This window comes from Kogia breviceps, chromosome 2, assembly GCF_026419965.1.
Source record: "Kogia breviceps isolate mKogBre1 chromosome 2, mKogBre1 haplotype 1, whole genome shotgun sequence".
Classification (NCBI taxonomy): domain Eukaryota; kingdom Metazoa; phylum Chordata; class Mammalia; order Artiodactyla; family Physeteridae; genus Kogia; species Kogia breviceps.
Genome location: NC_081311.1, coordinates 200,738,190 through 200,807,331, shown reverse-complemented (window position 1 = coordinate 200,807,331; position 69,142 = coordinate 200,738,190). Strand labels below are relative to the sequence as shown.

General features: G+C 56.3%; 3 protein-coding genes across 3 annotated transcripts; all 3 read left to right on the top strand.

The window, feature by feature from the left end:
• The first annotated feature begins 37,781 nt into the window (after window positions 1-37,781).
• OTOS (otospiralin) lies at window positions 37,782-39,129 on the top strand. The gene is made up of 4 exons (XM_059051985.2): window positions 37,782-37,843; window positions 38,107-38,209; window positions 38,321-38,347; window positions 38,863-39,129. Exons 2-4 carry the CDS (start codon window positions 38,152-38,154, stop codon window positions 39,045-39,047), a joined length of 270 nt encoding a protein of 89 aa, XP_058907968.1. The 5' UTR covers window positions 37,782-37,843; window positions 38,107-38,151; the 3' UTR covers window positions 39,048-39,129.
• Window positions 39,130-43,316: 4,187 nt separating this feature from the next.
• Window positions 43,317-51,593, top strand: COPS9 (COP9 signalosome subunit 9). The gene is made up of 4 exons (XM_059051986.2): window positions 43,317-43,436; window positions 45,381-45,453; window positions 47,897-48,836; window positions 50,114-51,593. Exons 1-3 carry the CDS (start codon window positions 43,374-43,376, stop codon window positions 47,932-47,934), a joined length of 174 nt encoding a protein of 57 aa, XP_058907969.1. The 5' UTR covers window positions 43,317-43,373; the 3' UTR covers window positions 47,935-48,836; window positions 50,114-51,593.
• A 1,411-nt stretch (window positions 51,594-53,004) lies between these two features.
• OR6B2 (olfactory receptor family 6 subfamily B member 2) lies at window positions 53,005-68,925 on the top strand. The gene is given in 5 exon segments (XM_067023484.1): window positions 53,005-53,042; window positions 67,875-68,011; window positions 68,014-68,066; window positions 68,068-68,621; window positions 68,623-68,925. Coding segments are annotated over 5 exon segments (1,017 nt in total). The 3' UTR covers window positions 68,858-68,925.
• Window positions 68,926-69,142: the final 217 nt, after the last annotated feature.

Genomic DNA, 69,142 nt, shown 5'->3' with positions numbered 1-69,142 from the left:
CGGGCTGATAGAAATTGCTGTAAGATGAGACCCACTGCTGTCCGGGCCTGCAACCAGGCAGAGTTATGAGTCCTTTCGCTAGGGACGCCTTGCGGGGACTTGGCCAGCACCCCATCACCTGAAATCCAAACCTCACCAGTCCTGGAATGGGGTCCCCCGTGGACTCAGCCGACCCGTGCCACCCCCTCTGTTCCCTGGAGGCATCACGGAGATGACTGGAAGCTGAAAGCCAAAAGCTGGGTGTTCCGGCTTCCAGGAGAGGCCCAGTGCCTCCCCGGCCCTCCCTCCACAGACCAAGACGGCTTGCGGAGGACACGCCTCTTCCCGGCACGGCGCCCCCACGTGCAGCCCTAGGGCCAATCAGCTGTGGGAGAAGGAGGCGGGATCTGCTGTGCTCCGCCCCCAAGGCCGGCTTGGGGGTGGGGGGCAGCAGGGCAGGAGTTCCTGGCCCCTCGTCCGTGGCCTGGTCCAGCGCAGCAGGTGGCGGGGAGGATGCTGGCGTCTCCTTGAAGCTTCCCTGCCCCTCCCGCAAGGAGCTGGCCTCAGCGGAGGGCCTGTTGGTGGCTCTCCTGTGAAGTTACTTTTATCGAAAGGATCATACGTTGTCCTGCGGTATTTCCTGTGATCTCAAAGTCTAGTAGGATCTTCAGACGCTGATAACACCCCCGTGGGAGTTCTGAACCCTTCCGAGGTCCTGAGACGCCAAAGTCTGTCCAAGAATAGACGGCCCCCCGCCGCAGGGTCAAGCTCTACAGAGGCTGCCGGCCAGGCTCCCGCCTCCGGAGAGCCCTCGTCAGCCCAGGCTCGTGACAAGAGAAGCAAACCCCTGCTGGGCGGGCGTGTGGCCAGAGTCAGGCCGCGTGGCTGTCCCGGCCGTCCTCGGCCCGCGGCGCTGGGCCCGCCTGCCCGTCCCTCAGGGTTCGTCACGCAGGGCAGCTGCCCGAGGCCCCTCGGCTCTCAGGTCCCGGTGGAGGTGAGCCAGCCTTCCTGGTGAGGGGCGCGGACGAACGGGGGCTCAGAGCGCCCGGCCTCCAGCCCCGGCTGCCGCCCTGAGAAGCCCGGGAGAGCAGAGGCCCTGAGACGGCCGGGGACGCGTGCTGTGCATTGAACGTGTCCCCCAGTTTACTGTGACGGTATTTGGAGGCGTGGCCTTCGCGAGGTGACTGTGGTTAGATGAGGCCAGGGGGAGTGAAGGGATTAGCGTCCTGAAAAGAAGTATGTTCCGCCTCTGTCTCTCTCTGTCTCTTCACCACTTGGGGACACGGGAAAAGGCAGCCGTCCGCAAGCCAGGAACACGGCTCCCACCAGGAACCGAACCGGCGGGCAGCCTGATCTCGGACGTGCAGCCTCCAGGCTGTGAGTCATCACCGTCTGTGCCTGAAGCCTCCAGTCCACGGTGTCCGGTCCGTGCTGCACCATCGCGGCTGCCCGAGCGGACTGAGAAAACACAGCTGGCGATGGCGGCCAGGGAGGGCTCCGAGAGGGTCCGAGAGGCCCACGAGGCTCGTGCAGAGAAAGCCGCCTGCTTCCTTTGCTCAGGGCCCCCTTACTGTCCTGGAACTGGGATCTGGGACCCCGCAAGCAGTGGTGTGTGGGGGACAGGACGTCTGCACCTGGACGGGGCAGCCGCACGTGCCCGGGCGCCACGGAGCCAGGCGATCTGCGTGGAAGCTGCCTGTGGCCACCGCCCAGCGCGGCAGGACCTCGGGAGCGTGAGTGCTCCCAGCACACCCCACCCCTTCAGACCTCCTGTTTGCAGCTGGAAGGGGGCCGAGGGGCAGAGCTGACTCCTGGCCCAACCTGGTTCCCTGCCTTGCCCAGGCCCCACGCTTGTCAGGTTAGGGCTGCCCTTGCCCAGAGCCTCCAAATCAGCCCAGACGCCCTGGCCTAGCAGCCTGCCTCCCCAGTGCCCTGGTCTGGCCTCCTTCAAATCCCAACCCCTGCCTGACCCCTGACCTCTGACCGTCTGTTGGCAGGGACTTCTCCAAACCTCTAGGCTGCCGACCTCCGCTTCCCCCCAAGAACATACATGCCTCACGCAGGGGCCCGTCCACCCGCATCGCCACCCCCCGTTGGGTCTCCCCGAGGCCTGACCCGCAGCACGGGGGGCCGGCTCACCCCTCGCCCAGCAGTGATGTTCACAGCCGCAGCCCTCTGAGGAGGGCGGTGCGGGTGTTTCTAGGCCCCTACGCTCGTTAGACGCTTCAGTGCCTTCCAGCAGAGAACGCCGTCTGCTCTGCATGTGCCGTCCTGTCCTTCTCGGATCTGTAAATAGACCCGCCGGCCGACAGGCGTGGGACGTGGGCAGGCGAAGCTGCAAGAGGAAGAGCAGGGCAGAGGATGAGCTTCAAGGCCCGGCGAGCCGTGCTGACCTTCCCAGCCAGAGATGCCAGCTCCGGCCTGGCACCGGCCAGGGGGGAGGCCGGCTTGCCCTGAGACTTGTGGGCGGCAGGAGGGCAGTGCGGCTCTGGCACGGGCATTTTTCCCATCTCAGCTCGTGGACACACAGGAGCCGGGCCCTGCTGGGCAGCCTGCTCCAGGAAGGAGCCCAGCCCAGCCCAGCAGCTCGGGGCCCCGAGCTCTGGCAGGCGGTCTGGCAGGATGAGAAGCGGCCCCAAGCAGACGGCTCCAGGCCTGGACCTGAGCTCTCTCCTTGAAAGCCGGGGCCACTGCGGCTGGGTTTCCCACCCTGGTCTTGTCCCCCCGGTGTCCGTGCCCAAGACCCGACTCGCTGCCTTGCCTCCAACAAGCCCTGAGTGCCCCCTCCCCCCGCAATACCTGACACCTGGCCCCCAGCACTGAACCAAAGGGAAGCCCATCCCGATGAGCTCAGGCAGCCGAGACAGCGCCCGCCAAGAGCCGAGGGGCAGGGACTGTAGGACTCACTGGCGTCCCATCAGCTCCCCTTGAGCTGGCACTGCCGTCATCCTGTTTGCCAAGTGAGGGGACTGGAGGCCCCTGTGCTCTGACCCCTGCATCGCTGGTGACGCTGAGGCTGCTGTGAGTGGAGTGAGGAAAGGAGCTGGCCCTGCTCCAGGGGCCGGGCAGGGGGTCCGGGCGGGGGGAAGACGGTGGCACCCCCAGACCCCTGCCCAATGCTGTGCTGGGAGGGAGACCAGGGTGGGGGCCAGCAGCCTCTCCGCCCAGCTTCCCTGCCGAGGGGCCCGGGCCGGGCCGGGCGTGACTGGAGGGCAGGAGCCGGGTGTGGGGCATGGAGTGAAGGACAGATGCCCACCCGTCCCCGCAACCTGGGTGGGGAGGCCGCTGCCTGGTCCCCCTTCAGGGGGCACCTTTCTTCGGCCCCCGTGGTACCTGGAGCCTCCTCTGTTGAAAGACTGAAATGTGTGTGCAGGGGCCTGGCACGGGGCCTGCTCACTCGTTCTGTGTCCTGGGTCACTTTACCCAAAGGGCCACGGGAAAAACGTGTTTGTCTACACAGCCTGCAGCCCGTGCCCGCCTCGACCCTGATCCAGGCTGCATTCTGTTCCTTCCTGGTTGCGATCAGGCTGATCTTGGTGACTCAGACCAAGTGCAAGGAGCAGGTCTCCCCGCTTGGCCCTGGAATCGGGCACACACGGTCACGGTAGCAGGGTGCCCTTGGCTCCACGTTTCGGGGTGCTGGGGAGCCCAGGATCTGGCGGTTCAGCGGGGCTGGGGCCTGACTCCAGGACCACCCCCGAAGGCCCCTTTGCTGCCCTCTACCCTCCACGTCCTCTCGGTGCGCGTGTCTGGAAAAGACCTGGATGCTCAGATGCTGAGCGCTTCTCACCTGTAAACCGCAGGCGTCTCTCATTAAGCCAGGCTGACGACACGCCACCTCCCAGCGCACTGCGGTCACGTGGTACCGCCTCCTGGGCTCTCCCGGATTTCTCCCTCGTTTTTCAGAGTGAGGCCGGGCATGTGTTTCAAGGACTGAAGCTCCACAGACCTTGGCCTCAGGAGAGGGCTTGGGCACGGAGCAGCTTCCTTTCCTGGCCAGGCAGGAGCCCAGGGAGGACCCCAGGGCAGGATCTCAGGTCTCATAGACATGGCACTCCCCTCCAGGAACACCCCTTCCTGCCCCCGACACACCACCAGCCCCTCCTGTTCCCCAGAAACCCAGGTCCCCGGGGAGGTCCGGGTAGGCCCTACAGGACTCTCCCCACCCCCAGTCCGCCCTGATACCACCTGCACATGCTGCGGCCATGCCTGTGGAGGCGCCTTCTGCCTTGGCCCTTGCTTGTCACCTGCAGAGGAGAGGGCAGGCCCCCCTGTCTTTTCTGACCTGACACCCCTGCCCTGGCCTCTGTCCTGTCCATTTCAGCTGGGTCACCAGAAACGTCGCACAGGAGGTGAGAGCACAGGCACACGGGTCACTCAGCGAGGCTGCAGGGGTGGGTGGGTGCGGGCAGCCCGTGGCAGCAGCCCGTCAGCCTGTCAGGAGGGCTTCCCGAGGAGGTGATGGTGGGAGACAGACCCTGTGAGGGGGTGGGGCGTGGGCCCCCCTGGGGGGTTTCAGAGGGCAGCCAGGCTGGGGGCAGAGGGCTAGCTGGCCCAGGGGCTGTGCCCCCTGCTTCCTGGTCCCTCTCTGGGGGCCTTGAGTACTCGGGCCTAGGCCCCGGCTCCCCACCTCCCCTCCCTGTGCTGCGCTGCGTTAGCAGGGAAGGCCTTGGAGGGTCTTCAGCGACGTCCAGCACGCCTGGGAGTCCTCAGGACCTCCCCGTCCACCTCCGTGTCATAAAGCAGCCCCGTCTGCCCCGCGGAGCAGTGCTCTTCCCGTGGGGCCCGAGCCCCGCGGCCTCTGGCCCGCTCTTCCTGGGTCTCCCAGGGTCACGGGGGCCCCTCACTGCAGCCGGCCCCGCCCCGGCCTGTTCACTGCAAACGCTCTGGGAGCAGCTGCTGCATCCCAAGGGCCCAGCCTCCCAGCCTCGTGGGGCAGACAGAGAACAAGCAGGGAACGCTGGCGCCGACCCTGGCCATACCCGTGAGGGTGTGAAGGGCCAGGAGAGCCGAGGCGGACAGCGTAACTCAGAGGTGGGCAAGGCGGGCAGCACAGGGGCTGGAGGGCAGCGCTGCCTCAGCCGTCAGAGTGGGAGGCGCGCTCCGTCCCAGGGCCCGCGTCCCAGACGCCGAGTGGGCCACACAGTCTGGCCTTGGCCGTGAGTCTTCTACTTGGCTTCACTGCCGAGGCCACCTTCACTCCCCCTTCCCCCCGCACCGCTGCAGCCTGTCCCTGCCCACGCCCCCTGCTCTGAGGCATCACCATGAGCTGCTGCGCGTCCCCGGCAGGGGTTTGCCTGATCACAGGGCCCCCCCCAGGGCCTGGACACGCACGCAGCCTCTGCTGTGGCCACCTTGAGTCCTCGGGAGGTCAGGCTGCCCAGTGGGCGGTGACCGAGAGGAGCAGCCGTCCCCTCCCGACTGGGTGCGCTCCTGCACCACCCACCCTCAGCCCCTGGGACCCTGCCGCTAATGCAGGAACGGGCGGAGCCCCACCATGACCCCCCCCCACGATGATGGGGGCTGGAGGGGCGTGTGGAGCGGAGGCCGGTGGGGATCCTCTCAGGGACGCGTGACTTGGCTGACCGTGGAGACCAAGCGTCAGGGTCTGTCCGTGGGCGGCCCCAAGCGCTGATGGTGGCCAGGGGGCTGGGTCTGCCCAGGACCGTGGCCTCCTTGAGGGCCAGGTAGGCAGGTCTCTGGGGACGAGGGACAGCCACCTGTATCACTGCCTTGGGCCACCCTCTGGAATAGCGTGAAGTAGAAACAGAGATCATGGTAGTTGGTACCACATGAAACAGAAATCGCTGTTTGCACTGGGCACAGTGGCCCGAATTCTGGATGCACGCGGCGTGAGCGAGACAGTCGGGAGGACCCAGTGGACGCTGTCTGGGCCGTGACTGCAGCCCGCGTGCTGGGGAAGGATGGCCGCGTGTCAGACGTCTCTCTCGTTCCTGGAAGCCGTTTGTAGTCCTGTGCTGGTCGGGGAGCAGTTCAGACGGAAGCTGGGATACTCTGAGCGGTTCCTCTGGGGACAAAGGGCTGGTGATGGATTCCAGGCTTTTACGTGCGCATATCATGACTCAGAGCTTGAGGGGTCACGGGCAGGCTCTGCTTCCTGGTGGCTCCTGCCCGCCCCAGCCCTGTGCGCGCCCTCTTGCCCCGCCTCTCAGGCCTCTCCTTAGCTCAGAGCCGCAGCTCTGCCAGCCCAGGCCCCGCCCCACTGCCTTTTCAGCCTTCAGTTTGGGGTTGAGGTGGTGAGGGTGGTGGGGGCCCCCGCGGGCTCTGGAGTCTCCAGGTGGAGCTCCCTCACCTGCCGGCCAGGCAAATGCCCAGGTGCAGGGCAGCAGCGGGGAGCCGGCCGGAGCCCAGCGCCGTGGGAGGACCTACAGGTCTCGCCGAGCTGGACAGGCTGAGCCCATGGCCGCCGCACCCGTGCCGGCAGCAGAGGGGATGAGGGTGCGGGGCGAGGCGTGCAGAGCGCCTGCCCAGGCAGGAATTCAGCAACAAGACCTCATAGCACACGCGGAAGGAGAGTGCAACGGGGACGAGAGCCGTGACCCTGACCCGAGGGGCGTTCGAGGTCCCCTTCCCAGCACGCACCCCTGCCTTTAGGGCTAACATTCTCTGGGAGCCCTGAAGGCATCTCTCTCCGTGGGCCCCTCCTTTCTCTACAGGCCTGCCTGGACCCCACGCGCGTGTGCCCGTGCTGGAATTCTCTCCACCGTGGCAGGTCACCAGGGGCCGCCACGCTCTCCCTGAGCAGAGGACCTGTCTCCCAGCCCGCGTGGCCCAGAGGAGGGGCCAGGCCTGGGGGCGGAAGGGCGGGGCTGCAGGGGGGGCTTTCGCTGGAAGGTGGCTGATGTCACCAACAGCTGGGCCCATGTGAGGCGGGCCCAGAGCAAGCTGCATCCTGGGGGCAGGACAGAGAAGCAGGGGCCTGGACTGTGCTCGGCAGCAGTGCTGGGCTGCCACCACCAGGGGAGGGCAGCCCTTCTGGGCGAGTGCAGGGACCGCAGGATGACCTGCTGGACAAGAGCAGATTCCTCCCTGCTGCCCCGCACCACGGAGACAGTCATGCCCTGCTCAGAGGCCACGTGGCAGGGGGTGGGGTGGGGCAGAAACCCTAGGAGCTGAATCCACAGCACTCTCCAGGTGGCCTGGGATGGCTCCGGGAAGGAGGGAGGGCAACTTGCCAGGGAAGGCATCCTTCAGAGGGCCCTGGGGTGTCAGTCGTCATTTGGGTATAACGATAGAGGCAGCCTTCTTTTGTATTCCCAGGCTGTTGATGCCTGGAACATAAACATGTATATGTATCTATAAATGCATGCAAATTACATCTCTTATTATGTATCAATTGGTTGTGAACTATACATACACAATTTATACATAAATTATACATCATACTTATATATAAATACAGAAAGTGTTTTGTCCGTGTTTATGTTTCATGGATTAATATATTAAGTGTACTCGTACTACTTTTCTGGTTTCTATTTTCACTTAATAATTTATGTTGCAATTCCTTCCATACAGGACATACAGATTTATCTAATCCTTTTAGATGGCTGCAAAGCAGGTCATTGTGAGGATGGCTTATGATTTATTCATCCACTCTACCATTGATGGGTATTTGGTTTATGTCCAATTTTTCACTCTTGTACAGAATGCTTCAACAAACACAATTTTCTCCTTTTACCTATTATTATGTGACATTAATAGATTTCCTAGCATTGAACCATCCTTGAATTCTCAGAGTGAATAACACAGGTCCTGTGTTTTTCAATGTACCAATGAATTTTGCTTCTTGATATTTTGTTTATGACGGTTATATCAAAATTCTAGAGTTTTTCTTTTTCTGTAATGTGCTTAACAGCTTTTAGTAGAGTGTTATGCTGGCTGCAAAAAAAAAAAAAAGTGGTTTATCTATTTTACTAATTTTTTCAAAGAATTAGCCCCTAGATTTTTTTTTTTTTTTTTTTTTTTTTTTTTTTGTGGTATGCGGGCCTCTCACTGTTGTGGCCTCTCCCGTTGCGGAGCACAGGCTCCGGACGCACAGGCTCAGCGGCCATGGCTCACGGGCTTAGTTGCTCCGCGGCATGTGGGATCCTCCCGGACCGGGGCACGAACCCGTGTCTCCTGCATCGGCAGGCGGATTCTCAACCACTGCGCCACCAGGGAAGCCCTTTCAGTTTTCTTTAGGTTCATTTTGTTGCTCTTTTTCTAATTTCTTAAGTTAGAAGTTTGAGTTTATTTATCACGATTATTCTTTTTGTTCACAGGTGTGTATTAGACTCCCTTAACCGTGTCAGCTCCATCTCTGAGGTTTTCTTAGGTGGTCATGTTATAATCTGTGTTTTCTAGTTCTGCAATTTTTGACCCAGTGTTGACTTGGGAGAACATTAAAAAATTTCTAAGTGGTTTTTTTTTTCTATTTTCAGACTTCAGTATTGTTTTAGTTAACTGGTTGACTGGTTCTCACTTTGTCAGTGATTACCAGTTTGTTGTTGTTCTGCTTTTGTTGTTACATGGTGATCAAGATACGCGGGCTTCATCATCACTGGTTTTGGGGTCTGTTGAGGCTCCGTCTGTGATATGAACCTCCAAGGGGAGGTGTGTACTTCCTAGCAGGCACACAGGTCAATCCACAGGAGTGAGGAAATGTGCTTACGTGCACTATTATCACAGCTTTGCACAATGTCTGCTTTTGTGTGTATTTTATAATGGGCACGATGTATTACACTTTAATATCACACATTATGAATTATAATTTATAAATAAACTATAAGTATCCCGATACTGGTGTGCACGATTAAAAGGTTTTTATTGATGGGGTGCATGACTGGAAATGATCAGACACCCCTGGGGTAGCGCATGATCTATTTTTGTGAATATTTCCTGGGTACTTAAATGAGTGTTTTTTCTGTATATGCAGGATACATACTTAACACAAGGTGTTTATCTCTCATTAATTTTATTATGCTCATATTCTAAATTCCCCATCACTTTTTAATCTACTTGATCTGTTAAAGACTGAGAGACGCCTCCCACTCCTATTGAATTTTTGTGGGTTTTTCTTTGCATAGCTTCCAGCTGTTTCTATAGCTTAATGCCATTAATTTGTTGTATTTTGTTTGTGAATAATAGCTTTGGAGGGGATTGTAATCTTGGTCATTATAAAGTGACCTCTTCTCCCTTCAAACAATCCCCTGCCATCTCTTTCCCCCAGAGCGCTGCACTGGGTGGGGCAGGGAGGTGGGGGGGCAGGTTTGCTGACCCCGGGCCCACTCACTGGAGCTCTGGGGTCCTCCCGATTCCAGGAGCCCTAGGTTAGAACTGCACAGAGAGCGCAGCGCTGAACTACTGGACGTGGTGCAGGGAATATCGCAGAATTCCCCGCAGTCAAGCCAATTTCCAAGACCCAGGCTGGCCTTGACGCGGGCTGGCTCCAAATGATAGGAATTTCTGTGTCCTCCAAGCGCCATCCCCGCCATTGCCCCCGCTAAAGCAGGTTTCTGTCCCATCTTGTCCACAGCTAAGACTTTGTCCTTTGATGTTCTAGGATTTCCAAGTTTGACTAGACTTTGAAGAGGCAGGTTTCCGACCTCCCTCTTCCAGACAAGTGAGCCTGGGGGCCCTGAGGATGCTGACACAGGGGCAGAGCAAAAGCAACGAGCTGGGACAGAAAGGACAAAGGACGGAGGAAAATCCCTGCGCTAATTAAGACCGAGGCAGCTCCTTAGAGGGGAACCGGCAAAGGCGTCAAATGAAAGTTTCTGCTCGAGTGACTGCCAATTTAATTGTTGTGTGATTAATAGCTGTGCTGAGTGTGATTAATACGATTCCCCAGCACGTATCTCCCGGCTCTCGCCTCCTCTCCACACCCCTCCCCCCAATATTTCCTTGCAGTCCTCACACCCTCAGGACCCCATGTGAGGTTGAGATGGACCCAGCTGTCCTGGACCCTTGGCACCTGGCAGGCGGCACACCGCCGTTTGCCAGGCGTACAGGTGCGCCGTGCTCCAGGCCCTCCCTGCTCCCAGGGTGGACGTTCTGCGCCTGCAGCGGCCCGAGGTCACCCAGGTGCTGGGTGTACGGCCCTCCTCTGCCCGCAGCACATCCGCCCAGCGAGGGCACGGGGCGTGCGGTGCCCTCATCCCCCACTGCCCCCGACGGTCCCACGGTCCCACTGGCCCTGAACGGGATGAGGGCTTGGTGAGTGTCACATCCCGATGGTGAGCAGGAGACCCGCAGACAGCGCTCCGGGTGGCCCCTGCCCGGACCTCGCCCGCCTGCCACACTCTGACTTCGTCGGCCACAGCCCTGCCCCTGGCCACGCCCGCTCTGCACCCCGACACACCCCGGGTCTCCTCGCTGCACCCCGAAGCCCCTGCCCGCCCCTTGATCCCTCCCTGCTTGGTGCCCACACCTCGCAGGGCAGCCGCGGGCCCCCACCTGCACGGTGCTGGCCCTTGGTAAACGGTGATTGAACGGGGGGCCCAGCTCTTCCACAGAGGCCCGGCGAGGACAAATGAGATTACAGGGCTGTGGACGGACGTGGGAGAAGGGGTCCCACCGAGCACTGGTGGCTTCCCCCCTGGCCTTCTACTCTCAGACGCCCAAGACCACAGCGGTGGTCCCGAGGGACAGATGGAGCAAGGCCAGTTCACTCTGCAGGGGCAAAGGTGACCCAGCATGGCTGAACGGGCTGCGCCAGCCACGTGTGGTGTTTCTCCTGCTGCCAGGATGCTACTCCTCTCTGATGAGAAAAAACCCTCTTTACCTGGTGTCTCTCGTGTCTCTTGTTACTCTGGTTTAAAATTTAACAGCTCCTTTGAGAAAGCTGTGCTGCTTTTATTTTTTTAAAAAAACCTTGCTCATCGCAATTTTTAAAAAGTCACAAATTCAGAAAGTATAAAGAAAAAGGGGGAAAAAAAATCACTGGACATCTCACCAGCCAGAGAGAAGAGTCTGGTGAATTTCTTTTCAAACTCTGCACTGTATATATGCAGATATAATTTTTTAAAGAGTGGGGTTATAGTATTAGCACTATTCTATCAATTAAAGCTTGCACAGAAATTCTTGGGTAATTTTCCACATTGATAAATGTAGATGCAACTCATATATATATATATATATGTAATATGTGTAAATTTATATCATATAAAATACATTATGCTATGCCTTTGCGTACACACACTATAAATTATATATATATATGCAAATACACACATCATATATTTCCATCTATTTCAAGAGCTGCATTAAATTATGGATGTGCAGTGGTTTATTTAACCAGCATCATTTTGACGGACACTTGGCTTGGTTCTACTTATTTCGAATCAAAAATAATGCAGCAAGAAGCATCTTTGTGTTCGTGGGTGAGTGTTTCTGGAGATAAATTTTTGGAGGTGGCATTGCTGGGTCAAAAGCGTGCATAAATTAAAGTTTGATGGGCATTGTCAAGTCATATTTCCATCAATGTGCACGAGCGTGTGTGGCCTCTCACCTTGTCAGTATCAATGGCACCAACCTCTGTCATACAGGCCAGGCTGGGAGGCAAGAAATGCCTGCTCATTACTGCGGGCTGAATTTTGTAAAGTATTGTGAGATGAAAGTGCTTTCATATGTTTACGGACAATACTTTCTGGCTAAAGAAGTAAAAAATGTTTGAAGAATTAACTTCAGATGGAGAAAAGATTTATATATTTTAAAAATTCATAAAAATAATGTTATGTAGCATAACATTGATAAGGAGGGAAAATCTTTCCTTAGCATAACAAGACCAGAAAGTATTTTTTACAGGCACACAATTGGATTGCGTTTTAAAATTCAGTAAAGTAAAAGGTATCACAAAGAAGTTGAAAGAGACATAGCAAGATGGGGAAGAGATTCTCACAGAAAATACAAAGTAATATAGGATCACAAATTGAGAAGGAAAAATAGTGAAAATCTGCCAGATCATATGGGTAAGAGGCATGAACACGTAATCGATGGAATAAAAGAGCCCCGTCTGCCCCTTCCTCAGGAGGCTCTGCGACAGCAAATGTCACCAAACGGAGGAACAAACCAAGAGAAAACTGGGCACCACAGAAACAAGGGCTTTCTGCTTCCCGCGGAGGGAATGTGCAGGGAGTTCCTGGGACGACGGGTGGTCCATGGCGGCTGCTCTGGACAGACAGCAGGCCAGCTGGACAGGAGGGCAGATGGTCCAGGGAAAACGTAACGTGGAACCAGCACATATCTGATGCGTTCCCCAGGAGGGGGTCTGTCTGGGGTGGGGAAGCATTTGTGAAATGGAAAAGCACAGAAAATGAAGCGAACAAAACCCCAAAAAGACCCGCGTCAGAAGAGCCACGTCATCATAGTCTGGCCCATGGCTCGGCGGTGAAGAATATTTCCATCGCTGTCATATCGCGAGCGTGCGGGTGGAGGGAACTCACCTGCGGTACAACTCAGGTGCGTGGGGGAGCCCAGCGTGGTGCGTGGGGAGGACTGGCAAACCTTCAGCTCCTCAAGCGAAGAGGCAGTGGACAGCATCTGACGCTGGAAGCCGGAGCGCACGGCCGTGGAGCCAGCGCGTGCGGCCAGGCTGAGGTCCAGCAGCTGGGAGCAGAGGCTCGGAGGGGTGGGGTTGGGGCAGGGCCTGCTGGCTCCATCAGAGGCCCGTCTCCCTGGCTCCCTGGTTCCCTCAGCCCCCGCAAGTCTGCCTTTCCCGGGTCCCGTGCAGTCGGACCTCCTGTGAGTGACTCTGGCCGGTGAGGCTTGGCCGCCAGACGACGGTGTGGGCCTCACCTCCCCCGTCCGCAGCTGGAGGCAACGGACACCCACATGACAGGGATGGAGAGTGACCAGAGGGAAGTGGGTCCTTCGGGACATGAAGCTCATCCACGACGAAACGGCCTTTCGTCCGGGAAATAGGGGGAAATACTTCATTACTTTAATAGCATAAAGAGAGAAGAAGTGATATTTTTAACTGATGTTCCAAAGGCATTTAGTGAAATTTGACAGCTGCGTTAATAATCAACAGCTGTGTAACAAATCACCCTGGAACTTAGCAGCTTACAACTACAGGCATTCGTTAGCTCAGAGTTTCTGCGGTCAGGATCTGGCGTAGCTCAGCAGGTCTCACGAGGCTGCTGTTGAGGTGCTGGCCGGGCTGCGTTCTCATCTGAGGGGTCGGTGGGGAGGAGCCACTTCCCACTCACCTGTGTGGTCGTCTGTGAGTCTCGTGGGCTGTGGGCCAGAGGCGTCCCTCAGTTATCCACCAGGAGGGTCTTTCCAGGGCCCGAGGTGGCAGCTGGCTCTTCCCAGGACAGGAGGTGAGAGAGCCGTCTGGCTGGGGCTTGCCTTCACTTTGCCGGCCGAACGTTATTTGCTGGCCGTGGACCCTGGGCTCGGCTCCTACAGGAGGGGAGGAGTCTTGTCTCGGAGGAGGTGCAGACACGCTTTAGAAAGCCAGCAACAGGTTTAGGTGATAAAACTTCTTGTGGAAAGTAGGAAATGAAGACCTCTTTCTCAATATAATATGGATTATGTATCATATTATTAAAAAGCAGCAGCAAGTACCGTACTGTTAACGCACAGATTGAATTATGATTCCAGTTAAGACAGGGTCTTGGGAAATTAATGGAACTTAATTAAAGCCGTTGCCTAAATTACATTAGTATGGCCCACGTGGTCACACGCAGCCGTGAGAATGAAGGAAGGTGGGAGGGTCCTGGGGGAAGAGGCTGCATTTTTTTCTTCTGCTTTTTTCCCCCTGTAAAACCCTGTGAGGTGAAAAATAAAATTTCAAATTTTGTTCCAATTAACTAACTGGTTATCTCAGTATCGTTTATTACAGCATCATTTATTGACTAAATGTCTTCTCCCAGTCGATTTGGGACTGCTTTGCAGCGGAGACTGAGTTTCCTGATGTACCACTTTTGGGTTCTGGATCACCTCTGTCCTACTGCCCTAGAAGTTTACTTTCATGTCAATGTTGCACAAGGCTCATTACTGCATTATTACACTGCTTTAATATCTGCTGCGGCTGGTCATTCCTCACGACTTTTCGAAAACGTAATTCTTGTTTTATAACAATAATTATAAATCAGTTAATTTAAACTTTACAGCATTGCTCTGAAGTCCATCTGAAAGTTCACTGAGATGATTGTAGAATTCTGTTAAAGAGCTATGCGTTAATTTAGGAAAGACTGAATATTTGTATTCATTTTGTTATTCCAGCCTTGAGTGGAGTGTGACTTTGCGTCCACGTAAGCCTTCTTTAATATCTCTAAATTGTCCTGTGCTTCTCCATGTATGTCCGGGATTTCCCCCCATGGTCATTCCCAGGAGTCACTTGGTCTGTCACGCACACACAGAGGTTTACCCAGCACCTGAATGGGGCAGCCGGGCAGCAGAAACGGGGGCTTCCCAGGCCGCCGCAGTCGGGTGGCCACTCTGCTGTGGGCCGTGGGCAGCCTTGCCAGGCTGTTAGCAGCAGGGCGGGTATGTGATCCGATTTGGATTCTGGATCACTCTGGGGGAGGGGCCGTGTGGAGGTAGGGCTGGACGGCCAGCTGAGTGGGTGCCTCTGGCTTGGGACCTCTCGTGAGGCTGCGGTCGAGCAGTCGGCTGGGGCTGTGGTCTCACCCGAAGGCTCAGCTGGGAGGTGATCCACTTTCACACTCACTCACGCGGTCGTTGCCCAGACTCGGTCCCTTGCGGGCCGTCGGCCGGAGTCCGTCCTTCGTTGCCTCTGCTGGACAGCTCACAGCAGGGCAGGCGGCTTCCTTAGAAAATCATGCATCAGAGCTCAAGAGGGAGAGCAAGACGGAAGCTGGAGTCCTGCAAATGTAAACCCGGAAGGGCTATCCCATTCCTTGTACTGTCCTTTCTTGTTTAGAAACAAGTCACGGGCCTGCATCACTCAAGGGCTGGAATTACACAGGGCCAAAGGGATGGGGTCCTCAGGGGCCACCCCCAAACTGCCTTCGTAGCAGCGAAACTCAGCCTCCCCGGCCGCGAACCCCAGTGTCCCAGGGGCACCTCCGAGGGGGTTCTGGCTCGAGGCCCCTCGTATTGCTGGCGCCGAGATCCTCTCCTTCCCACCCTCAAGTCTCTGACCCGCTGCCATGCGCACTCTGCGGGCGGCTGTGAGACGGGAAGACTCCCAGGGCTCACAGTCCTCAATACAGGGCCACAGAAGGTGTGAAGATGTTCAATTTTCCTTTTAATCAGGGTGGCATCACTGGGGAAAACCTGCCAGGTCGTTCTGAAGAGCGCTTGACGAGTCCAGGTTCCTGGGGAGATTGAAATAAATCTGTGAAAACATGGCAAGGACCACACCAGCAACAGGGAACCAGGACCAGCAGCCGCCAGCTGCTCCCGATGCAGACGAGATTCAACACGCCCGTCTTGAGCCTCTGCACACCACCCCTGCCGGTCCTGTCCTTAGGGCTCCCCCTTTCCCTCTTCACACCCCTCCCCTCGCCCACCCCACTGCCCCAGCTGATCTGATGACCCTCCCTTTGAGCCTCACCCCACCTCTCCCACGCTGGGCTGCTGCCCCTCTGGAAGCGGCGTCTTGGTTTGCAAAGTGCCCACTCGGGTCCCCTCTGAAGCACCAGCGTACCGTGCTGGGGCTCTCGTTCGTAGACTGAGGCGGAGTTTAGATCTAGGATGTAGCGGGACGCAGGGGGTGGGTGATGCAGGATCAGCTTGCCGGGGAAGGGCATCCCTGGGAGCAGAGTTGAGCAGAGACGTGGGTGACAGTGAGGGGCCCAGGTGCCCGGCTCACAGAGGTGGTGGCGGGGGGGCGCGCTGAAAAGAGCTGCCACGTACACACTACCATGTATCAAACAGGTAACTAAGAAGGACCTGCTGTACAGCACAGGGCACTCTTCTCAATACTCTGGAATGACCTATACGGGAGAAGAATCTAAAAAAGAGTGGATACGTGTATATGTATAACCGATTCACTTTGCTGGACGCCTGAAACTAACACAACATTGTAAATCAACTAGACTCCAATAAAAATTTTTTAAAAAATAGCCCAGAAAAAAAGAGAAAGAAATAGGAAGGGTTGGTCTGGTTGGAGGATGCTTGGCCGAGTGGGGCTGGGGGCGGAAGCTGGGTGACAGAGGTTCAGCCCGGGCAGAGGTGGTTGGACCGACAGGGGTGGCTGTGGGGTGCACTCAATGTCATTTCCCACAGCCCGTCAGACCCAAACGCAGCCACAACATCAGGACTCTTTAGCTGCCAGCAAAGACCTCTGCGTGGCCCTCAGGGGAACTGCATCCCTGAGGAGCGAGGAAGAGAGAAAAGTCACATGTTCCAGCATTTTCTGAGAGGCCCCCACCCCCCCTCCCAACCTGCAGAAGCCGAAGGAGCTGCTGTCCGTGATTAAAGAGCTCGGGGCTCCCCGGCGACGTGGCTGGTGTAGGACACGCGGGCCAGGCTTGATTACCTTCCAGGAGGGGAGCGTGGACGTCCAGGCTGTTCTCTCGGCCCCCCAGCACCCCCTGAGCAGCTGCATCCCTAAACCTCCTCCTCGGGGCCTCGGACCAACCCCCCAAGGTCACCACAGACCAGACGTCCCAAGTGTGTGCTGGAACTCTACACCAAACTTCCTGTCTACGCCACACTGTGAATCCTCGTGAAATAATACACCCTGAAAAACATGCATTGTTTCTAGCGAGGCCCCGGGTTGGAGAAAACAAAGTCTCAGCTTCATGGAGGACAGTACCTGCTCCCAGAGGGCCACTCAGGTGAGGCTGTGACCAGAACCCACTGGGCTTGGGCTCCACCCAGACCTGGCCCTTCTCCCAGGAGGGTACAAAATCAACGTAGCAAAAGAAGCTGCTCTTTCATATCCTGGAAACAACCATTTGGAAGTTGAAATTTAAAGGAAAACATTTACAATAGCCTTGAACAATATGAAATATTTTGGGACAGATCTGACAGTATGTAAAACCTGCTCTCTTAAAACCACAAAACATTGCTGAGAGAAATGAAAGAACTGAGAAATGGAGTAATACCCCACGTTCATGGGCTGGAGGACTCAGTGCGGTCAAGATATCAGCTCTCCTCATTTTGATCTATATGGTCAATGCAATCCCAGTTGGAAATGCTGGCAGGATCTTTCAAAGAAAATGACAAGCTGATTCTAAAATTCGTATGGAAAAGTAAAGGCATTAGAAGAGCCCAAACAACTTTAAAAAGAAGAACAAAGTCAGAGGACAAATGCTATCTGGGTTCAAGACTTACAAAGTAACCAGGATGGTGTGATGTAGGCGTAAAGACAGATCAGGGCAACAGGACAGAGTGTCTGGAAATAGACCCACATATATATGGGCAACAGACTTGTGATAAAGGTGCGTGGATAATTCAGCGGTGAAAGCTTTCACAAACGATCCTGGAACAATTGGATACCCATTTGAAAAAAGAAAAAATCTATACCAGCCTGGGAGAAGTGGGAGGGAAGGGTTGCAGGGTTACTAGGGGCACAAGGAAATTTTTAGTGGTGATGGATATGTCCATATCTTGACTGTGGTGATGATTATATATGTAAAAAATTATCCAGTTGTACTCTTTTAATATGTGTTTATTTTATGTCAAAAGTTGCCTTTAAGACCCTGTGTGGTCTGTCCACTTACCCCCTGACCTTAACCCCTGTAGCTCTGTCCCTCGCTCAGTCACCCTGACCACAGAGGACTCTTGACTGTTTTTCGGCCACACCCTCACCTTGGGGCCTTTGCACATGCTCTGCTATATGTCTGGGGTGCCTTTCTCCTGGAATCTGCTGTCTCACTCTCTCACCACCACAGCTTCCTTAGGTCTTGGCTCAAATGTGACCCCTCAGAGGTTTTCCCTGGCTGTCCTATTTAAAATCAACACCTTCCACCTCTCCCAATACACACACACACACACACACACACACACACACACACACGAGTCCTGATCTACTCTGCTGCTTTATTCTTACCCATGGCACCCACGAATATTCTACAAGTTCTATTCACTCATTTCCAGTCACCCTCCCACACACCATTACATACACCTTCCAGAAAGACGAGCACACTTGTCCCTGTTGTTCCCCGCTGCATTCCCAAGTCTTGGAACAGGGATGGTCACTTTTGAGACACTCAATACACACGTTGCATGAATGAACAAAGAGACGTTTACATAGTGGGATATTATGCAACTGTTAAAAAGGGTTGCAACGGACTGATTCATGTTGCCTTCCTCTCAGCACGAACGGGGCTCAAGGAAGCCTCTATTTAAACAGCTTCTCCCAGATTCTTCTGCATGGGTTCCTGGGGCCCCACCCCAAGGAGGCCTCAGGACATCCTGCCATCAGCTCAGATGTGTCTCCACCTGCAGCAGCCCCAGCCTCTGCCGGGGCCCTGAGCCCGAGCGCTGCATCTTCAAAGCACTACCTGGGAGCAGACCCCACCTGTCATGCCATCCTCCTCCACTCTCCCGAGTCTGTCAGGTCAGAAATGAGGGAGGTGAGCGGAAAGTGGAAAGGGGCCAATTGATCATCACTTCCAGCCCCACTCATTTTTTTAAAAATTAGGCAGAAAAGTTTATACAAATCAGAAAATTCTTCTGGCTTGTTTGTGATGCATTTTGAGTCAAACTGCATTCTCTCTTTCTCTGAACTCTGAACATTAGCAAGAGGAAGTAAAATCTAAAGAAAAAATGCCCACAATCAGGTAAAAATCTACCTCCCTAATTTTTATTTCAACTGTAAGTTTAGTCAATGCCAAAACAGAACCTTAAAATGCTGTCCCTGCATGTAGAAAGATGTCCAAGGTATAGTAAGTAAATTAAGCAGTTTGCAAAGCAAATATGGAGAGGATTTCAGTTACGTGAAATGAATTCACTTACACAAACAAACACATCAACAGCTGTTAATTGTAGTTAACTAGATAAAGGTGGGATTGTGGAGAACTTGCATTTTTTTTACGTTGTACACTTCTGTAAAGGTCGACCAAGTTTTTGTCAAAAATGTATTATATTTATCATCACTGAATAATAACATTATTTCCATTTTGGGGGGGGGGACCCAAATGAAATGGAGGAATGAAACATTTGCAATTATCCTGGACCTTCTGAATATTCCAAGTAGGCAAATTATAAGAATAAGCAAAGAACTAGAAGATTCTCGTTTTTGTTCCTAAAACCTCTTTGTTATTTTAAGAATGCCTGAAAAATAAGCACTGAAGTCATCTTGATTTCCCCTACCTCTCCCATTTGCTATGCATTCTTTTCCTCTTGGCAAAGGCTAGTTTGCATCTGGCTAGCCCGCGGATAAACGTGTGTCGAAGGTAAGCTTGGGATCAGGAAGAAAGCCTGTTCTCTCTCCACGGGGGGGGGGGGGGGGGGGGGCAGGAGAAAGGAGTGAAAATGCCAGTGCCTCGTCCAAGGGCATCTCTCCGTGGCAGGAATGTTTGGATGATGGAAGTTGTCCTTGTACGCGAAACCTGTCTGCGGGGAGCAGAGAGCACCCGCCCGAGATGTGACTGAAAGTCCTGGAAGCACAGTGAAGCTAAAGGCTTCCATGGCGGGATGGATGCCGCACTCGGGTAAACAGCAGAGCCCTATCCCAGGGGGACCGGAATCTCCAGCTGCCGACTTTGATTAGCTCACTCCCCTAAGGTCTGGAGGACCCGGGAAAGTAATTTGAAAGCATGGGCTCTGCCCAGCACTCCTACTGCAAGAACGCGGCCGGGTCAGGACAGCGTCGGGAGCTGCTCAGGCCATTTGGGCCAACTGGACTCCACCGGCAGGGGTGGGGGGCTCCTCCTTTGGAGGTTCCATAACCCAAGGAAGTCATATTTCTGGTGCAGTCCTGTTACGGAGTCCAAGCTTGTACTGCCCGCCACATGGCAGGCCAATAAATCAAGAGACCAGGTGCTGGGGCAGGGAATAGGGACTTTATTTGGAAAGCCAGAAGACCAAGAAGGTGGTGGACTCGTGTCCCAAAGAACCGTCTTCCCCCAGTTAGAATTCGGGCTTCTTTTATGCTAAAAGGGGAGGGGGTAAAATCGAACACTTCCTGCTTCCGGTCAGCCTCTGGAGGGGATGTGTTCATTTCTTCCTGCCTGAGGTCACTTATAGGTGGGCCTGGTCAGGATGTTTCCTGTGAGCTCAGCAAAGGTATTTTAGCTTAACGCTCATTACCTGGGAGGCAGGGTTCCCAGAGATGGGCCATTATGTATCACTTAAGCTTCTAGGCAACGTCCCTTCAGTGATGAACTTGCAAGAAAATACAAAGGTTCTTCCGAGTTACGGTCCCACTGTCCACCTACCTTCATATTAATGTTAAAAAACAGTGGTTGGCTCTCCCACTGTTTATGAAATGCAGTCAGGATTCCTCCACCGGCTATGCTCACGGTTTCAGCCTTACCTACCAGTGTCGCCCAAACCCCTCCCCTCCAGCTCCTTGCCCTCCTGTGGCCCTCCCAGCGAAACACCCCTTGAGTCAACACCCCCTCCCTTTCCATGTGTCACACAGCGTGACGTGACCCCCCTGAGTCACAGCCTTGCACAATCCTCTCCCCTCGAGTGTGGCCGGACTGGGACCTGCTTGCAGCCATCACTATGGCAACTAGGATCAGGCATCGGGTGGCCACGAGTGTGGTTTGCCCAGGACAGACACCTGCCCCAGTCACCCTTCGCCGAATAAAAAAGGACTTACTACTTCGTGCACAGTTAACAGCATATTTTTCTCTTAATAACCCAAACGAAGCCCCAGGATTTGATTAATCGTGGCATAATTAAAGGAACTACTACCAGAAACCAACCCATCAACCAAAACATAATTGGATCACAGTTGAATCTTTAATCTATTAACAAAAACTAAGTGAATGGGAATATGTGAATAACCGATTCACCCTTGTCACATTATTATATAAATAAACAAGCTTCTACATCAGCCCTGAAAATCAAATTCTCAGCTGACTCAATCATGTTGACTTAATAAAGGAGCAAAATAAATCTCAGGTTAATAAACAACCCTGTCTGTACTCACATTTTTAACCACTTGCCACTTGAGACTAAAGAAAACTAAGCATTCTGCCTCTTCGGAAAATGTCTGTAATGTCTCAGCATTTCTTCTCAGAGTAGAAGGTACACGGCCGCTGGCAGACACTCTGCTGACGGAGTTTGGCTATGAGACAGCCAGACCCTCTGCTGCCTGCGTGGAGCCGAAGGGCTCCTCTGAGAAATCAGAGCTTGGTTCGGAGGAGGTGGAATTTCCAGTCCTGCGCAGGAGGCGAGGGCAGGGTAGGGTGTGCAGGAATGGGGGCAGTGGCCGGCTGCACCTGCTGGCCTCTCTCAGCAGGTTCTCTCGGGCCGTGAAGTTTAAATTCCACATCCCAGGTGCCCAGACCTCGGGATGGCGCACACTTCACCACCGACCAGCGCACTTCGGCTATCACGTCAGGACAGCAGAAGTGGAGAGGCCGCTCCTGGGGGGCCGGGGTGTACGGTCACCCATCCCAAGCCAACGGAGGGACCCGCACCCATGGGGCCTCCCGGCTCAGTCCCTGTCCCTGTTGTGTGACAGGTTAGCGCCTGGCGTGGCCTGGGAGCAGGGGGTGGGAGGAGGTCCCCCCCGACGGCCAGCCCTGGTGGCGTTCGCAGGGCTCTCCAGGGAGAGGACCAGCAAGTATGCTTCCTTGGTAACAAGACAGAGGTTTGCATTTCCAGGTCATAGCGCCTTTGGTTAACAGTGGGAGTCCCAGGGCAGACAGGCGCTGAGTATGTGGGAGAGCACAGGTGACCTACCTCACAGGACAGGACAGGGGCCAGACAGCCCGTTCCTGTGGCCACAGCCGTGACCCTGGCAGGCTCATGAGCAAGGTGAGGGGCACTGGAGTCTCTCCAGGGCACGGAGTCGCCCAGGGCCGTCGGCCGCCTTTGAGCCTGGAGCCCGAGGCCACGTGGAGTCTTCACCGTGAGCGCCGGTCACAGCTGTGTCCAAAGCCAGTGGCCAGAGGGCAGAGACAAAGCTCGGGGCGGGGGTGGCAGGCATCAGAGAGGAGGGAGGGCAGACACGGAGGGGAGGAGGAGGCCGGGGGAGGGCCGGTGAAGGAGGGACAGATGGAGGAGGGTGGACTCCGACTCGGGCCGTCCGACTGCCAGGGAGCCCGCACCCTGGTCCACGGGCTGCCCCACACGACTCCGCCCTGCCTGCCTGCCCTTGGCCGAACCAGGGTCAGCTTCACCTGTGCCCCCGGCTGGGTCAGGGAGTTTTAGGGGCCCCCCCCAAGCCACGTGTCCGCCTCGGACGCTCTCAGAGGAGCTGTCTGGACCAGCGCCTACACGGAGAGCTGCCTAAGTGAGAGGTCATGTTGGCTCTCCTTGCCGGGTGGGGTAATTTTTCTTTTTTTTTTTTTTTGAGCTTAGAGCCACATTTTATTTTATTTTACCTTATTTTGGTATATGCTAAACTTTTTTAAAAAAATTGTTCTTTATTGAAGCATAGTTGATTTATAATGTTGAGTTAGTTTCGGGTGTACAGCAAAGCGGAGGGTGGGCGCGCCGGGTGGGCTGACACTGGGCTCCCGGGAGGAGGTGCCTGGAATCAGTGAGGCCCCAGCTCCCGGGGAAGGCGCTGACCGGGCCCGCAAGCACCCACCTCTCCCTTCTCTCCGCTGGAGGCTCCCCACGAGCCTGCACGTCCCGAGCCCGCGTCCCAGCCCTTCCCCGCTGTGGTCCCCGGGGGGCCCCCCACCCCGAAGCCACGCACACCACTTCCCCCTTGAGCCCATTGACCCCAGACCCCACTAGTCGCCTGCCAGTGGTCGGTTCACCGTTTCCACCCACAGCTCCCGCCCCCCCACCCCGCCCTCCACTGTGAGCCCCGCCCCCCTTTTTTTTGCCGTACGCGGGCCTCTCACTGTCGTGGCCTCTCCCGTTGCGGAGCACAGGCTCCGGACGCGCAGGCGCAGCGGCCACGGCTCACGGGCCCAGCCGCTCCGCGGCACGTGGGATCCTCCTGGACCGGGGCGCGAACCCGCGTCCCCCGCGTCGTCAGGCGGACCCTCAACCACGGCGCCACCAGGGAAGCTCCTCCCCCCCTTCTGAAAGCCCCCACCGGGGAAGCCTGTCTCCCCTCCTGAGCACTCTGGCCGGCCCGGCCCTGCCCTCCTCCTGGAAACCTGCTCCGGAGATGCGGGCCCCCCGTGAGGCCCCTTCGGGGGCCGCGCTCCTCCTCCCATCCCCCACGCCCCTCTGCCCCCTGGGCTGGCGCTGCTCTTGCCATCCTCTCCCCTCTCTACAGGCTGACGCCCCGCTGCCCCCCATCCAGGACCCAGCCCTCCCCTTCTGCCACCAGCGAGCTGACCGCTGACCTCCCAGCCGAGGCCAGTGGCCTCCCTCCGTGTCCCCCCGCCTGCCAAGCCTCAGGGGGGCCTCGGCATCTCCCCCCACGCCCTGCAGAGGCCCAGGGGCGGCAGCAGCATTGCCCAAACAGCAGGGCCCACCCGAGATCACTCGCTCGGCTCGGAACTCGGGAGCAGTGGGCCTGTCTGTCCATCCTCCTGCGGCCAGGGCTAGAGACCAGGCTGGCACACCTGCAGGCAGGTGGGCACTAGGCAGAGAGGACACACGGAGGCCTCAGTGCCCGACCCTGAGCCACCCTGGGCGTAGCAGCACCCGCCCCAGGGAGGAGGCTGTGGGTCTCAGCCGCGTGGGAGACGGCTTTCTGAAACAGCTGCCGGGGGGACGCCAAAGGCTGTCTGTGGGACCCTGAGCACCATCGTGGGGGATGCGGAGGCCTCTGTGACCCTAGAACGGGAGCCCTGGAGCCCCAGACGCCAGCCAGGGGTGGGGACAGGTGGAGAGACAGCAAGCCAGAGGAGGGCGGGCCCCCCTGGGGTGGCCTGATGGCCAGCTTCACCCCGAACCCGGCGACCAGAGGTAGCACCGTCTCCTCTGGCGTCCTCTGTCGTGCTGGAGGAGAAGCGTCCCCGACGGCCCCGAGGTGGCCCACCTTCCCTGCTGAGAACCCCGGATCTCCAATCGTAAGAAGGCCTTTCTGCCTCGTAGCTGAATCTGAACCTCGAAGCCGCCGGGGCAAAGGGTGGGTTGGGCCTCGTGGTGGGGGAACCTTGGCCCCGAAGGCGGCCGTGTCCCGGAACCGAGACTGTGCGGGGACTTCGCAGCGGGGATTAAGTTAAGGCTCCCGAGGGAGAGGTTGTCCTGGACTGTCCGGTGGGCCCAACGTCCTCACGAGGGTCCCTAAACGTGGAAGCGGGGAAGGGGGGCCGACAGCAGCCGGAGTCCGAGAAGGAGACGTGGCAGGGAAGCGGCTCCGAGACACCAGACGGACAGACGTCGCTGCCTCTGCGGGTTGGGGAGGAGCCGCGTCTGCCAGGAGCTGGAAAAGGCAGTGAGGGGACCTTCCCCCGTGCCCTCAGAAGGGACTGCTTCACCTTGACTTCAGCCCGCACCCCTTTATGGACTTCACGTTGTCTCTCGTCTGCATCTGGAACCACCAGGCTTACTCAGCCAGGCCAAGACACGGTGCGACAGGTGGAGGCGCTCGTCATGCGTACCTTCGTACACAGGTGTCATTGCTCTACAAGCTTGCCCTAACCACGGGGATGCTGAGATCCTAGTTTGCACATTTCTCTATAAAGGAAAAAGTGTGTGGTGAGCTTCTAATCGTGTGCCCGGAGTTTTAGTCAATCCGGACCAAGTCGGAATCCTGAGAACCAGGAGCACGGATGTCCTTGGGTGTCCCAGCTCGAGCAGAGAGCAAGGTGGCCCTTCCTCTGCCGCCTTGTCTTATTTGGCCTCAGTGGGTCGCAGGATGCCTGCCCGCGTTGGTGAGGATGACCTTTATTCAGTCCATCGATTCAAGTGCTAGTCTCTTCTGAGACACCCTCACAGACGCACCCAGAAAGCACGTGTACCGGTCTCTGGGCCTATCCCTCGGCCCAGGCAGGCTGACACTCCTGGCCTGAGGCAGGAAAGGACTGGTGTCCTGCCCGAGCAGCCCTGAGAACTGCACCCTCCACCTTAGGCCATTTTCCTGAACGGCTTCTGGCTTTCTGCACACCTCACCTAGCCTCCCCCCCACCCCCCACTCTCGTGCTTCTGTACCGTGCGCTGTAGGACGTTACCTCTGGCCCTGCCCCTCCCTGCCACGATTCCAGGCACGGTGTGGGCAGGACCACTCCTTCAAGCTCACCCCAGCCCAGGATGGCTAATGGTGACGCACCTATGCCCAGAGAGACTGCAGATGCCCCAAACGGGTCCCACGAGACCCAGGCTGCTGAAGATGTCCTCCACGGTCCCCGAGTGCCCACGGCCAGGCCACCACCCGGGACATGGGCAGCAGAGCAAAGGTAACGGGCTTAACGTTTGGTTTCTTGCTCTTTGCAAAATTTACAAAACCGTGTGACTCTCTGAACTCAGTGCTGGGGCTTCCCAGGTCTTTGGAACAGGTTCACACAAATCCTGATGCTTAAGCTCCCTGAATTCAAGCAGGTTTGCCTTTGGGGGGGATCCTGTTTGGGGAATCCATCATATAAAATAAAACTGTGAATATAAGATACAGCTCCAGGCAGCTGCATGGCTGGTGGAGCGGCCAGGTCCCGGGACCCACAGGAGAACTGCCGAATAGACGTGGCTTTGGGCTGACAAGAGAGCCAGTGTCTCCTGGGAGTGTGCCCCTGGGGACACGTGACAATGTCCGGACATTCCGGGTTGTCTTGACAGGGGATGCTACTGGCATCAGGGGGTGGAGGCCGGGGATCCTGCTGAACGTCCGCCACGCACGGGAGAGCCTCGCCATGGAGCATTATTCCACCCCAGCCTCGGTGGCTGAGGCACTCCATGCTAGGGTATGAACGGCTGTTGCAGAGAGCGGGTGAATCTGATATACAGAGGCCTGGCAGAGGTCCAAAACGTACCATCCAGAGAGAAGAATGCAGCAGTGGGGAGCGTGTTTACAGAGCAGGCCGAACACTGGGCGCCCTGGGTGCACACGGTGCTGGGCTGGGTGGGGCGGGGACAGGGAGAGGGTCTGTCCGTGCCGGGCCCTTAGCACTGTGAAGTCGCTCGGAGAAGCTGAGCGGGGAGGGGGAGGTAACCACCTTGTCTCTCTTTTTCACTTTAAAGATATTTCTCTGGGTGCAGTGTGTTCCCATTGTTTGGCCAGCTTAAGGGGCCAGCGGCTGACATCTCCCTGGGAGCAGAGCAGAGGTGAGGCTCAGCTTTCAAGGCCCGTGGGCTGCCTCCCGGCCGTCCAAGGAGCCGGATTTAGCGCTGCTTCAAAAGCCATTTGCAGCCCTTTAATTCCGAGCCGCCACTCTGGCCCAGCTCAGGCCTCCTGGCTGCCTGCGTCGCAGGCTCACAATACCTGCTTCGCAGATGAATCGAGGAATCTAGGACAGCCAGCGAGAAGTGAGCCAGGCAAGCTGCTCTGTCATCAACCTGTTTCCACCAACACCAGGGAAGGAAGAGCCGAAGGATCAGACAGAGGAGGCCGGCGGGCGGCCGCCAGGATGGCTGGTGCCCAGCTCCCAGCAGAGACCCTCAAAGGCAGGAGAGCCGGGAGCCCCCGACGGCGGCAGGACAGGGCCCTGCTGCCCGGACGCCTCAGTCGGGCTGAGAAACACGCCGAGCCCCGGTTCCCATAAATCCGGCTTTTATGTGGCGATGAATAGGGGTAAACAATGGATCTATTTTAGGCTGCGGAGAAACTGGCCCAGCCTGGGTCTCCCTCCTGCAATTAGGAGCCTCAACATGGCGGGGCCTGGAATCCCTGGCTGGCATGGAAGCCTCACAAAGACGAGGTCCGCCTGGGTTTGGGGGAGGAGATTCCACCCTCCCCTGGGGTCTGTTGCTGGCAAGCCCCCCTCTCCCAGCATGGGAGGAAGTGCTGCTGGCAGCGCCGGCTGCCAGCAGGGCCCGGCTGGTGGTGACGGCCCCATCGCCCCGTCTCTGCCAGCACAGGTTGGCCCTTGGCTTCCGGTGGTGTCCCAAAGCTGCCCCCAGAACGGGAAGCCCCTCCGCGACCCCTCCCACATGGCGGCCAGCCTCGGCGGGACCTCCCCACTCCTGCTGGAGCCCGCCCCGAAGACGTCTCAGAAGCCATGGCGCCTCCCTCCAGCCCCGCCCTGCCTGCTCTCGCTGAGCCCACCCGTGGGGTGCACACTGCGTGTGCCGGGCGCAGCCCAATGGGGTGAGTTGGCCACAGTTACACAACAGCCCTCCCTGTCCCCGCCACGGTGCAGTGGGGCACGGCACCCTCCCACCCCAGACCTTCCTCCTCCAGGCAAGTGTCCCTCTAAAGTGCATCTTCTCCAGACCCTCATCACCCTGTCCCCAGCCCTCCCCCGGGTGAGGATAGCAGAGGGCGCGGGTATGGCCGAGGGACCTGAGGGCCACGCGGCCCTCGCCCAGCTCCAGGCCTACTGGCTCCTTTGCTCGAGGCCACACTCCCCACGCATGGGGAGAAATGCCCAGCTGTCCCTCCTGGAAGCAACCACATTCACCTCTACCAGCTGTTCTTCTGGGCTTCACCTACTCCTGTCCAGAGAACAGGGTTCCACCGTGATGGCTGCCTCTGTGTGTCACCTTGGCCGGCCACGGTGCCCAGGTATTCGCGCAAATGCCAGCCTAGATGTCACTGTGAAAGTGTGTTTTAAATGAAAGCAGATGGTCCTCCACAGTGCAGGTGGGCTAAGCAGAAAGCTTTAAAAAGGAAAAGACTGAGGTCTCCAGAGAAAAAGGCATCCCGCCTCCAGGCTGTCTGTGGACTCAGGCTCGCAGCCTTGACTCTCCCCTGGGTGTCCCTCCTGCCAGCCTGCCCTGCAGCCTTTGAACTTGTCAGCCCCACAATCGCATGAACCAGCTCCTTAAAATACGCCTCCTTCGCTCTGTCTGTACAGACACATCCTGTTGGTTCTGTCTCGCTGGAGGCCCGGACTGATCCACACCCTGCGGTGGGCAGCCTCCGAGATGGTCCCCAATCACCCCTGCCTGTGGGTGCCCACGCCCTCCCGTGAGTGTGGGTGGGGGCTGGTGATGGGTCCTAATACAGAGAGCCTGGCAACCGTGGTGAGCGAATCGCCTCTGGGATTAGGGTACAGAAAGAGGCCCGGCGTACTCACCCTCTCTTACTCTCTCTCGGGGGTCAGAACCTTCCCTCTGAGGGAACCCAGTGGCCCCGAACTCAACCACCCCATAGAGAGGCCCGTGTGGCAGGGAACCTACCGTCAACAGGGCTTTGAATCCAGGCAGCAGCCCTGCGAGTGAAGTGGCTCCTTCCCCAGCCTGGCCTTCAGGGGGTACAGCCCCAGGCGATACCTTGTGGGAGACCCCGAGTTGGGAGACCCCGCTGTCCTGTGCCTGGATTCCTAACCCACTCAGACTGAGTCTGTCGTTGGGGTCTGTTGTTTGAGGTGATGGGTTTCACTGGAGCAGGTAACTAACACACATCTCTTTCTGTATCATCTTAGATCTTATCTCTTGAAAGCTTCCTCTCTCAACTGTTTCTCCTTCTCTGGCCTCCCAACACATCTCAAAGTTTGGTTAATATCAATATTCCAGTCTCAAAGGATCACGACCAGGTAAAGAAAATGTACTACTGAGCTAAGTTGTGCATTCTGATGGTATTTCATTCTCTGTATGTTTCCCCCCCCCAGAGTTAGTTATTGCCTTGCTTTTATTTAAAAAAAAAAAGGGTGGGGGGGGGGAAGTGTAGTTTTCCATGTACCCGTTTATAATTATTCAACGCTCTAGCAGAACTTTCAAATGCCATCCATACCTGCCCAAGACCTCAAATGCTCAGATAATCTACTGTTGCCATATCCTTTTCTGCTGAAAATCTAGCCCTGTCCCTGGAGCCCTGGTTCTCTGGGTCTGCAGGACACCTGTCACTCAGGGGCTTCCCTTCACCTCTCTTTGGAGGTGTGAGACCGACTTTCTGTGTTCCACAGTTTCTCAGTACACGGCGTCACAAAAACACGGGACAGGGAGCCTGGGAGATAAAATGTTGAGCCTGTGTAGGTCCAAAAATGCCTGTATTCTCTCCCAGTGGTGGCTGATCCATGTTTTAGGTACAGTGTCCTGACCCCCATCCAAAGGCTGGGGTCATCTTCCTGTGTCTCCCAGCTTCCAGGGTGGCCAGAGAGATCTGACACCACTGGAATTCCCATTCTTTTTATGTGATTTGTCCTTGCAGCTTGGAAACTTGTAGGCTTTCCCCTTGTGTCCAGTGTCCTGAAATTTCCAGAGTTGTGCCTCTGTGGGTCTTTTTTCTCACTGGACGGGGTGCAGCCCTGTCTTTCTGGAGGCTCAGTCCTTCCCTACGAGGATGCTTCCTTATGTGACCACTGCTGACGTTTATGTCAGATCTCCTGAATTCATCCTCTACTGTTCCCATCTTTCCTCGGCTATTTTCTGTTTTTCTCTTTTTGTTGTATTTTACGAGAGATTTTCATTACTCTACCCTGCTATCTTTATGTTGATTTTTAAAATTTTAATTATTATATTTCGAATTGTCAAAAATATTTCTTGTTTTCAGAATGTTACTTTCATTGTGACATCCCATTTTGTTTCGTGGACACAATGTCTCATCTGGCACTGATAATATTAGTGTTTTAAGCCTTTTCTTCTTTCCTGCTCCCTTAAATTTAGGCTTATACCTTTAATCTTGTTAATACTGATGCTGTTAATAGCTATCACCAAATGCCCGGAGCTCCCTGGATGTTATCCCATGATTTTGCCCATTTCTCAGGTGAGAATCTGAGGCCCTGAGCGGGGGTGTGTCCTGCCCAGTCTCATAGCCTGTCAGAGGTCAGGCCAGACTCAGGCAGTAGGATCCCTTCTGGGCCTGGGCTCTGACCACTGGACCATCCTGCCTCAGTCTGGGGCCAGCCAGGGAGGCGGGCCCCTCACTCCCACACATCTGCTTGGCAGGATGGATGGCCCTTCACGGTCCACCCTGAGCTCGTCTCTGCCTGAGGCCCACTCCCCATCTCTCCAGAGCACAAGTCCTTCCAAGATGCCCCCAGCCTTTGGATGGGGGCCAGACACTGCACCTAAAAGATGGACCAGCCACCACTGGGATCCAGGGCATGCTGTGGAAGCGACCCCCAGCCCCAAGTGACACCAAGCGGCACGGCAGACCCTGTTCCCTGGAGAGGGGCTGGCCAGAGGCCTGTCCCCGGACCCTGCCTCCCCACACACCCCAAATCCCGGGGTCCCCCTGGGTGCGTCAAGGAGCCCAGGGGTCATCTTGCACGTGTACCCCCAGCCTGCCTCAGGCCACCCTCCTCTCCACCCGCCCTGCCCAGCCCAGCCACCTTCTCCTGCCCGGCCCTCACCTGGTTCCCGGGAAAGTCCTCTCCTCCAGCCTTGGGGAGGCAGGGTCCCCCTGTGCCCCACCCGCTGCCTGCAGAGAGCGGACAGGACATGCCAACCGCAGACCCGGGAGGGCACGAGAAGAGTGGGTGCACGCGGCCTGCAGAGGACTGGAGCGTGCCTGCCATGCAGCCCCCAGCCCCCTCCCCCCAAGACGTCCAAATCCAGTGAAAGAAAACTCGCGCCTCTGAGGGATAGACATCTGGGCTGGATCCACCCTGAGGGCTGCCGGCGAGCCCCTGCCTGCTCCCTGAGAGGGGCCAAGAGCCTGGGGGAAGAGGAGCAGGGGGTGGGCGGGGGCACCTGAGCCAGGCCAGAGGAGGGGCTTCCTCTCCAACCAGGGGCCCGGCTGGCCTCTCCGCCCCTCAGTGAGACAGGCCTGAGGCGGGCGTCCTAGCCCTGCAGTCCAGACGCCACAGCGCTGGACGCAGTTAAACGTGAGTAACTGTCCAGTGAACGGCCATCCGGCTCCACCGATCTCAGGAACCCTCGGCTGTCCTTCCGGAGCCATAGGTTACAGAACCCTCTGTGCTTCTTGTGGACAGAGCCCTGGCCAGGGTGGGCACCGAGCCACTGCAGGGAGGGTGCAGCGGTACCTGAAGCGTGTGCCTCCCAGGATGGGCCGGGCGGTTCTGTCTGGACAGCCAGCTGGACGCACCAGCTCCTCGGAGCCCAGGGGCCCTCAGAAGACACGTGGCATCGTGACGCCGGGAGCGTGTTTGAAATGCCGGGGCTCGCGGCTAGCTAGGCCTTCGGAACGAGACTCTGCTGGGGGACGGTGTGCACCCAGGGCGGGGCGGGGGGTGACGCAGGAACGAGTGTGGTCGGACCCTCCGAGCGGGGCGGCCCCTGGGCCTCCACTGTTTACTGGCGGCTCCGGCAGGTCCCCAACTCTGAGAGCCTCGGTTGGTTTCTTCCCCCGTGAGTGGGGACAAAACCAACAGCTCTGACCCCACTGGGAGGCAGGGATTTAGGTGGATGGTCCAGAGAGGGGCCTGGCACAGAGAATGCCGTACGGCGCCAGGCCCTTAGCAGATGACACGGGTGGAAACCCAGGGATGGGGTCACCCGAGTAAGTGTCGCGGTGTTTTATCACACAACGAGGTGACCTGGGTGCCCTCGAGGCTCACCGCGCCTTCTGGCTCACAGATTGCTGAGCCTGACTTTGCCACGAGGGGAGTGTAGACCCGGGTTTGGCTCTGGTCTGGCCTCAGGGCGCTGCACTGCATCCCTGGGGGGAGGACCGAGGGATACACAGGTCTGGGGCAGTCTCCAGCCCACCTCACGCCCATCTCTCCACGCGGCCTCAGTCGTAACGCCCAGCTCCGCCCAGGCCTGATCTGCTCTGCAGCCCCTCGCCTGCAGCTCCCCCCCATTCCCTCCGTGCTTCTCTGAGCCCCCAGCACCGGACCCCTGCAGGACCCCAGCAGGCACCCCGCACCTGGAGTTTGGGGAGTTAACTCCCAAGGGCAGCCCCCAGCCAACGAGACAGAAGACCTCAAATCAGCGCTTCCTCTGGTCTGAGGTCTTGGGAGCCCCGGCTGGGCAACGGCGTGCCCCCGGTCCGGCTTCGCCCCTTCTGTTCACGGCTTCACCCGGACTCCCACCCCTGCGCCCTGGGACCCCGTCCCAGACAGAGCATGCTGGCTACGCCCATACCAGGTCGACGCTGACGGAGCCCCGCGGTGTTGGGATGCGACCCTCAGGGGCTCTCGGTACCCTGGGAGGAGGGTGATGAGTGGGCAGCCCCTTGTCCTGCATCTCCCATCACTCTCACAGGTGGTGACCACGGACCTCTCCCCCCAGGGCCCTTTCCTCCCGCACAGCCTGGACACGCCTACAGCCTGGACACGGTTCCCGCACCACCATGGTGCCGAGGCCCTGCGCTGCCTTCTTGGGGAGTATTTCCAGGAAGACGACTGCTGCACGGGAGCCTTGGGGGCCTGGGGACACAGCCTGTGCAGCGCTGTGTCACAGACGTGTCACGGGCTCCTGGCATCTGTCACAGCTCACGTCTTGTGCCGAGGCCTCTCGTTCTCCAAGTCCTGGGGCTTTGGGGCACTGCGCCCGTGGCCTCATCCCTGGCCCCGAGGCCCCTAAGCGCCAAGCCTGAGAGGAGGAGGGCTCTGCTAGGAAGCTCTGCCCCACCTCTCCGGCTCCATCAGGCTCTCTCTCTGTGACGAGCTCAGCTGGGCCCTAGACAGCCGTGGACTCCGGGTGTCTCGGACCAGGAGCCTCGCTGACCAGGGGAGCTCAGGGCTGCGGCCCAGCTGCTCATTCCCTGCGATGACCAGGACCTTTGTGAAGCTCCAGGGAGAGGCTTCTTGGAAAAGCCCCTCCCATGCCTGCTCCACCTCCAGGGCTGGAGCCCCCTCTCACTGCCTGCCTGAGCCTAAAGCCTCGGCTCTGGGCCACAGCCTGGGCTTGTCACCACGGGCCAGGCAGGGCCACGTGGCTTTGAGCTGCCAGATTCACAAACACAAATACAGGCCCAGTTAGATTAGACTCTCAGATAATCAATGACTACTTTTTAGTATCGGGGTGTCGTGCATTTTACCTGTGGGTCCCCGCTGCCTGGCCTCACTGCACCCCGGGCCAGGGTCCCCTCGGCTCAGGAGAAGGCTCCTCACGGAGCGAACCGGGACCTGGTCAGAAATTCTCACAGGTCACGTAAAGGAAGGAATGATGTTTATGAAGGATCTCACGGGCCTTAGGCCTGTCGCTCCCAAACCTCGGCTCTGCCTTGGCGGGCTTTGACCAGCATCCTCGGATTCCAGTGAGCGTGGCGCCCCCTGGAGCCCACTCTTGGATGCGCCGTCCATGGTGTCAGGTGTGGGACTCCGCTCGGGTCTGTCCCGGTTCCGACTTTCCAGAGTCCCCCAACCCACCCCTGACAGTAGCGTCCGGCAATGTTCACCCCGAGTGGGCCTTTCCAAGGCAACTGAGTTCTCACGCACAAAACTCCGTTCACGTTCATTAGCTTTCATGGTGTTTGCCTGTGGGTTTGGGAACAAAGAATGCGGCCGGGAGAGGCGTCCCCTCCCCGCGCAGGAGCGGAGGGGCGGGGCTTCCCCAGCGGACCTGGGTCGTGGGAGGGGGTGAGGGCAGGGACAGCCGAGCGAGCGGCCGGCAGGACCCGGCGCTCACGGCGACCAGGTGAACCTGGCCGAGCACTGACCTGACCCGGGTGTTCAGTCCGTGCCCTCAGCCGGCCCCGTGCACCCTGGCCGGGAGCTGTTCCAGGCCCGGGACACCCGATTCTCTCAGGAGCCTCGGGCTCAGAAAGGAAGTGGGCAGAATTGCGGAGCCTAGAAGGAGGGCAGTGTCCCCTGCTGGGACGAGGGACGTGGGCTGGGAGATGGGGGCGCTCCAGAGGAGGCAGGGCTCCTGGGCTGGGGAGCAAGGCCCCCAGCGCTGAAGCGGCGGGCACGTTCCAGGGCCCGGAAGCAAAGCGGGCTGGCCACAGGGGCCCCGGGGGCGGACTGGGTGAGCAGCGTGGACCCTTCCAGAAGCAGATCAACACGGCGGTGGAGGCGCGCTGAGGGTGGCCCTGGGAGGGGCTCGGGGAGGAGGGGCCTCTGGAAGCACCGTGCAGGGGGGCCTGTGTCCCGGAGGACCCGTGGCTTTAGGGCTTCATAATGAACAGGGCTCCGGCTCGCGTTGGGACGGCTGAAAGGACTGCGCCCCGAGCGCCCTCCTGCCCTTCCGGAGACCCGAGGTGGGCCGGGTGCTTGTCCTTAGGGGCGCAGGCACCGCAGCGGGAGGCCGCGCTTGGCGTTCCCGAGCTGGCAGCAGGGGGCGCCCCGAGACCTCCTAACGGGCGCACCTGGGCACTGGCCCGGGAGGACGGGAACCAGGCCGCCCCTGGCGCAGGTGAAGCGGCAGAGGTGAGGGGCCCCCAGGGGGCCGCCCTGGCCCCGCCTTCCCACACGGCTGGCAGAGCCCCGCAGCCCGGCCCCTCTCTCTGCCTGGGGAGCAAAGAGGGAGACGGGCAGCTTCTGTCCACTTTGTCCGTCAAGGCCCGTATCTTGCAACCAGAGCTGCTTCTCACCGCAGGCAGGTGGGACCTTCGGAGGCCTCCGAGGCGTCCACAGGGAGGGTGCTGGGCAGGGCAGGGCAGGGGCAGTCAAACCAGGCTTCAGAGGCTTCACCACCACCAACCTGGGTCCCACCCCTGAACCATTATATTAGCGTCCTGCCTCAGGAGCCTGGGGGCTGGAAGTCCTGACTATTTAAAAGCTCTGCGGGTGGTGCCCATGTGCAGCCAAGGATAAGGATTTCTTTGGACAGCAGCTCTCAAACCTTGGCCTTGGATCTGCTGAGCACCCCTGGTAACGTGATAGAAAGGCAGAGTCCTGGGCCCAGCCCTGAGCTCTTCAATCAGAACTCTGAGAGGTAGGGGCCCAGGGATCTGCATTCTGCCATGTCCCCTGGGTGATTCTGACGCTGCCCAGGTGGAGAACCTGCTCGTGCGTGCCTCCCTACCCTAAATGTGCTCTGGGACCAGCAGCACAGACACCTCCTGGGAGCCTTGAGGGGTGCAGAGTCCCAGGCTCTACCTCCAACCTGCTGAATCAGAACTGCATTTTAACAGGATCCCTGGGCGATCTGTACATAGTATGAGAACCACTGCCTTGGGGTCCCACTGAAAAAGAACCGTACACGGCTGGGTGTGCAGAGCCCCAGCAAGGGTCCCTGGGGGTGAAGGGGCCATCCTCCAGGGGGCAGAGGAGTGGGCCCCAGTTGGGGTTCTACAGATGAGGTTCTCCAGGTGGGACCCTTCTGGTGGAGCCCTCCAGGTGGAGCCCAAGACGGTCTGTGTGCAGCTCAGCAAGGGAGAGGAGCTTGAAGAACTCAGGAGGCAAGAAAAGGTTGGGGGTGGACGCACCTGGGGGTGGTTATGGAAGACCCAGGAGGTTGACCCAGGCCAGCAGATCGGAAAGCTAAGTAACAGGGAGCTTAGGGTGGTGGGGGTTTTTAAAAGATTTTTTTCCCCATTATAAAAGTAAACAAACTTATAGTTAGCAAAGGCGAAAGGTGGGAGAGGGATAAATTAGGAGTTTGGGATTAACATATACACACTCCTATATATAAAATAGCTAATCAACAAGGATCTACTGTATAGCACAGGGAGGAACGCTACTCAGGATTCTGTAATAACCTATATGGGAAAAGAATCCGAAAGAGGATGGAAATGTGTACGTGTACAACTGAATCACGTTGCTGTACGCCTGAAACTAACACAACACTGTAAATCAACTATACCCCAATATAAAATAAAAATTAAGTTACAAAAATAAAAGTAATGAATTAAGGAAAATACGAATACCCAGAAAGAAGGAAAAACATATACACCCATGGCTCTCAACTTCATCACTGCTCATTACTTGGGGACTTTTCCTATGTATAGTTTTTTTCTTGGTTAAGCGATCAGTTATAAAATAAGTACCTGTAATTTTATTTCGTTTTCCCCAACATCACAGGGGTGTTCGCGCATCATCTTCAGACATGGAACCGTTAGGGATGGACAACGTGGTGAGGACGGTAGCAAGACCGGCTGCTCCCCGCTCGCCGCCGCGCCCCCGCCAGCTGCGCACGTGCCCCCCCCCCCCCCCCCCGAGCACCGGCGGTGCCGGGCCCGAGACACACGGACGCGAGACCCCGCGGAGCCTGCTCCCGCCCGCCCTTCCGGACTTCACCTCCTCAGCCCCCCACACCGCATAAGGCCTGCTCCTGCCTAAACCCGTGTCCCCTTACGCTCCTAGTGGCCCTGTTGGGTAGAGTATTGGAGCCGGGAGAGGGGCCCAGGGGATTAGAGGGATCAGGAGAGACTCGGGAGTTGGTTCTCTGGCCTGACATCAATGGCGCCATTCGCAGTGGTCGGGGCCTCCGTCGTCCACGGCACCAAGTGCAAGATCAAGTCCTGAAACCAAGTGCCTACAGGAGGCACAGCTGTGGGTGACCAGGCAGCGGCTGTCACAGCCCCTTAGTGGGAATAAGGAGTAAAGACTTTAGTTGGGTTGGCTGGTAGCTTCTAAGTGTGCTGGAGAATTTGGGAAAAGGAAATGATGAGCTCAGAGCTTAAAATTCCCAGCCAGGGGCAGATAGAGAACCTGAAAGCATGTGGGCTGTGCAGAAAAGCCCCTCAGACAGGCCTGCCCGCGAGGCTGGCCCTGGGCTGGGAGCTCCCGGGAGGGTCCCCAGCCCCCTCGTGGAGGAGAGGGCCTCACGGCCCTTAAACGTTCGTGCCAAGTGAGGCTCGTGCAGAGTGCTGCTTCCTCCTGGGAGTCTGGAACCTTCACCAGGCACAGGTGCCCGCGACCACCCCCAGGAAAAGCCCCAGGCGCTGTGTCTCTGACGGGCTCCCCGGGGAGACAGCACCTCACAGGTCGTCACGGCTGGTGGCAGAGAGCTGTGTGTCGTGTGCTCACGCCTGGTCCCCGACTTGTCCCCACCAGCCTCTTCCTTTTGCTGATGTTGCTTTGTATCCTTTCTCTGTCCTGAATCCAGCTGTGAGCACGGCCTCTGCTGAATCCTGGGGGTCCCCCTAGCGAAGCTGGGAGAGGTTTTGGGGACCCCGACACAGTTACCAAGTGCCCACTTCTCTCTTGGAGGCACAGGGTCCGACCTCTGAAAATAAAAGCCGAAGTTCAGCCTGGTGTGTGGCCATATCACAGGCAGGTTGAACAGATGACTCTCGGGTCCCATCTCTGAAAGTCTGCGCATTTTGGGGGGAAGAATAGCCCCTCCTCACTTGGGTGGGGACTTGTGAGCAGATTCTGGTGGAGCCGGGGACTCGAACCCCCAAATTCTGCTGGGGCTTCTTTGCCAGAAGACATCCTTCCTGCCCATCTGGGGGCTGGTCCCCTAACATCTGAGTGACCTGTAATGGTCAGCTGCTAAGTAGCTGTCTTGTGTGGCGACAGGCTTAATCAGTGCTTATAAGCCAGGAGGCGCCAGTCTGGAGATGGGACACCAGGCTGGACACCCTCGTTTCCTGTCTGTCCCTCTGCTCAACGGTGACCGTCGGGGGGGCTGCTGACCCAGGGCTGCTGGTGGCTCCCCGAGGGTCCCATCCTGCCTGCCTGTCCCTCCCTGGGGCAGCTCTGTGATTGCCCTGTTCCCACAAGGGGGGCATCACAGCCCCAACGTCAGACTTAGAATGTCTTTCTCTCCTGGTAGAAAGGAAATTGGGTTTATTTTGAGTACCAATGTTGAATTCAATCCTAAAAATCTTAGGCCTGTGCAAAAATGTTTTTCTCCCAATTTGATCTTTGGATCAGATTCCCAAAAGTGGACTCCTGGGAGTTGGCTGCCAGCAGGGTCACAGAAGCCCTCAGTCCTCTGGGCGGGGATGAAATATTCAGTTTGAAGGTTCACGGAGGTGACGTCTGCCCCCGGTCCCTGGCCTTTTATAAAGAGGAGCCTGCGCGCGCTGGCAGCAGACGCCCTTCAGGCTACACGGCGGGGGGACAGCAGCTGCAAGGTAACCTCTGGGGAGGGCAGATGCGGAGGCGGGGGGACATTCCTTAAATAGTTACATTAAATAAGGCCAACTGCTTCTGCCTCGGAGGTTTAGCCTCAGAAGAACCGTTTGAAGCCACTGAGATTGAAATTGTCATGAAAACACTGGCAACTTCTCTTTTTACCAGACCTGTTTTCCCAGGAGTGGCCCACTTGTGGGTGGCGGGGCGAAGCGGTGGTCCGAGGGGAGGGTGGTCTCACCTGTCCGGGTTCCTCCTTCCGCAGGTGGAGCTGAGCACCATCGGTCGGTGGGGGACAAGCCTGGGGAAGATGAAGACCTGCCTGGTGCCCGGGCTGGCCCTCTGCCTCCTGCTGGGACCCCTGGCAGGTGAGGGGCTGCCTGCCCTCCTGGGCTGTCCCGTCCAGGCACTGGGGTACCGGTGGGTGGTGAGGTCCTTCCTCGGGGCCTCTGGGGTGACTTCTCTCCCTCCCCTCGCAGGGGCCAAGCCGGTGCAGGAGGAAGGAGGTACCGTGTTGCTTTCCTGTTCCCGGCCTCGCGTGTGTGCGGGGCAGTGGGGGAAGAAGAGTGGCCGGGTGGGGGCTGAGCTCTGGTCCAGAGCGGGGGAGGTGGCAGACCCGGGGGAGGTGGAGGCCGAGCCGCACGGGCAGAGAGGGACTGGAGCCTCTTCCCTGGGCCTGTCCTCCGGCCACTGGGGACACAGTGGGCAGGAGGGACCCTCGGAGCCCCCGAGGGCCCCTGCATTCTCATCTCGGGCGCCTCGTCCCACCTGGGTGCAGGCTGGGGGCTGTGGTCCCCTCCGAATCCAGCCAGATGCCCTGCATCCCACCGCGAGACTCAGTCCCGCTCAGTGTCTGCAGGGTGGGCCAGACTCCGCCCTTCTCCCCTCCTCTGTCCCCCAGGCCCGGAGTCCCGAGGGGCAGGGCTGGGGTTACCCGCAGCCGCTCCTTGCATGGCCAGGCTCGGTGCCTCCGCGCAGCTCCGGGTGGGTCAGGCCCTGAGCAAAGCTGTCCTCCCTCCAGACCCCTACGCGGAGCTGCCGGCCATGCCCTACTGGCCTTTCTCCACGTCCGACTTCTGGAACTATGTGCAGCACTTCCAGACCCTGGGGGCCTACCCGCAGCTGGAGGACATGGCCCGCACCTTCTTCGCCCACTTCCCGCTGGGGGCCACCCTGGGCTTCCACGTCCCCTACAGGGAGGAGTAAGCATCCGGGGCAGGGGGCCCCCACCCCGCGGGAGTCGGGCGGCCTCGCACCGAATAAACTCCTGACTTGAATGCATGACGCACGTGCTGGTCCTCGTGGTTTTCTTTGGAGAAGCATCTCCACTCTGCTCCACTTACTCTCTCATGTGACAAATCAGCCTGGCCCCTCTTGACCACCAGGGAACACTTCTTCGAAAGGCCTGTGCATGGTTTCTGTCCACAGAGCACCAACTGCGACTCCCCCTGTCCTCACACTGACCCTAGGAGGATCCCCGGAGTGTAGGTGGGGAAACGGAGGCAAGCAGACACCAGATAAGTGCCTGGCTTGTTGGCGGGGCCCAGGTCCCATCCAGGCAGCTGCGGCCCAGGAACACACCCCACCCACCACCCACCCCCGGCCACCGAGCTGGACAGCAGGCAGACCCACAGCGGCCTCCCTGGGCTGGGCGCCCTACCGGGGCCCCACCCCTCACGCTCAACTCACACCAGGGCAGCTGGTCTGTGGGGATCGCCGGGTGCCTGGGCGCTGGGTGTGCAGGCAGAAGGGCCCCCCAAACATGACCACCAGCAGTGCAGATTCGGGGACTTGGGGGGACAGGTGGGCCCTCTGCACCTGGACACAGCCAGGGCGCACGAGCTTCGGGCCACACCCCATCAGATGGCAAAGAAATCGGTTTAATGGGCTGCAACCTGCTTTTCTTTTAAAATAAAATAATAGAAAATACTTCCTATTTAACTTTAGACACTAGTATTTGTACTAGCGTCTAACCGTAGAAGCCATTGCACATAATAAGAACTTTGTGAGGTTTTGTGAAACTCGTGGGCTGCGTGTTCTGTTCGTTGGAAACATGTGATGGGGATGAATTCCATCCTGTGTGCAGCCTCAAGGGTCCGCAGGCTGTCCTTTAAGGTGAGTGAGAAGTAGGGGTTATTCTGCGAGTTCTCTCCCAGGACCCTGGCATGGACACCCCGCTGTGCTGGGAGGGACGTGGGAGGGGGAGGGGAGGGGGCCGCGGTGCCCAGGCAGTGGCTGCCCACTGGCCCCAGCCGTCCGGCAAGGCTTCCTGCCCTCACCTCTGTCTCCACCTCCTGTGGCCAACGGGTAGCTTCCCGCCCTGTGTCCAGGCTTCAATGTGAAAGAGGAAGAATCTGTAGGCCTAGCCTGTTGCTTCGGGAAAAACCAGTACATTCTTTGTTTCTTTTCCCCCTTGAGCTGGTCTGAGTTTGGTTTCTGTAAATTAACTGCGCGCGCGCACACACACACACACACACACACACACACACACACACACACAAGTCCTGACTCCTATGAGGGTCCGTTGTGGAAGCTGGGCCTTGACCAAATGTAGCAGACGAAAGGCACCCTCACCACCTGGACATGGTGCGGACCTGTGTGTTAATTCATGCACGTGCGTGTGTGTGTGTGGTCATTTACATGTCACTCGGATTTTCCTGCACCTGGTTATGTCAAGCATTGGAGAATGGCGGCTCTAGATGCCCCTCAAAAGTGCTCGAAGGACTGCCTCCCGGGGGGCCCTGGCCAGAGCTGTGTCCCCTCTTGGACACACCCATGACCACCCAAGACACACAGCTGCATTATTACGTGTCTTCAAAGCCCCAGCTGCCCTCCTTCTGTTCTCAGAAGAAGAAAGCCCCACCCTCAAGCAACCCTCAGCAGATGCCCTGCCTGCCTGCCCTGTGGCCCCGGGGGCACCTGGCTCCCCATTTAGGACTCAGATTTGGCTGTGACCCTCTCTGTTCACCTGAGCACACACAGCTTCATTTCTCTTCTGTGCACCCCTCTTGGTTTCCCTTCAGAGTCAGACCTGGTGGCGGGGGACCCCTCCACTTCCTGCCCCACGTCCTCGGTCGGCTTCACCCCTCGATGCTCGCTACCAGCAAGCACCACCGGCAGCCCCTGTGTCCTCATCCCTGCCTCGGCCGCTGACGGCCTGGGGGACCACACGCCCGCTGTGCCCAGCAGTCACTGCCCCTGCCGACTGAAAGAAACGCACAACCTAAAAGTTGAGAATTATGTTTTATTTGGCAGACATACTGAGGACTTAAGCTCAGGAGACAACCTCTCAGATGGGATGGTCCTGAAGAGGGAAGGGAGGAGCCAGGATCTATAGTTTTTGCCAAAAAAGACTAGGTAGTTGGGACATCAAAAGATTCCTGCTAATTAAAGAAAACCAGAAATCTCAAGTTAATGAATTTAGTGCTTCTCTATGTATGGGAAGATGCAAGCGTCTGGGCTCACTGAAACTATTCCTCTGATGTGCACCTTAACTATTTAGGGCCAGGATCCTGCTTTCCCCCATCCTGAATCCCCTCAGGGTGCACCGTGGGAGCCGCTGCAGAGGCTGATGGCCTCAGCATCCTTTGTTTACTGATACGGCGGAAGGCCAGCGACATTCTTTGTCCACACCTGTTGTCCTGGAGCAGAGTCACCAATAGGGTCCCTTTCACTCTCAAAGGGTACGGTCTGGATGTGATCACCCAGCAACAACCCCAATCCGACACTGTCCTTCCACCTCTGTGACATCAATGTCGTGGCTCTGCTCCTCCATAAACATCAGCGTCCCCTGGGGTGGGCTCTGTGCCCCACTCTCCTGGAGACCTCACCCCTCCACAGGAATGGGGGTCCCTGTGCTTTGAAACTACTCAGAAGGGGAGTTGGCTTGTACCATGGACTCAGGCTTCACTGGTCTGACTTTCCCTCGGGCACTTGGGGTGACTCGTGTCATGGTGACATTGGAGGCTCACCCACCCGGCCAGTCACTTTCCCTTCTCCCTTGGCCCTGCGCTGTCCACCCACGTCTGACCCGGGGCCACAATCCCTGCTCAATCTAGGCTCATTTCCCGTCTCCCTGGAACCACCCTTCCCCTCCCCCTCCCCACCCCCACTTCTCTGGCAGCCCAGCCCCTAAGCCTACCCACTTCTAAAAGTCTAGCTCAGATGTCTCATGCTCTCCTTCCCCACCATCCCTTCCCCTCTCCCTCCTGCCCTCGCTTCTCTCTCATTCACATTCTTTTAAAAAACTTATGATAAAATACATACAATGTAACATTTACTATCAACTATTTTTGAGATGCATTAAGTGCATTCACATTGTTATGCAACCATTATCACCATCCATCTCCAGGCTATTTCTTCTTCCCATTAAGCACTAACTCCCCCTCTCCCACCCCCAGCACCATTCTACTTTCTGTCTCTATGAATTTGATTACTCTGAGTACCTCTTATAAGTGGAATCATACAGTATTTGTCTTTTGGAGATTTCACTAAGCATAATGTCCTCAAGGTTCATCCACACTGGAGCAGCTGTTAGAACTTCCTTCCTTTAAAAGGCTGAATAATATTCCACTGTATGGATGGACCACATTTTGCTCAACCATTCAAATGTTGATGGATACCTACCTGAGTTCTTTCACATTTTAGCCATTGTGAAAAATGTTGCTGTGAATGTGGGCGTACAGATATCTCTTCGAGACCCTGCTGTCAATTCTTTTGGATATATGCCCAGAGTGGAATCCTGGACCATACGGTAATTCTATGTTTAACTTTTGAGGAACCTGCATACTGTTTTCAACAATAGCAGCACCATTTTACATTCCAACTAGCAGTGCACAAGGGTTCCAATTTCCCCACATCCTTGCTAACATTTGGTATTTTCTGGGGTTTGGACAGTAGCCATCCCGATAGATGTGGGGTGGTAACTCATTGTGTTTTGGTTTGCGTTTCTCTGATGATCAGTGATGTTGAACATCTTTTCATAGGTTTATTGGCCATTTATAAATCGGCTTTGGATAAATGTCTATTCGAGTCCTTTGCTGATTTTTTCATCAGACTCCTTGTTTTCTGTTGTTGAATTTTAGGAGTTCTCTGTACATTCTGTATATTAACCCCTTATCAGCTATATGGTTTGCAAATATCTTCTCCCATTCTGTGGGTTGCCTTTTTACTCTGTTACCCACTCATACTATTCAATGGGTATTTCCTGGGCACCTGTCAGTGCCAGGCCCTTATGTCCAGACTGTCTGTGGCCGCGGTGAAGTCACAGAGCAGCTTCCCTTGTGTGCTGACAGCCACGCGGAGACTCTGCCCACCCCAGCCCCAACCAGGCCAGTGCTGCCCGCCCCGACTAACGGAGGAGGGGAGCATAGAGTGGAAGTCCTCCGGCGGCTAGACCTGCCAGATGGTGGGGGGAGGAAACCATAGAGTCGGACGCCCTCTCCCGTCTAGACTTGCCACGGCGGGGCTTGCACCGGAAGAGGGCCTCAGCGGGCCGGAAGTGAGTCGGGGACGCCGGTGCTGCAGGAGGAGATGAAGCCGGCGGTGGACGAGATGTTTCCCGAGGGCGCGGGGCCCTACGTGGATCTGGACGAGGTGAGGCGGGCTGCGCCGGGCCGGGCGGGAGCGGAGCCAAGGCCAGCTGTCGGGCGCGGGCCGGGTCTGGGGCGAGAGAAGGCGGCGGCCTACGCGGGCGCGCTCGCCGTCCCGGCGGTTCCTACCTCGGGCGAGAAAATGGGGTCTCCGGGAACCCAGAGAGGTGGCGGCCGGGATGGCTACGGGCCGGGGTTGCGGTGAGCGTCGGTGCCCGCGGCCTGGAGCCCCTCAGGGGCGATTGGTGGGGACCCCGGGGACGGGGTTGAGCTCGTGCCAGGTGCTGGGGGAGGAAGTGGGCCCCGCCCGGGATGGCGTGCTGTGGCGCGGCGGGGGCGAGTCCCCGTCTGGGAGGAGGGAAGACGAGAGCCCGGCTGACAAACGGCCCTTGGGAAAGAAGCGGCCGCCAGCCCGCGGAGTGGGGCAGAGGGGCGCCTGGCAGGTCCGTGCTCCGCGCGGGGCCCGGGTCTCTCCCGCAGTTGCGCAGGGTCGTGGTGTCACTCCATCCTCTGGGCACAGGGCGTTCCTGTCTGGTGTTGGTGGTGTGAGCTCGGAGTGTCAGGCCGGCTTCGTGGGGTGCGGACCTCGATTTCTCCTTCTCAAACGTCAGCGGGGACAGACCCATTCTGTGTGCCCCTGGACGTCCCGGGAGCACAGGGAGACGCTGGTTGCCAATTCTAAGTGCATCAAAAGGCGGTGCGGGTTGTTAGAAGCCCCCGGGCTTTGGGGTGGCCTAGCAAAGGCTTAGGAGAGTAGCTGGCTGCAGCCAGATGCTGGCGGCGCGCTGGGGCGTAGGGGCGAGGCCTGGCGGGAGCGGTAGCGAGGCCTGCAGGGTCTAGGGGAGGGCAGGTCGTGCCCGGGAGAGCGGGAATGGGATGGAGCCGGGCAGGCGGGGTTGGGGGGCAGATGGTGCATCGCCTGTAGCCGTCCTGGGACAGGTGGGCCCTCTGCACCCCAGTCCCAAGGCACCTGCACTCACCCCCTGCTTCTCAGACCTGTGCTCCAGGCACTACTTTAGGCAAGCGTGGGGTCCCTGGGGGGCTTTGAGGTGCGGAGTGACGGCTCCGACTGGTTCGTGGCGCTGTCGCTGTGGAGGGTTCGGGGTGAGAGAGTGGGGCAGTACGGACGGGGACGGGGGCCGCGAGGAGGGTCTCAATGAAGGCAGTGCCTCAAAGAAGGCAGTGCCTCCAGAGGAAGGTGGGCGCAAACTCCTCAGCTGTGTCACAGGTAGAATTTGCGCAGCTTCCTGTGGGGCCGGGGCCGGGGAGGGCGCCTGGGGAGAGAAGGGAGGCTCTGAGAGTCCCCGCTGCTAAGGGAGGACGCCCTTTTGAGCCAGCAAGAGGCAGGGCAGACAGCCTGGGGGCGGTTGGGAGTCAGGGTGGCAGCAGGGCCTGTGGGCCAGCTGTCCAGGGTGCTGCCACCAGAGGTCTCTGGTCTAGCTGTCACCATGTGACTCTAAAAGAGGCTCAGAACCCTCGCCACGTTGCTCAGCTTTGCTTGCAGCGTTGTGTGGTGGCAGGGGCAAGGCCCGTGACGGCCCCGCCCACCTCCCCAGAACCCCAGGGCGCAGGTCAGTTTCTCAGGGGAAACGGTTCAACTCTGACAAGCAGCAGGGGCGGTCCAGAGCAGAGCAGGGGTCAGGCTCAGTTTTGTCGCGCGCTCGGGGCCTCTTGTCCAGGTGCGCGCGGCAGCGCTGCTGTTGGGGCAGTGGCAGGCCTCTCCGTAAAAGGCGAGAGGAGTCTAGGGACGGCCGACTGCGCACCCCCACCGTGATCCCTTGGAGCGCCGCCTCCCCACCCCTGCTCCCACTCCCTCCCTTCCCTGGGACTAAATTTTGTCTCTGACCTGGACACTTTCTGCCCAGGAGTGGTGTGGAGCCTGCGCGGCACTTACACCACTCGTTCTCTCGGAAAACCCGCTGACATGAGCTTTCCTTTCTCTCCGCAGGCAGGAGGCAGCACCGGGCTCCTGATGGACTTGGCGGCCAATGAAAAGGCAGTTCACGCAGACTTTTTTAATGGTAAGGACGCTGCGATTGGCTTGCCAGTTTTAATCTGTTTCTTCTGCAATGCAGTGGAGCAACTTTGTGACATGAGTGACTTGGATCGTAGACCGGTAAAGGCCAGATCCTGTGCCACTCTTGGAACGCCATGCAGCCCTGTTTTTCAGGAGGGCAAAAAGCTTCCAGTCTTATGTTCCAGTTGTTGAGTTTGAGCCATGAACGTGCACTTGGACGCCTGAAACTGTAGCAGGGTCTGGTCCGTCTGGCTTTCTCGTTTCCCCTCTCTCCCGGTGGCTGGTTTGCTTTCCTCTCCCTGTTTGCCACTGGGCTCTTGTCCCTTGGGCCGCCTGTGCAGAGTGACAGCCACACTCCTGCTCTTCTCCCCTTTGCTCTGAAACCGGGAGCTGTTCGCATTTAAGGGTTTAACGCTAGTTTCGGGAACATGGGTGGAGTTTTGCCAAACAAACAGTGAGAAACTAACTTCATAGGAAATCTTCATATATGTTTGAGGGGATACTTCTCGTGTTCCCTTCTGGTTTCTTAAGGCCTTGTTCCTGTAGAGTGTACTCATCCCTGCCAAGGGTTAAATCATAAGGAGAAACACAAGATCGCTTTCTTGGGAGAGTTATCTCTTATCATCCATCCGTCATTCATCCAGCCTGCCTGCCACTACAGAGAACTTTTGTCACTAGTTAGTGGCAGCTAGGACGTTACCTTGCCATCTTGGTTTTCGGGGGCCCCAAACCTCTCTGGCGCCCGAGCCCATGTTGTTTTATCTGGCTGCTTTTCAGGCAATTGTTGCCTAGCGAGAGAAGCCAGGCTGCTGCATGCGGGCAGCCTTCCCAGGGAGCCCAGCTGCTCTCCCCAGGCAACGTCCCCGCAGGACTGAGGGTGGTGACGTTTGTGACGTTCTCCGGGGGAGCAGGTGTGGGGAGCACGGGATGCAGAGCCGCCGCTAGGACCTCACCCGGGTAGGGGTGTGTGGTCCCCGGTACGGCCCGGTCCGCTCACATTTTGATGGCCTCCTTACAAGCCCCCCTCCTCCTCTGCCAGCCAGGGCTTAGAGACAGTTGGCTGTGTTCTAGAGTTCAAGGCCACGTGATTTCCACCAACAGCCCTTTAATTCTGACAGAGCACCTGTGAGAAGGACCCAGGCCACCAGGCCAGGTGAGCACAGGAGCCGATGAGGGCGCTTCTCCCTCCGAGTCCCAGTCCGGCCGGGAAGAGGAGGAGCGTAGGCGAGCAGACGCCGCCCCAGCAGGTTGTGACGACCCAGGTGTGCAGGAAGCCGTTCCCCGCGAGAAAGCCGAGTGGCCTTTGGAAGGATTTGTCCTTAGTCCTTCTCACTCATTGACTGAACAGATAGGTTGTGATGGCCTGTTGTCCCCTCGGCGGTGGAGTTCAAACCCTGAACGAGGTTTGCTCTGTGCGCTCCGTGTTTTACAAAATGGGAGCACTGGACGGGGGGTGGGCCGGGACAGCTCGGGGACGAGAGCCCTGACAGGTGGGCGCAGGGTTGCCAGGGGCACATCCTGAGGCAGCTCTCAGGAGGCGGCACCTGCGGTGCTGGGGGCTGGGGAGAGTGGCGGGGCTGCGGGACCACAGGCCAGGCCGGGCGGCGGGAGAGACGGGCGCCGCTGGGACTGTCCGGGGGTCGGGGCGGGGCTGGGGGCCCACTGCGGGGCAGGAGGTGCCTGGGTGCCGCCTCCCCACGCAGAGCAGGGCCGTGGGGGCCGACCGCCCTCGTTCTGGCTCTCCGTTTACTCTGCACGTTCTCAGTGCACGGTACGCATGCGTGGGTTTTTCTCCTCTTGTGAAAGTGACACATACCTGTGGTGGGGATGTAGAAAATATACAGAGAAGTAAACAGAAGGACAAAATAACCACGAGTTTGGCTTTGACCCCCCTCGCAGGATGCAGTGCGCTGTGAATTTCTGGCGTTTCTTCTAGTGGGAATGGGGCTCAGGCTGTGTTTCTCAAGCTTAACTATAGGTCAGACTCTCTTAAAGGGAGTCGTTCTCACAGGGCTCTGTCCTTCCACCGCCTTTCTCCCCTCAGCTCTGCAGTTTCCTGCTCACGGCTGCGGGCCTCAGGCAGCTTCAGCCCACCCCACCTGCCCCCCACGCAGCGTTGGCGAGAGCAGAGCCCTGGCCGTGCTCGCGGGCACGCAGTCACGGCTGTGCGGGGCCGCCCACGTGGTCCAGAACACGCCCGCCTGCGTTTTCTTAAGATCGTCATCCAAGTAGAAACAAGAGTGAAGGTGCACTCTGGACTGCTGTCCCTTTGGACTGTATGAGCCCCGGTTGGATGAAATTGAGAGCCTGTCCTGGGAAAAGTCCTTTATCAGACTCTTCACCGTTTTCTCTCTAGTTTTGAATGACCGTGTAACTCATTTTATAGTTATTTCCGCAGCTGTAGACCTCGTGTGCCCCATCAATGTGTGGTCTTGTTCCTTTTGTAGATTTTGAAGATCTCTTTGATGACGATGATATCCAGTGAGGTGTGTCCGGCGGTGCGTTTGCCCAGCCTTTGCCATGCCGTGGTGCGGTGGATCGCCTCACAGGACAGTGTTAGATGGTTCCGGAGAACTTGTGGAAATCACTTGAAATTAGGAGCTGGTTGACGAAGAAGCATCCAGATGGTTTTAACCATCTGGATGAGGCCTGTTAATCTCTGAATGTGACTGCCTTTTGTCCTTAACTTCAATTAAAAAGAGTGATGTCATTACTCGCAGGGTGATTTTAATGCTTGCAGTTTTGAGTGAACATTACAATCCCTGGACGTCTCCTTGTGCATATGTGTACATGCATGCCTGTGTTCCATGCTAAGAGAAACGGGTCTCAGCATAGAAACACACGGTGCACTTTTTGCTTTGTGGCCTTGAGTAATTCTGACAGCTCACGGTTGCTAACGTGGTGTTTGTGTTAGACCTGTAAGTGGTGCAGGCCGGTTCCTGGAAGTGCCTGTGAGACCTTACTCGGGTCCCATCCGTCCCCTGGAGGACATGTAGCTGCGTGTTGCCCCTCCTAACGTCAGAGCAGCTGCTGTCCCCAAATCTGAGGCCTGAAGAAGCGGGGCAACTCGATAATGACTCAAAGAGACGCCTCCTACCTGAGAAATGTGTGCATTGGTCCATCTCAAAGGAGAGCGTAGCGCCTACAGGGGAAGTTTCTTGCTGGTCCAGCTCAGCAATTGATAACGGTTGTAAACACTAAGATTACTATTTCACGTCAGTCTCGAGGTGGAGAACGTTTCTTCTATAAGGAAAGGCCCAGAGCCCCACGGCTCAGAGTCGAGCAGAGCCACTTAGACGAGTTGGGATGTGCTGACCTTCCCCGTGCGAAGTGCCGAACGGAGCACCTCAATGACCTGGTTACGAAAGACATTTCACCGAAGACCAGGTGAGATTTTAAACAGAACGAGACGTTCCCTTGGCCTGTTTTCTTCTCACGAGTGTCGAGTGGGCTTCTGCCACTTAGCAGGCCCGTCCTGATGGAGCTTGGCCCCCGGGAGGGAGGGCCAGTCATCTAGCGCGGCTCAAGGGGCTGACACGAGGGCAGCGTCCCTGGAAAGACCCGCTTGGGAGAAACCGGGCACACCCTTCATTTGAAGCCTTGCCCCGTGTCGGGGTTCGGGGCTACGTCTGTGTCAGACTCCCAGCTCAGAGTAGCAGCCAGAGTGACAGGGCTTCCAGGCGAGCTGCACGGTCTGACTTTAGGTAGAGAGATATCTGCTTGTTCTTGAGGTTAAGTCACAGGCAGTTACGTTTCCTCAGCGGGTTCCTCAAAGCAGGCCCGGAAGGTTCTGTGGGGAACACCTGGGCATTTGGGTGAGTTCCTAGCCAGCAGGTTGCCCTGCAGCCAGCTCAGCTGAGGTTTACGTAAATACGGCCCTTCGGGGCTTGCACGTCACCGTGTTGAGGGTGTGGTGACGGCTCAGGCCAGTGACGGCCCCGAGTTGCCCCTGCGTGGAGCGTGTCCCCGAGGAGCCGTGGCCGCGCCCCGTCGGCTCCCCTGCTGCAGGCCTCTGTTCCTCGTTGGTGAACAAAGCTCTTGGTCCCCGAGGTGCCTGCTAGCTCGAGGGTCTGTGGTCTTCAGCAGGAAGGAATGAGCCAAGGCACAGAAAGGGTTGCCGTGGGCCCGGGTGAGGGGGTGGCCTGTCCCTCCCAGGCTGAGGCTGTAGGACCCCAGAGGGCTCCGTGTTGGCCTTAGAGTTTCAGACCAGTCTGGTGCTCAGTGAATGTCAGAGGGGGGGGGGGGTGTGTGTGTGTGTGTGTGTGTGTGTGTGTGTGTGTGTGTGTGTGTGTGTGTGTGTGTGTGTGTGTGTGTGTGTGTGTGTGTGTGTGTGTGTGTGTGTGTGTGTGTGTGTGTGTGTGTGTGTGTGTGCGCGCGCGCTCACGGGTCTTTTGCACATACTTGGGCCTCTGCTTACGCGCTAGGCTCTAGGCCTCCTTTGCTTTCACGGAACCCTTGCAGCTTCCTCGGTACCGTGAGGCCGAGGCTCCAAGTCACTTTCTTCCTCCTCCTCTCGCTGTGACTTGGCCGGCACCCTTAGCAAGGGGCGGCTACCTCAGGAGATGCTCATACCTTTGACCAAGAAACTCTCACCATTGTCCGTGATGTGTTTTCACTCTCAGTGACAAAACACGGTTTTTTCACTTTCTGTTCCTAAGTGCCAGGGTCACAGAGGTTGGCCTGCGTGCCGGTCTGGAGCGCCTGCGGCAGAGGGAAGCCGTGCCACCTTCCACCGCGGGCCAGCTGATTGCAGAGCCCGAGGAAGGCAAAGCACGGCTCTGGCCGGAGGGCCTGCGGCCACTGGGAGAAGAATGGGCTGAAGGCGACGGAGACTCCTAGGGGCTGGAGAAGAGAAAGGAAGGAAGCATTCTGCGTTGGAATCCTTGCAAGTGAAAGAATAAGAACTTGTTGGAAAGCTGTGGAAAGGCAGGCGAGCAGAGGACCCTGGGACTCAGGCCACCTCTGACTGCACCCTGCCTGTTGGCTCCTTTGGCCCAGGAGGCCATTGTCCACACAGGAAGTGTGGTTCCCACGGTGCCCGGCTGTTCCGCTGCCAGCGCCACCCCGTTGGGGGTCGAGGGTCCACAGCAAGCACTCGGGAGGCCTCTGATTGGCGCACCCTCTGTCCGGCCCGTCGGCAGTGTCCGCGCTTCTCGCCGTGAGCCAGGAGGGCGGCGCCCACTCACAGCTCGCAGGATTGGGAGGCCCTTTCCTCCGGGGGAGGGGGCACATGGGGGCCCGCCGCTCGGTCGCTGTGGTGGGGACCTGGAGGGTGTCATCTGCCAACGTGGGCGTGTTGGATCCTTGTGAAGCTGCGGGCTCTTGGAATTTAGGATTCCAATGAAGGGAGCCCTTCCTAAACCACGTGATCAAGCGCGTGGGTTATACGGGCTTTGGTTTTTGAGAATCTGGGTTTGGGGAGGTAATTGGAGAATAGAACTGTTGTGATGCTTTGAGCCGTTTGAGGACCTCAGTCATGGCCTTTGAAGAAACCATCTCCTTCCCCTGCCCTTAGAGTTCTCCTTCTTCCCGGGTGGAGGGAAAGCGTTCATCTCACGGTCAGCCTTTGCACTGGCCGCGTGTCGAGTAGAAAGCTGCCCAGGAAGCCGCCAGGGAGAGGCGGCGGGGCTCTGAATTCTTGGACGAGCACGGACGAGCAGCTGGGTTAGGGGCACTTCCAAAACAAGTCACATTTTTAAGAAGCCACGTTATTGACTTAGAAAATTCACTGCTGTGAATTCTGCTTGGAGCCAAGATGAGAAAGTGCTGAGAAAAGGGTGCTAAAATAAAAAGCTCCTTTGTCCCTCAAGAGGCCAGAGGTGGGCCTTCGGGCGCTGGGCCTTTCCACTGGCTGTTGGAGCCTGAGTCTCAAGAGTTCGGGCCTCAGCAGGGGGCAGAGGGCTAGGCCTCGAGTGCCCCGCGCGGCTCTGCCCTCGCTCCTCCCCGACAAGGCTCACGGTCCGAGCGGCTTCTCCACGAGCGTCCTGAGGCCTCCGTGTCACTCGTCCACCCCCAGCATCAAGCCGGGGTCAGTACTGAATGGTCACGGCCATGCCGAAGGGTCTTTTAGGGGCCTGTGTTGTGTGTGAATAATTATTACCTGATAAGTCACAAAATAAACTGCTCGTAAGTGGCTTTAATGGCTTTCGTCACAAGGGAGGTGTGATTCCGTGGAAACGGCACGTGTTCTGCGGTCAGAGAGCTTGTCCAGGGGAGGCGACGGTGGGGTGGCGTCCAGGGCAGTCAGCTGACCTGCAGGGTGACCGCGCTGGAAGACGGCTGGTCCCTTTGTCCCTGCAGTTGAGCAGAGTGTCCCCCACGTGGCAGGTGCTCGGTGCGTGTCTGATCCGCGTAAACAGACAGCGGTGTAGTAACCGAGTCCTGCTGCTGGGAGGGGCGATGACTGACCCAGAGGGGTGCAGAGCGCCTGCCCGGGGGCTCCACGCCGGGGCACCGACCTCCAGGCCTCAGGAACCGCCCACGCGTGACTCACACGGAAAGCCTGGGCCTCAAGTGCTGCCATTTGTTCTCAAGTCACGCCTGGTCAGAGAGAGGCTGCCGCGTGAGACCCTCATTCAAAGACCCCGGAGGTGGGACAGGCCAGACCTCACCTGGGTCAAACAGGCCCTGCCAAACAAGACCGCCCCCTCCTTTGCCGCCAGAAACGTCCTGGCCTCGGCTCTGATTGAGAAGGGAGTGGGGAGAGGGAGGGCGGAGAGGAGAGCTCTCAGGCCAAGGCTGTGATGAACAGCGTCCCTGGAGCGTGACTCCCCCCTGGTGGTCTCGGGACACCCGCAGCCTCTGAGCCTGTGAGGCGAGGGTACCATGAACACCTTCCCCGTACGGGTACGAGAGGGGCCACTGAGTGAATTCGAGTTGCACCCGGAACAGCGCCCCGTGTGTGGCGGAGCAGGCGCCTTGAACGTGAGCTGCAGTGTTGTTTTCACGTCCGTGAGTCACAGGAACGCCGTGTGCTCTGTGCTTGGGGTTTTTCCTTCCCTAAGTCCCTGTCCTTGCACAAACACTGTCTTCTCGTCGCACGAGTGATTTGCCCCAGGTGACTCAGCGTTTGGGCGGCAGAGAGGTGCCGGACCGTGACCCTTCGTCAAGGGCTGCGTTCTCTCTCCGCAGACACCACGAACAAAGCCAGGAGACAACGAGCAGCTTTGTAAGGAATACGGGAAACCTGGCTCACAGACAAAGCGTGAAGTGACTGTATTTGCAGACGTGGAGAACTTTTACAAAGTGGCGTGAAGGAGGTGACGCGTTGGAAAGTGATGGGCGCAGGTTACTGAGAAGTCAGTTTGCAGAAGAACAAGTTCAAAGGGCCAGTAAGTACTTAAAGGTGCTCAGAATCACAAGAAGTTGGTAAACGTCCATTAAGGCGGCAAGGCGCCGCTTTGCTCGCTGGAGGGCAAGGGCTTTGAGTGATGGAAGACTGCCCACGCTGAGGCGGGCTGGGGGGACCACGGGGCGTGGCCGTGAGGAAGACTGGAGACCCGGCGGAACCAGGACAGGAGGTTGGTTCCAGCGTTTTCCCTCCTGGCAACAGACCATGGAAACGGTGAACGATCGTCCCTTGAAGAAGCATTGGTGCGTGCGCACCACGGGGAGCCCTGCACCCCCTAGACAGAGTGGCCTTTTGACCTGGAGGGGGTTCCATAGGGCCCTTTGGGTGGGGAAAGAGGTCTATTTTGGGGGTGAGTGTGTGTGTGCACGTACACCTCCTATACACCCACCGTAGCCCACGGGCTGTGACGATGCTTGTGTGTATATATATGATCAGATGTGTGTGTGAATGTTTCACAAAAAATGGAGCTCACAGCCCTGTGGGAAAGGACAGTAAGCAAAGAGCCTATGAAAGCGCGGCGTGAAGGTGTGAGGGCAGGTGTGAGGGCCCGCAGCCCGGGGCCGGCCCCATTCTTTGAGGTGAACGGGAGAAGGAACCTCAGGAGAGGGAGGGAGAGCGGCCCAGGTCTGTGCAGGGCCCAGAGGTGGGCAGGTGGGCCGCCAGCAGGGTGGCGAGGGGGCCCCCAGAGCGGTGAGGGGTGCTGGGGAGGAGGACAGCACTCACACGGCTCTTCTTCAAGCTGGGGTCCCACTCCCTTTTCTCTGGTCCTCGGTTTGCAGCCGAAGCAGAGAAGGAAGGCCTGGCTTCGAGGTCAGGGACATTAGCTCTAGAGGAGGGACGGATTTCGTGGCTGAATTCCTGAGCTTGGAGAGACCGTCAGGGCCTGGCTGAGACCTGCAGGCCAGGTGGGCCTTGCCTGGAGGAAGGCGCGCTGGGCCGTCTTCGGCGGGAGCGTGTCCCGCGCCTCAGCGTTTTCTGCTCCACTGAGAACCGGCCTGTGTCCTGGAAGCACAGAGGCGGCTCCGCGCCGCTGAAGGGCACTTGGGGTGTGGGCAGGTGGAGGCTTCCTGTGGGAGGGGGCCTGTATGGGCCCGTGATCGCTCCAGCCCGCAGGCCTTGGCCGCTGCTGTTGGGTTCATTTGTTTTTTATTTGTTTCCTTGGACTCTTTCAACTTTAACATTTATTTTGCTGAGACTTAATTTATCCTGTCACTTGGAAGGCTCAGTTCTATCCCCAACTGTGCCCAGAGCAGTTAAATAAATGTTGAAGGAACCTGCTGGAACTTTTGCTGCTGAGACAGGAAAACCACCAAGCCTGCTGTGAAAAGAACATTTGGAACAGTTAGCTGTATTTTTTCTTTACTTAGCATCTTGCTGATATCCTAATAATGCCCCAAAGATGCCTTTCATTGAAAGCCAGCTTTGAGCACAGCATTTATAGTCCATCAAGTCCTCAGAAGGTTCCAGAGGGGGGGGAGGGTCATGTGCTCAGGTTGCAGGTGAAAGGCTCTTGGAGGTGAGCAGAGCTGTCTGGAATGGCCCTCTGAGGGCACAGAGCGGGCTTCACCCTGGAGCAGTGCAGTGGAGCACCCTGCTTCGGGCACTCAGGCCCGGGTCGTGGCTCTACCTCTAGATTCGTTAACTTCCTTACCTCTGCATTTCCCGTCTGCACAAGTGGAGGTGATAGAAACACCCAGCTCAAGAAAAAACGAAGAATTTCCGCTCAGCAAAAGATGCCATTGAGGAACAGTCGAACTGCAATTGTGGGAGTATCGCGGTATATGTAGCTCGCAAAGGGCTCATTCACGATATATAAAGAACTCCTACACACCAACAATAAAACTCAGGCAACCGAATGCAAATGGGGGCAAAAGACAGGAATGAAAAATTTATACGTGGAAACGTGCAAATGGCCACAGCGTCTGACGAGATGCTCGACAATCGGAAATGACAGAGCAACGTCCTTTCACATTGACGTGAAGGGCCAAAATCCAGAGTCAAAACTAACGCATTAATCGATAAAGTCCCCCCACCCCGCCCTAGTAACTTCACGTCACTGTGAGCCGCGACCTATGCGTATTACTGGTTAACAGTCCCAAAGGGTGTAGTCAAAGCGCCACGGCTTTGGGGAGCACACTGTGAGTGAGGATTGTGGCTGGCTCTTCTTTAGTGAGGGTGAGGCTCCCCGCTCAGATCTTGACCTCATTTTATCACTTAATCCTTACAACCACTCTGCAAGGTAGGTATTGTCATTAATATTTTTTCTTCTTTAAAACTCTTTGTGGGACTTCCCTGGTGGCGCAGTGGTTAAGAATCCGCCAGCCAATGGAGGGGACACGGGTCCGAGCCCCGGTCCGGGAAGATCCCACGTGTCGCGGAGCAACGAAGCCCGTGCGCCACAACTACTGAAGCCTGCGCTCTAGAGCCTGTGAGCCACAGCTACTGAGCTCGCGGGCTGCAGCTACTGAAGCCCATGTCCCGTGCTCCACGACAAGAGAAGCCACCGCCATGAGAAGCCCACGCACACCGCAAATAAATAAATAAATAAATAAACAAATTTATTTTTTAAAAAAGCTCTTTGTCTTATGCACTGAAGTTTGCCACCACCCCCATTCATATGTAATGTTTGCATCTGCTTTTGGTATTAGAAAAACGCTGGCCTCATGGAATGAGTTGGGAATTGTTCCCTCTGCTTCTATAGCCTCTGAAAGAAATTACAGAGAACTGGCACAATTTTTTTTTTTAAATTAATTATTTATTTTTGGCCGCATTGGGTCTTCGTTGCTGCGCGCGAGCTTTCTCTAGTTGTGGTGAACGGGGGCTACTGTTCCTTGCGGTGCGCCCTGGCACAATTTCTGTCTTGAATGTTTGGTAGAATTCACCAGTGAACCCATCTGGGTTTGGTGCTTTCTGCGTTGGAAGGTTATCGATTCTTGTTTTAATTTATTTAAAAGATACCAGCCATAACAAGATTGTCAATTTCTTCTCGTGTGAGTTTTGGAAGATTGAGTCTTTCAAGGAATCAGTTCATTTCATCTAGGTTGTCAGATTGTTTGGCATAGAGTTTAGTAGTCTTTTATTATCCTTTTAATGTCCATGGTATCTGTAGTTCTGTTCTCTTTGTCATTTCTGATATTAGTAATTTTTGTCCTCTTTCTCTTTTTCTTAGTTAGCTTGGATAGAGGCTTATCAATTTTATTGATATTTTCAAAGTGCCAACTTTTGGTTTCATTATTTTCCTCTCTTATTTTTCTGCTTTTAATTTCATTAATTTCTGCTCTAACTTTTATTATTTCTGTCCTCCTGCTTACTTTGGATTTAATTTTCTCTTCTTTTCCTGTTTCCCTAAGGTGTAGCCTTAGATGATTGACTGTAGATCTTTCTTGTATTCTAATATAAGCTTTCATGGTACTCCACAAACTCTGATGAGTTGTGTTTTCACTTTCATTTAGTTCAAAATATATTTAAACTTCTCTTGAGATTTCTTCTTTGACCCATATGTTATTTAGGAGTAGGTTGTTTAATATCCACGTATTTTGAAATTTTCCAGCTATCTTTCTGTTACTGATTTCTAGTTTATTCCATTGTGGGCTGAGGGTAGAAACTGTAAGATTTCTTTTATTTTAAATTTGTTAAGGTGTTTTACAGACCAGCAGGTGATCTATCTTGGTGAATGTTCCAAGCAAGTTTGAGAAAAATGTGTCTTTTACTGTTGTTGATGAAGTAATCTATAGATGTCCCTTATATTGATTGACAGCATTGTTTTCAACTATGTCCTTACTAATTTTCTGCCAGCTAGATTCACCCATTTCTGATAGAGGAGGGTTGACATCTCCAACTGTAATAATGAATTCATCTATTTCTCCTGGCAGTTCTACAACATTTGCCTCATGCATTTTGTTGCTCTGTTGTTTGGTGCATACACATTAAAGTTTGTTATATCTTCTTAGAGAATTGACCCCTTTATCATTATGTAATGCCTCTCTTTCTCTCTCCATATATATATATATAATGTATTTATATATGTTTATATTTATAGTTTTAAATAAGGACTGGTAGCAAAATATATATGTGTATATATATTTTTTCTTCCAGTCTGTGAGTTGTGTGGTAGGTAGGCGACTTCCAAGACGGCCCCCAGAAGACTCTGCCTCCTGGTGTCCTGCTTTTGTTCAGTTCCCTTCCCTTGAGAACTTTGTTGCTTCCTTCTAATGAGTAGAACATGGCAGAAGTGATGATGTGGTTCTTCCAAGAATAGGTTAGTTATGTACAGACTGTGGTTTCTCATTTGATCTCTTTCTTTATCTCTCTCTCCTTCTCTGTCTCCCTCATCATTTTCTCTGAGGTAAGACAGCTTTCATATTGTCAGGACACTCAGGCACCATCCAGAGAGATGCACTTGGCAAGGAAGTGAGTCATCCAGTGAGGAACTGACATCTGTTCACAATCACATGAGTGAGCTTGGAAGTGGATCTTTCAGCTGATTGCAGCGGCAGCCAAAACTTGGACTGAATTCAAAGTGTTGCAGCTAAGCTGTTCCCAGATGGGAGACCCTCAGTAACTTTGTGATAAGTCAGAACGAGGAGAGGCCTTCTGGTCCCTGGAATTGTGTGTATTGGCAGACGTCAGGGTGAGAGAGCTGTTTAGCTAAAAACATTTTACACCTTTCGTGTACAAGGAAAGACGGGTCAAAGAGCAGAACTGAGAACCCAGAGGGCAGAGCCAAGAGCCAGAGAGGGTTATTCCCAGGCAGTCCAGACATAATTAAGGAACTTCCAGAATTTCCCAGCTAGTTTTCAAACTTGCTCTGGTTCAGTGACACCTTTGCGCTTCCCATTTCCTTCCTTTTTGTACAGGAACGTCTATAGACATGATCTTATTCTTGACCCACCATTGTCTCTTGGTGTCGGGGGATGCAAATAACTTCTCTCTTTAGTCTTACAAGTCTACAGATGGAGAAAAACTGTACTCAATGAGCCGTAATTAAGCAACTACACCTGAGGAGCCTCATCCACACTTGGGCCTAATATAAATGATAAGATTCTAGACTTTGAGCTGATGCAGTAAAATGGGATGAGATTTTGGGAACCCTGGGATGGAGGGAGGGGTGTGTTATTCATGTGGGATGGAAATGAATCAGATGAATAGAATGCACAAACATATGGGATGTATTTCTGAGATTAGATTATGAAACAACTCTGGCTTCCATCTTGGGGTTTTCTTCTCCCCATCTCCCGCTCTCTCTCTCTCTCTCTCTCTCTCTCTCTCTCTCTCTGTTTCTGTCTCTTACTGCTTATTCTGGAGGAAGTCAACTGCAATGTCGTTAGTCAGTGCTGTCGAAAAGATGCATAAATGAGCTTGGAAGTAGAACTTTTTTTTTTTTTTTTTTTGCCTTACGTGGGCCTCTCACTGTTGTGGCCTCTCCCGTAGCAGAGCACAGGCTCCGGACGCGCAGCCTCACCGGCCACGGCTCACGGGCCCAGGCGCTCCGCGGCACGTGGGATCTTCCCGGACCGGGGCACGAACCCGTGTCCCCTGCATCGGCAGGCGGACTCTCAACCACTGCGCCACCAGGGAAGCCCGGAAGTAGAACTTTTGAGTCTTGTCTGTGGACACGGGTGATCTTGGGAGTGGATACTCCCCCAGTTGAGCCTTTGGATGACCACAGCCCAGAATGACATTTGATTTCTGCCTCAAGGGAGACCTTGAGCCAGAACAACCCTGCTCAGCTGCTCCCACATTCCTGACCCACAGAAACTGTAAGATGATAAATGTTTTGTTGTTTTGTTTGTTTTTGGATTTTTTGGCCTCTAATTTTGGGGTAATTTATTAATCGGTAATAGATAACAGAGCTATTCTAGTTTCTTTGCATTTCCATGTACATTCTAGAATTAGCTCATAAATATGTACCCAAAAAAGAAAATCTGTAAGGATTTTGATTGGGTTTGCATTGATTGAATCTATATATCAAATTAGGGTGAACTGATACCTTAACAGTATAGAATATTCCAATTCGTGACCAAAAATGATCTCTCCATTTATTTAGGCTTTCTTTAATTTTAAAATTAGTGCTTATAATTTTGTGCGAATATATCTTGTGCTTATTTTGTTAGATTCACACTGAAGCATTTCATTTCTTTGGTGCTAAATGGTACTTTTAAAATTTCAATTCCAATTGTTTATTGCTAGTATATATAACTTTATTGCTAGTATATAAATATTTTCTATGTCTACTTTGTATCCTGAAAGTTTGCTAAGTTATTTATTGTTCTAAGAGATATTTTATAGATTCCTTGAAATTTTCTATATAAACAATCATGAAGTCTTCTTAACTGGCATTATCTACTAAAGTTAAACATGTGACCCAGCAATTTTGTTTACTTTGTATATTTGCAATATAACTCAGTACTTACAACCATCAAAAGATATACAAAAGATTGCTCACAGCAGCTTGAGTTATAATAGCCCCCAAAGTGAAACAGCTCAAATGGCTCTCAGCAGTAGAGAGGATAAATAAGTTTTGTATATCTGTGTGATAGAATAGTAGGCAGCAGTGGGAAAGAAGGAAGCACTGCTACACGCAGCACCATGGATGACTTTCACGGGCGCTGTGGTGAGACAAACAAGCCAGACAAGAGAGCGTACACTATGTAATTCCACATTTGTAATGTTCAAAAGCAGACAAAAGCGGGTTATGTTATTAGAGATCAGAATAGTCTTCACCCTCGGAGCAAGGTATTAATTGGAAAGGCACACAAAGGGCGGGCCTTCTTTGGTTCTGACGGTGTTTTCAGTCTTGACGTGAGTGGTAGTTTCACGGGGATTTTCACGAGAATCACTGAGCTGCACACTCTGTGTCTGTGCATTACGGGTGGGGATGGAGGAAATCTGAGGACCTCCTACGGAGATCGTGACCTTGGAGGTCACCGAGGGAGGGCAAATGACCACAGAGAGATGAGGGACAAGAGCAGCCCCCCAGAGGGCACTAGCCTGAGTGAGAGAGTCCCACCAAAAGTGTCTGGGTGGGATGGCCAGGGTTGTTTGCAAAGAACAAGTATTGCCAAAGTAATTATCAGACACTGAAGAGCAAACTGGGACTGACATGTAAATGCTGATGCACGTGGTTAATAGAAGCTGGCTGATATCTCCGGCAGAGACAGGAGGGCCAGACCAGACGGTGAAATCCTCGGGAGAAGCCGCTCTTGACATCCCACAGGCGACCGAAAATAAACTGCAGTCCTCGCCTATCCCTGGAACTTAGGAGAAACACCGTGCGCGGCTGGGTTGTCTGCAGGACGCACATGCCACATTTGGGAACACTGCCAGCTCCAATCACACGCTAAAGAAGGCCATATGTGAACGGGGGACTGGACAACAGCAGGTTATATCTGAGTCGCAAAAAGCAGGAGCTCCACCATGCCCTGGGCCCTGAGGATCCCCTCTCAGTTACGACTCTGGAAGCATCTGGAAGTCACACTTTGGGGACTGGAGCTCACGGCTAAAGCTCGTGAGTGCCGCCCGGTGGCAAACGCTGGGATTTTGGGCCAGGACGGTTCCAGAGCCAGCGGTGATGGCACACACCATCCGAGAGGCAATCACCCGTTGCTGCTGGGCATTGAGTGCGAGTGTCCCTAAGACTGAGGGCATAAAATAGTCCCGAAGCCGGAGATGCCCGTAATGTCTGGGGCGACGTCAGGGCAACACTGCGACGCGGAGGGAGTTCCACGACGACGTGGAACTGGGCGTTCAGAAGCATATGCTGCCAGGAGTGGAAGGACCGGCCCCTTGTATTCACGAGCTGGGGGCCGCTTCGCCTGTGACTGTGGCTTTAGAACCATCTGCGGAGTGGCCAGATCCTGCTGCCACGTGGGCAGCGTCCTATGACCATCTCTTGACGGACCAACCGTAAGAGTCTTGGTTTAGGGGGGGCAGCTCAACGTGCACAGGCAGCCTCCTGTCCGGGCGCTCCAGGAGGCTGTAAATGGGGCCTGATGGGAGGACACACTCCGGACAAGGCTTCGCATACCCGATGGTAGATGAAGATGCTGAAATGCTGTAAAAAGACTGGAAGTAAGATGCTGGACCGATCTGGACCACGGAGCTACATGTCTTCAAACCAGGGAACACGCTTTACAGCCCCCCGTGCCCAACGGTGGGCAGAGAGACACCGTGTCTGGTGGGCACATCATGTAGCATTTCCTCCTCAGAGCGGTGGTTTGATAGGGAGTTGTCACGGGTCATCGAAACGCTTGTTTAAAGGGTACGTAGGACTGGCTCCTGCTCCGCACGAGGGAGGCCAGGAGAGGGTCCCCACTCAGTAGCCCCCTCCTTTGCTGGGGGAGGGGGAGGGGAGATGCAGTTCTCAACTTGCCTTTTCCTGTGCAGTGGTCCTGGGACCAGGGCTGCCACTGCAGGTACTGGAAGCAGGGAAGGCCCCTCAGCAAGAAACTATGAGGATGCTTTAAACCTTTAGGCCAGAATTTCCGAGGGAGATGGGGTGAATTGTGCCCCGTTCTCTCTGGAAACATTGGAGCGGGCGGGGAATGCAGCGGTGTGGTCGCTGGTTGAGGAGGCCCATGGGCTCTGCCCTTGGGTGCCCCCCCCCCATGTGGGGGGAGCAGGCTGACGGGGAGGCCCTTGCTGCACTGGCATTGCTGCCGGGATTCTGGACTAGCGCAGGGGCTGAAACTAATGTCCCTTTTGCAAAGGTGGAAAAGTTTGGGCTAAAATCGATGATAAATGGAGAGAAAGATAACACCTGAGGGCAAAGGAATGCATAAATGTGGTCTGCAAGGAGGGAAGTCCAGACAGCCTCCCAAATAGGACACGGGAGACCCCCTGTGACTTTGAGAGAACAAACATTTCTTGAACAGTGCCAACCTAAAAGAAAACGTGAACCAATGAGACTGATAACGGAGAAGGCATCTATCTCTCCATTAATAAGGAGTAACTTCCCTCTATCAGCACCATGGGCCAACTTAGGTCACACGTCTACCTGAAGCTGAACTCTTTCCAAGGCAGCACTGTGAGCTGGTTTTCTGAATTCTGGGTTCTTGTGGATCTATTGAGGGCAAAGGGATGTAACAACCATGCTTAGTGTACAGGCTTAGACCAATTAATACTCTCCCAGGAGTTAGGAACAGGCGGTCTTGCCCCAAATCCCATGGACTCAGTAGGGAAGGGCTGGGCACCCAGACAGACTGGTGCCCAGGACTTCTGTTCATCAGAAGAAATTAGTGAGAGGATAACGAATGGAGAATATACCGATATACAGACTGGAGAATATACTTGTAATACAAATAAATTACCAAAAACACCTGAAGTTATGAATACAGAATTCAAATCAATGAAAGAAATACAGTGAGTTCAATTAAAAACAAGTAAAAGACTTAAGTCTTTTACCAGGGGGTAAGAGGATAAGGGGTAAGGAGGGGAGGGGTTAATTGGGAGACTGACATTGACATATACACACTACGATATATAAAATAGATAACTAATAAGGACCTGCTGTACAGCGCAGGGAAAGCTACTCAGTGCTCTGGAATGACCTATACGGGAAAAGAATCTAAAAAAGAGTGGATACGTGTATATGTATAACTGATTCACTTTGCTGTGTACCTGAAACTAACACAACATTGTAAATCAACTATATTCCAATAAAAATTTTTAAAACAACCAAGTAAACCTAGGGTTAACCTGGGGTTAACAACCAAGTAAAAGACTGAAGTAGCTGTTTCTCAAGAAAGAGAGCCAACTGGCTGCGAAGTGTACGAGCAGGGGCCCAATTTTAGCAGCAGCTAGCGAAATGCACATTGAAAATGTAAGAAGATATCCAAATGGACAAAAACTTATAAAAATGTGAGCTCAGGGCTTCCCTGGTGGCGCAGTGGTTGAGAGTCCGCCTGCCGATGCGGGGGACGCGGGTTCGTGCCCCGGTCCGGGAGGATCCCACGTGCCGCGGAGCGGCTGGGCCCGTGAGCCGTGGCCGCTGCGCCTGCGCGTCCGGAGCCTGTGCTCCGCAACGGGAGAGGCCACGACAGTGAGAGGCCTGCGGACCGCAGGGAAAAAAAAAAAAAAAAAAAGTGAGCTCCATACCCACACTTTTCATTAGTTGGTTTGTTTTTATTGTGTGGACATAGTACAGTTTGCTTGTTAAGGACATCCGAGTTATTTCCAGCTTTTAACGATTATGAAAAGAGCTGCTGTAAATATGCGTGCATAGGTTTTTGTGTGAATGTACACTTAGCTTTATAAGAAACTGCTGAGCTGTTTCCCGCCGCACCAGCAGCGTATGGGGGTTCCAGTCGCCCTGCATCCTGGCCGGCGGTGAGGTTGTGGCTAACGGTGGGGCACGCTTTTCCTGTGCGTTTGGCCGTCCTTGTATCCTCTTTGGTGAAGCATCTGTCTCTGCCCATTTTGCAATCGGCCATCCTTTTTTCATTCCATTGGCTTTCCCGAGAGCAGGAAAGTCCCTGGCAAGTTGGGGTATTTATTTATAAGAATGACAACCTCCCTTCTGCATCCTCCTCCCCATGTCCAAGCTCAGTGATTCTCCAGCGAGGGCACCCCCAGACTCCCCGGGCAAGCACAGGCCTCTAGGTCACTCCCGTTTCTCCTGCCAACACAAAACCATCTTTTGGAGATGTTTGCAAGACGGGCCTGTTTTGGCTGAGACTAATACAGCGGTGTGTGTGTGTTGATTACATATATAGGGGAAAGTTCTTATGCCAGAAACTCAGATTTCCCTCTGCCCCTTTGTGAGTCATAACATCCATGAACCCTGAGATAGAGCAGGGTCCCCACCGAGTCCATCGCCCTGGACCACGCCACGGTCCCCAAGCAGGAGTCATACCCCTCCCCAGCCCCAAAGGAAGGGGTAGCAGAGGTCTTGGAAAGGACAGTGCTGTGTGGCTGGAGACTGAGTGGACAGGGGAGGAAGCTTGGTCAGGGGCCTGGACACCTGGACAGGGCACAGGGAGTGTCAGCAGCGGAGCCCAGTACGGCCGTGGCCTCAGCAGACGTCACCAGCAGGGACCGGAGGCGGGACGGGAGAGTCCGCGCTAATTGGTGATGTGGGCAGTTACACCTCCGTGGAGGGGTGATTGGACCCTGGAGCCCCACATCTACGCGTGATGGGGAGGAGGCCAACAGCCGTTCTTCCGGCGCCGCCTTTGAACTGGCAGATGCTCAGAGCCAGGCCGGCTGCTTCAGGACGGGCCAGGCCACGCTGGGGGCCGCCCGCTCAGGGGTCAGTGGGCAGAGAGGAGCGGACGCCCGGCCTGCGCTGGGCTGGGGGAGGCCAGGGACACCTGCGGCTCTCCAGGTAGGTTTCCGCGGGGTCCTGCCCCGCAGAAGGACCGGTCTGGCTGACTCTGGACCTGGTCCCTTGGGGGGAAGTGTTTGGGGCGGGGCCAGGGTTGAGAGGTCCCTCACCGACAGCGGCCCCCAGCCCTGATCTCACAAGGTGGGGGCTTCCTCCCCGCGTGCTTCACCCCACTGCACCCGCATCTCCAGCATCCCCCCCCACCCCGAGCTCTGAAGTTCTCCACCCAGGGGCACTCTTGCCACCGCCCACTTTGTCCGCCCCCCAGGAACATGGGCGAACCCCTGCGGAAGTTCTGCTTGTCCCTGCCCTCCACCCCAAGCTACTCATAGGGTGCTCTCCATCTCTCTCCCCGACCCGCGCCTGCCGGCCCTGTCCCCCTCCCGTTCCCTCCTGTCCTCACAAGGAGTCCGCTGACACTGGACATGGAGGGACGTTTTCACACAGGAACGCTCTTTGTGTCTATTCCCCGTTTGCTGCAAAGCCAGAGCGGGTGTTGGTGGGAGAAGGGGGTGCAGGCTCGTGCTGTCTCCACTTTGCTCACGTCCCCTATCAGGGGTGCCCTGAGTCTCAGTGCAAGGGACCCCCTATGTCGGGGAGAGCTCCCCAGCCGCCGCACCTCCGGCCCGCACCCTCCCCTCTGGCACCCGCATCCTCCTCTCCGGCCCTGCACCCTCCCCTCCGCGCACCCATCTCAGGCTCCCTCCACCCTCTCCCTCAATGCCACTGTGTCTGGCCCTCATGTAAACTTCCACTGCTCCCCTCTCTGAGGCTGGAAATGACCACACATTTCCCTCGTGACTGGGAACTTTGAGAGCAACAGGAAATGCAGAGGAACCTAACGGTCACTTCCTTGAAACACTCAGCCCGCGACACTAAGGGCTGCTGCCCATGTCAGCGTGAGCGCCAGTGGCCTCCCCGTGGCCCAGGAGGCTCTGCCCGCCTCCCCCGTCCCTTGGTGGCAGAGCCCCGGCCGCTGCTCTGTGGCACTGTGCCCCAGCCAGGCTGTGTCCTCGCCGCCCTCCACGCCCCCAGAGGTGCCCCGGCGTCCCCCCCTCCGCCCGTAGCCCCCTGGCCAGCCCTCACCCCGTGGGGGCTTTGCCCCTGCGTCGGTGTCGCCTCCTCACTGACACTTGCTCCCCACAGCCTAACCCGGACCTGCCTTCCGGTCTCACTTGCCGCCTCCGTACGTCTTAAGCAGCTCATGTGCATGTCATGAGCGGTGTTTGCTTTTCTGTCTGCTTCCCTGCCCTCCCTAGAACTTACATTTCATGGAGGCAGACGTTTCTGACTGTTTTCTCTCCCCATCGACCCCGAGTACCGTGAAACCATCACTTCTCGGTAGTGGGCGCTCGGCAAGTACCAGGTGGATGGATACGTCGGGGCCCCTCCCTTGCTTCCTCCGTGAGGTCAGAACATCGAGGCCCTGATCACCGCGTCTCTACATGGCGGTCCCTCAGATCCAACACAGCCCCAGACAAGCTCTTCCTCCTCCTCTGCCTCACGAGTGTGCCCCCGTCTGCGCCCAAGTCCCGAAATCTCCCTTTGGGGGCATCTCATAGCAGTGCCGGGAGCCCGGCGAGCCCTCAGGAGGGATCACAGCCGAGACCTGACGGATGCCCAAGTTCCGCCGGCGACGGGGCGGCAGGGGCGCCTGAGGTCAGCAAGGTGCTCTCAGGGACCGAACGGGATTCCTCGGGCAGGACTCTGTCGTTCGACAGGGCGGACGGGAGCGAGGGGCAGCGGAGGGCCTCGCTCAGGAGGGCGGCGTCTGCGCGGAGAGCGCTGGACGGATGCGCTGGGAGAGGGACCTGCGCGCAGTTCTCGGCCGAGGAGGGCGCGCCGGATGGAGTCAGGGACCGTGGAGCCTCAACTCGCGGCGGCTGCAGGAGGCCCACGAGGGTGGAGACCAGGGAGCCTGCTGGAGAGACGCGAGGCTGTGCGAGGGCTGGGAGCGGCCTTGGCTTAGCCACGGGGGTAAGAAGTTTGGAATCGTTTTTAATCTGAGCCTTTCCGCATCAGCTGGGCTCTCGTGTGATCATTTTAGTCTCTTTGCCAGCCTGGCAGCCTCCTTGCACTCCGAGCGGTGGCACGCTTGCTTGTCTGCAGCGTGTGCCCTCCTAATGTGCTGCTGGGTGCTATTTGCTGGCTTTTTATTTGACTTTTGTAACTATAGTAAAAAAAAAAAGATAATTGGCATATACAGTGCTCCTTTTGTGCAAAGGAATTTGCCACTTTGTGAAATAAATTGGGAAGAAATTCCCATGCCCTGTGACAGTTTACAAAACTTGAGGAAGCTCTGCTCCTGGTATAAAGGGAAGATTCGTGCTGGTGAAGCATCTGAGGCCACTGGCTTTCTCTGAAGCGACCCTAACAATTCTTGTGTTTATATTGTCATGATGTTGAGCTTTCTGTCTTCACTTGTCAGTTTTCTCGGAAAGTGGTGACTTTGAGACGCTAACATTGACCATTGCGTGACTGACTGCCTTTAGGAATTGTCTAAGCTCTTGGTGTGTCATTTTCCTCATCTGTAAAATGAAGCTATAAAAAGAACCACTGCGTAAATCTCTGCCTTTCCTTCTGGCTAATACTGTTTATTTTGTGAACTTTCATTTTCTAGCCTGTTAGAATAGTGTCAGGGGGCAACCAGAAACTCTAACTGTCCATCTTAACAATTCCACATTTCTAGCCCACACCCAAATGGGTTCACTTTTTTCTCTTGTTGACACCCCTTGCGAAGAGCCACAGCCTTGGTGTTTGAGGAGCCGGTGTGTCCTGGTGCTGCCACGACCTTGGGAAAGTCCATGAACTTCCCACTGTGAGCCTCAGATTTTCATCTGAACAATGTGGGCCTTGTTCTCCCAGGGCCGGGGTGAGGATTACGGGGGGATTCATGTGGCTACACCTGACACTTGATGAGGGCTAGGTGCTCCTTTACGGCATTGAGGCTGGCTCCGGGGGACCCACCTGCAGGATGGAGAGGGCGTGCCGGAGCAGCCACTGGGCTGTTCCGGAAACACTGCATGTAGGAGTCCTGTCTTCATGCCCCTTTCACTCCCCCATCACCCCTGTCACGTGCTGGGCAGGTGGCCTCTCCCTCAGCGACAGGCCCCTCGAGAACGTTCTAGACTCCTCCCCTCTGCTGCCCAGCCACCCTCTGCCTTCTGTTTTCTCTCCTCCAGAATCGTGTGGACACCTCCCCTTGCTGATACTCCCCTCCGGATCTTTTTGATGTGATGGGGTTTTGCCTTTTTATTCCTCTACCATATTTTAAGGGTGCCTTGACACGGCGCAAAGATAGACACGTGCCCACTCTCCCCTCTTGTCCTGGGAGGCTGCTCGTGCAGACCCCCAGCCCTGTGGAGGGACCCCCTGGGTCTGGGGTCTGGTTGAGCTGGCTCCATACCCGCCGCCACCCCATGGGCCCTCCTGGTGTACCTTCCTCCCGTACAGCCATCTCTGAAACCAGGTGAAAGACCAAGTATCTACTAACATAGACGACCAGGTGGCGAAGGGCTGTGCACCCTTCCTGTCGTTAGATTCCTTGGGAAAGTCTGGGTTATAAGAGCAATTCGATGGTTTCAAGATTGCCTGGGGGAGGAGAAGGGCAGCATGTTCCGGAGCCCCACGGGTCACCAGGAGACCTAGAGGCACCACGTTCAGTGGTAAAGGCTTAACTTGGAGACACTTTCTGGTCCCCCGCTGCTCCAGGAGCCCGCTGTCCCCTCCTTGGGCCAAAACTCACCCCCAGGCGGAGCTCTGCTTTCTTCCCCAGCCGTCCTCGGCCCGCATCTGGCACGAAGCTGGTTTGCAACCCTGAGCTCCCCGCACGGAAGGATGGGGGGGAGAACGTGACCGAGGTCGGCGCCTTCATCCTGGTGGGCTTCCCCTGGCCCCCCGGCTGCAATACCCGCTCTCCCTCCTCTTCCTGCCCACCTCCCTCCCTCGTGCTGGTGGAGAACCTGGCCGTCATCCTCACCATCTGGGGCGGCTCCTCCCTCCACAGGCCCATGTACTACTTTCTGGGCATCACGTCGTCCCTGGAGATCTGGTACGTGTCTGACATCATCCCTAAGATGCTGGACGGCTTCCTCCTGCAGTGGGGACGCATCTCCTTCATTGGCTGCACGACTCAGCTCTAGTTCTCCAGCTCCCTGGCGTGCACCGAGTGTGTGCTCCTGGCCTCCACGGCCTGAGACTGCTACCAAGCCCTCACGACCATGGGGCTGTGCATCCAGCTGGTGGCCTTCTCCTTCGCGAGTGGCTTCACCATCTCTGTGATCAAGGTCTGCTCTGTCTCCAGCGCCACGTTCTGTGGCTCCAGTGTCCCGAAGTACGTCTTCTGTGACACCTCCCCCATCCTCACACAGGCCCGCACGGACTTCGCAACCGCCGAGCTGGTCGCCGTCGTCCTGGCGTTCCCCGTCCTGGTGTTCCCGCTCGTGGCCACCATGCTTTCCTACGGACACACCCCCCTGGCTGTCCCGCGCGTCCCGTCGGCGGGCCCTCTCCACCTGCACCTCCTCCCTCACCGTGCTCACCATCTTCTACGCAGCCTTGATCTTCACGTACGTCTGGCCCCAGGCTGTTGCTTCCCGGAGCTCCGACAGGCTCATCTCTGCTGTTTACGCTGTCCTCACCCCAATCTTTGACCCCTTGACCTACTGTCTGAGGAACAAAGAATTCAAGGATGCTCTGAAAAAGGCTCCGGACGTAGGTCAACTTTCACAGTAGCACAATTAAATGTCCTGTAATCTAATCTGTGGTGATAATAAGAACAACGTCTTATAGGACACTTTACTTTCTTTAATAGTGACAATTTATGTAATTAATTAATTAATGTTTGGCTGTGCCACGCAGCTTGCAGGATGTTAGTTCCCCCACCAGGAATCGAACCCTCACCCTCAGCAGTGAACGTGCAGAGTCCTAACCACTGGACCACCAGGGAAACCCTAGGAATTCCCACTTTACGTTTTTTAAAGTAAATTTTTAAATGAAATTTAGCAAACCTACAGAACT

Excerpts from the sequence above, each read along its gene's own strand:
- COPS9 (XM_059051986.2), top strand. The coding sequence starts at position 43,374 with ATGAAGCCGGCGGTGGACGAGATGTTTCCCGAGGGCGCGGGGCCCTAC. Across the intron at positions 43,437-45,380 it reads CCTACGTGGATCTGGACGAG|GCAGGAGGCAGCACCGGGCT; the intron begins GTGAGGCGGGCT and ends TTCTCTCCGCAG. Across the intron at positions 45,454-47,896 it reads TCACGCAGACTTTTTTAATG|ATTTTGAAGATCTCTTTGAT; the intron begins GTAAGGACGCTG and ends TTCCTTTTGTAG.
- OTOS (XM_059051985.2), top strand. The coding sequence starts at position 38,152 with ATGAAGACCTGCCTGGTGCCCGGGCTGGCCCTCTGCCTCCTGCTGGGA. Across the intron at positions 38,210-38,320 it reads CCTGCTGGGACCCCTGGCAG|GGGCCAAGCCGGTGCAGGAG; the intron begins GTGAGGGGCTGC and ends CTCCCCTCGCAG. Across the intron at positions 38,348-38,862 it reads GCCGGTGCAGGAGGAAGGAG|ACCCCTACGCGGAGCTGCCG; the intron begins GTACCGTGTTGC and ends TCCTCCCTCCAG.